Source organism: Jaculus jaculus, chromosome 3, assembly GCF_020740685.1.
Source record: "Jaculus jaculus isolate mJacJac1 chromosome 3, mJacJac1.mat.Y.cur, whole genome shotgun sequence".
NCBI lineage: Eukaryota > Metazoa > Chordata > Mammalia > Rodentia > Dipodidae > Jaculus > Jaculus jaculus.
In genome coordinates, this window is record NC_059104.1 from 63,687,943 (window position 1) to 63,760,031 (window position 72,089).

The 72,089-nt window shown below is 41.1% G+C and overlaps 1 non-coding gene across 1 annotated transcript in view; it reads left to right on the forward strand.

The window, feature by feature from the left end:
• The first annotated feature begins 71,941 nt into the window (after positions 1 to 71,941).
• The window catches only part of LOC123459594, a 213-nt gene continuing 65 nt past the window's right edge, over positions 71,942 to 72,089 (forward strand). Inside the window, exon 1 of the small nucleolar RNA XR_006636357.1 lies at positions 71,942 to 72,089. This exon is cut by the window's right edge and continues 65 nt beyond it. This is a non-coding gene — a small nucleolar RNA (small nucleolar RNA U3).

Consider the following 72,089-nt stretch of genomic DNA (forward strand, 5'->3'; position numbering starts at 1 on the left):
TAAGAGGCATTGACCAGATGCTGGGGAGACACAGAAGTTGTACCTATCAGCTGTAGCCTGCAGCTGGAAGGACTGTAAAGTTGTTGCTGTGGTCAGTTGATTGAAGAGCCTATTTTTTTTTTTAATTTTTTATTTATTTATTTGAGAGCGACAGACACAGAGAGAAAGACAGATAGAGAGAATGGGCACGCCAGGGCTTCCAGCCTCTGCAAACGAACTCCAGACGCGTGTGCCCCCTTGTGCATCTGGCTAACGTGGGACCTGGGGAACCGAGCCTTGAACTGGGGTCCTTAGGCTTCACAGGCAAGCGCTTAACCGCTAAGCCATCTCTCCAGCCCTGAAGAGCCTATTTTTATACCCAAAGTAGCCTCAATTTCCTTTGGAAAGTCTAGATTTATTGATCATATCTTCATGTTTAATCAACTTTTTGTCTTCAAATCTTTCACTAGCCATAGTTCTAGTTACTAGATCCTAACAGAATATATTTATTATTCCTCTCCTTTGTAGAACACCTTCCTGTATTTTTTATTGTAAAATCCTTCAGGATCTAATTTAGCCAGGCTGGCCTTGAATTCTATGCCCCCAGGAGAGGATGATGATGAACTCCCTGTCCTCCATCTTTTGCCTTCCAAATGCTGGGAATGTAGAAATGTGCCACAGCACATTTTTCTTCCTGCATTTTAATAAGATGTTTGTGCTCCCGATCATCTTCACTTCCAGCCTAAGAATCACATCAATAGCTCTTCACCATGTTCTTATTGAGACATGGATTTTGGCACTTTTGGTTTTGTGAAGTAGTATTTGGTATTTGGGAAGCTATCTTATCAATAATGTGCATGTCTTCTGTTTCCTCTTGGATCAGTTATCTCCCTGACTGGCCTTGTCTGTTTTGTCCTTCACTTATGCCCAGCACCAAACTCCATGTCTTAAACAAAGTAAACAGCCCTAAGCCTGTGCTGGTGAGGAGAGCAAGGTCTGGGCCCCAGCTCATCCTCACTCCAATGGTCTCTTGTGAGCGTGTGATGACCGCGCCTGGCATGATGTTCAGCGTCGCACAGACAGTGCAGCCTTCACACAATACACAGTTGTTGACAGTCTTTTCTAGATTTATGTGTTAGTTACTTTTCTTGTTTCTATGACAAAAGACAACAAAAGCAAGTTAAGAAAGGAAAGGTGTATTTTGGCTGATGGTTTGAGGGAACAGTCCATCATGGGGGGAAGGCATGGTGGCAGGAGTGCCAGATGGCCGGTCACCTTACATCTGCGGGCGGGAAGCAGAGAGGAGCGCTGGTATTCAGCCCGCTTTCTCCGTTTTCCTAGGTCTTGACCCTGCCCACGGGATGCTGCGCTCACATGTACAGAGAATCTGCTGAGCTCAATGACACGTTTCTGGAAATACCCTTAGAAATTGTTGGTCTCCTATGTGATTCTAAATACCATCAAATTGATAATCAAGATTAACTATTGTAATTCACACGTCTATAAAATACGCCACAAAACTTTAGGGATTTTTTTTTGTTTCTTTAGCTATATAGCATTATTCCCCTATATTAGCAATTTCAAACCATTCAATGTTTTATATGAAACCGTCGCCAAGCTGTAGTTTCCTTTTTGTAAAAGCGTTTCTGGATATTTTTTAAAATTTTTGTTTATTCATCTATTAGAGACAGAGAGAAGGAGAAAGAGAGAGAAAGTGAGAATGGGTGCACTAGGGCCTCTACCCACTGCAAATGAACTCCCGATGCATGTGCCACCGTGTGCATCTGGTTTATGTGGGACCTGGAGAATTGAACCTGGGTCCTTAGGCTTCACAGGTATGCACCTTAAACACTAAGCCATGTCTCCAGCCTGGATCTTGTAGTTTTTGATTCTGACTTCAGAATATTACATGTATCCCTGGTACATTGAGCCCCACAAATGTCTGCATGGTTGTTGCTTGTGATTATGTTCTCTGATCTCGAGTTCTTCCTATTTTCCATCATCTGGAAGCCTTACACTTGTCTCCCAGAAGTCAGGCTTCCTGCCTTCTTCCTGCTGTGATCCCTAAATACCTGCATGCTTTTACAGTATACTCAGGTGAATGTTGGACACATTTCTAAAACCATGTTTTCTCTATTTTAAGTTATTAATTAAAATGCAAAAAAAGTGACAGAATACTTTAGATTTCCTCTCAGAAGCCCTTCTTTTGGTGACTGTCTCTATGTGCTGATCTAAATAAATAGCAGGCTTCGTTTTCTTCTTCACCTTTCAGATGTGCTGTTATCTAGACCATGGCATTTACTCTTTGTACCAACTTCAGTGAAAGAAATGAGTTTGTAACTGAATGTTCAGAAACACATGATGGCTATAGGTGATCCCCAATGACTCACCCATAGGATAAAAGCATCACAAGGCCCCTGTGAGATAAAGAACTTAGAAGGTGTCAGTTATAAAATCATATTGACTTTTCACATTGCCACAGAAGACACAGATGGGGGAGAGGAGTTGGTGTAGAGAAGCAACTACAAAGAAATGTGTAGAGGGTATAATTTTAAACTCTATTTTTGGATGACAGAAATTCTCATGTTTAGAAAAGTATTACATATCAAGGTAGTCAAAATATACCCATCGATTATTATAATCAGCAATGGTCAAGATGAAGCCCCCACCCCTATTTCAGCCCAAGGGTTATTTCTGGTTTGGCTGAGGGAGAGGGTACTGAGTGGAGGCAGGAAGCAGGCATGGAATTTCAAGGGCTTCGTTGAACTTAAGAGGGAATGATGTTTTTCTTTACTTATGCCCTGGCTAATGACTCGGGAACTCCATGAAGGTCCTTCATTAGATTTCAGTGTCCTTGTAAAACCAAACAGCATGTGGCAGTGGATCAAACCGAGAGCCACTCTCAACATCAGCAACACACACTTTGATCTTGAGTGCTTTTAGCCAAAACCCATCATCAGATAGAGCCACATTTCCACGAAGTGTACAGGATAGTAGTTTCAATGTCCATGTGCACTGCATGACTTACGACTGTGTCTTTTATATAAGTTTTAGAAGAGGAGAGGAATTCAGATTTGGCTATGCATTTGGGCAATTCAACAGGCTTCCTCAAGGTAATTTGAGGAGGCTGTCATTTTACATAAATGTGTGACAGATGAGATGTTTGATATCACATAATAAATTTCATAAAAAATATAGATGCTTGCTGTATGTGGTGGCTCATGCCTTTAATCCCTACACTCAGCAGACAGAGGTAGGAGGATCACTGGGAGTTCAAGGCAAGCCTGGAACTACAAAGTGAGTATTGAAAAAACAAATATAAATGATAGATAGATCAATCAATAGATAGGTAGATAATAGATTGATTGATGTAGAGAGATGATATGGATATACAGACACACAGAGAGAGATGTTCAAAGGGTTGATTTTTTTCCTCATAAAGAGATCTTTTATAGTGGTAGAACACTTGGGCTCAATCCTTAGTGTGTGTGTTTAATGAAAAAAATGTGTCTACACTTCAGTTTTTTTTTTTTTTTTTGTTTGTTTTTAAGGCTCATGTTTCTCTCCTCTTTTTCTTTCTCCCTTGATCCCATTTTCTTTTAAAAGAATTATTTTGAGAGAAAGAATTGCATACCAGGGCTTCCTGCCACTGCACACAAACTTCAGACGCATACACCACTTAGTGTACCTGGCTTTACATGAGTGCTGGGTATTGAGTTCCAGCTGGCAGGCTTTACAAGCCAGTGTCTTTAACCAGGGAACCATCTTTCCAGCCCAACCTGCTTTCTTTATATAATGATTTAGAAAGGCACTTGTGTGCTGGGGTCAGAATGTCATTAGAGACCACACTACCACTACGAAGAACCAAGTGCACCTGACCGCCCAGGGGGTCTAGTCTCCTGTGTGTTGACCTGGTTGCTGGGAAAGAACTGCACTGTTGGAGGCTTTCAATTTTGTAATGTTTCATAGTCTTTCTGGGGACAGAGACTGAGTTTGGATAATCCACAAAGTATGGCATTTAATGGTGTCAAGTGCTTGAAGGAATATTGTTTGGTAAATAATAATGCCCTATAAGCATCCACAGATGTATGCATTTATGGATTCCATGAAGAAACTCTACCAATTCCACTGTTTTCCCATTTCTCCACCAGGTGGCAGAAGGGCCAAGATATGGATTCTGAAGGGTTTTTTTGTTTGTTTGTTTTTTTCTTTTGATTCACAGATATTAATTATGAGATGATTTTAAAAGTAGGAAACAAACCAATATATTTCTTTGACTTAATTTTTATTACACTGCACATATAGAAATATCTTGACATAAATGAAGACTTGTGACAAACATGGCTAGGTTGTAAGTTAAAACTTGAGTCATAGATTACAGACACTGGACATATTAGTGTGCTTTCTGGTGCTCTCGTGAAGCAGGCAGAGGGGATAGGGAAGTACTCAGGGAAGGTTTTTCAGCAATCTTCCCTTTGAACCTGAAAATAGTAAAATTGGGAGGGTAGGAAGTATGTTTTTTTCTGCTCTCTGGTGCTGGGACGGCATTGGAAGAATTACATTCTGTATTCTAATCCAGTGTGACTTTTGAGGACAGGCCTTTAAGGCTCATCTCCCAGGGATAGTTAAGGTAGATGAAGAAGAAATAGGGACATCAGCCAACAAAAGGCAAAGTCTGGATTCTTACAGCTGGTAAATGTTTAACATCTTGCCCTTGTTAAGCATTGTCCAAGTTTATTTAGCAACTTCTTAAACAAGCCAGGGGAAATGGTTTATTATTCTCATATATATGGATTAGAAGTGAAATTTTAAAAGATAGTTTGTTTCATTTAGAGACTGACTTTATTTATATTCTCATCAGCATATTCTTGTTTATATCTAAAACTGCAGCATTTCTCATGGATTTGAAGAGACTATCTTTTAAGATAGATGATCATGAGTAGATTAGTAGATCGTAGAACAAATAAGCATGTTAGAAGAGATTGTTGCATTAGTTAAGCAATAACCTGCATGATAGAAATGTAAAAAAATTATGACTATGGTTTTTATGATTTTAATCCCTATTTTAAGAAGCACACAGTTATGATATTTTAATTGCACAGCCACTGCATTTTCTGAAGCCCTGGCTTCAACGGTTTCTAGTCACCATGGCAACAAGGACACAAATATAAAGTCCATAGCATACACTGGATCTGTGAGGAAGAATTTCCCATTGTGTACATAATACGTATATCCACCCAAGCACCACAGAAAGAATGCATTGTAATGTTAGACACAGTGATGTGTCTGAGTCACAAAGTGGAAACAGTGAACACAGCTAGAGAAATGTAATGATAAACCAAGGGGAAATAGTGTTATATCCCCATTCTCATGAAAACTTCCATTTGCCTTCCCTCATCTCCTTTCTTGAAGTGAAGATCATTATGGAAACCTGGAAGAAATCATTCAAGCCTTTATTTTTCTTCCTTTCAAAGTTCAAGCCTAAAAGAAATGATTCATTTTTAGGCCAATCATAAACCTGTAATCTGAGACACTGATATTATAAAAACACATCAGCACTTCTTATGACTGGCTGCAAACTGCTTTACTAAAATCATCTAAATGTTCCCTCTACATTCTGAAAGAAGAAACTGGACACTGGTCTGCCTTTGCTGTTGGTTCTGATTCCTGGAAAAGGTGTTCCTCATACAGAATCCCCAGAAAGCAGGGATGGGGCCTAAAGTGGAATGAAGGCCCAATCCACTCCCCAGGTTCAGGCCTGGGCACTGAATAACATTTCAAACTCAAAAGAAAGCCTACTCTGGCCAAGATGACGAAGGCCCCATCTTTGAAGATTCCTGTGGGCAGAGGGGCTTCCCAGGCCAGGGGTGGAGCACTACAGAAGAGAAGTTGAGAACTGTGAGTGGTAGATGCAAGGGGGACCCCCTGCAGGGACCTCTCTCACATGCCTCTTCATATGACTGAGCAATCAAAGTGTGGGGTTGACATCAAGTGTGGGGCGACCCAACCTTGAAAAACCAAAAAACAAACAAACAAACAAACAAAACGCTGGGCGTGGTGGCGCTCGCCTTTAATCCCAGCACTCGGGAGGCAGAGGTGGGAGGATTGTGAGCTCGAGGCCACCCTGAGACTCCATAGTGAATTCCAGGTCAGCCTGGGCTAGAGTGAGACCCTACCTTGAAAAACCAAAAACAAACAAACAAACAAACAAGTGTGGGGCGGGTGAGGCAGTCAGAAGGAATACCATGTCCTTGTACTTGATGTGAGTGGTAGCCAAGCCAGCTGAGGGCGGGGACTGAACTGTATCACCCTGTATTGGTGAGTCCCTTTCCTCCAGCGGGTGTCTGTATTGGGCTTGCTCTGGGACAAGCACTGTATTGTAACTGTATCATTGTTAGGCCCTGAGCTTCATGGAACTTAAAATAGGTATGGTGATTTTAAAAAAAAGGGCAGTAATATTTGTTTGTGTGCATAATCTAACCCATAAGACTGTGTGATTCTAAAATAAATTTAAACATTATATGTAAAAAAATACTAGGTCCTTTTCACTAGAATGTTCTGCAAGCATTATTTAAGGAGACAGCATAGCTGAGTGGAAAGAATGTTGGTCTGAAAGACCAGAGAAACAAATTCATGTTCTTGCTGGACACTGGCCAGCTGTGAAACTGTGAACTTCCCAGTTGTTCTGGGGTTCAGTTTTCTCATCTGAAAAATTAAAGTGCTCCCTCAACGACCTTCTGACTAATAATACTTTATTATTCCTGAGAGGATTAAGAGGACCTTGTTTCCCCGAGGTGGTCAGTTTAACTTCTGACTTCTTCAGATGATCCTGTAGATTAGATACCTTGAGAATAGAAGAGACATTTATAACCATATTTTCTAGTTGGATTTGGTAAATTACCAATGCATTTTTGCATGCCCAGAAACATGGATGGAACTTAGCTTGGAAAGGAGAGGAAGGAAATTGCTTTATAACTGAGTCCTTTTTATGTTTATAAGTCTCCCCTCTAGACACACTTTTCTGTCCAGTTGACCCATCAGGTTGGCTAGGAGTCAAATTGCTATGTGCAAAAAGGTATGGGTACTAGAAGGCGCAGTGGAAAGGAAGAAGTGATAAACACTTCTGGGGATCCATAATCAACGTGATTTATTGGGCTGGAGAGGTGGCTTAGTGGTGAGGCACTTGCTGGCAAAGCCAAAGGATCCAGGTTTGCTCCCCCAGTACCCATGTAAAGCCACATGCTCATGGTGGCACATGTATCTAGAGTTTGTTTGTGGTGGCTAGAGGCCCTGATGCACACATTCTTTCTCTTTCTTTCTCTCTTCCTGTCTGCCTCTTTCCCTCTCTTCTCCTCCAAAATAAATCAATAAACAAATAAGCTTTCTTTGTACTAATCTATCTTCTGTTGCTATAATGTCATACTGAGGCCAGATACCTCCTGAAGTGAAGAGGCTTATTTGCGCTTGTGGTTTTGGTGCAGGGAAGTTCAAGAGCATGGTGTCGACATTGGTTTGGCTTCTGATATGGGCTCCATGCTGAATCACAACACAATGGAGAAGCAGAAGGGGAGATGAGTGTGTACAAAGAAGAGGCATATGTGCAAGGAAAAAGCAAGCAGGACCACCTTGCTTTATGAAAACTTCCTTAAGCAGTAACAAATCGAATTCTTGTAGACTTAACTTACTTGTATGAGACCCAACCCAGTCTCTGGAGAAAGACATTTATCCATTTCCAAGTTACCATTTATCTCCCCAACTCAATACTATCATATTCACAAATTTTAACATGAATTTTTTTGGGAACAAACCACATCCAAACCACAGCAATATTGAATGGGGGGCAAGAGGCATTATTTAGATTATTCAAATCTATCTAAAATTTTGTTTTACTAGAAAACTTTTATGTATGTGTATAGAAGTACACACATTTACATATGATTCTTACTCATTTCCCCCCATGAGCTAGTTTCAGCCCCAAAGAAACACACACTGAGGCTTGAAGTATGTACAGCTGCCTTATAGATATTCTTCTTGGCTTAGATATTCCATCCTTGCCACTGCTTTTGTGTCTTCACCTCACAGAACACAGGACTGAACTTGAGAATTCTAACTAGTTTGGGAAACTGTTAATGCCCACATGTTCTACATTTGCTACTGTTTCCATGACAAATTTTTTCCTTCAAAAGAAAAGAACATTTTTAAAAGATCAAAATTAAATCCCTTTGAAGACTCCAAAGAGGATAATGTCTCTGGGAAAGCATTAAAATGAAATAACACAGTATATATCTAAAAATCATTTGTGACATTTATAAAACTTTCCCCAAGCATTTTACAATTGCTACGTTTAAAGTACAGTCTTCAGGTGTATTTCTCTCTTGTTGGCACTGAACAAAATGGGGCAGATATCTTTTGAGCTCTTTGATGATGCAACAAAATCTGGTTTCACTGATGGGATCAATAGAGTGAGGTGTTTTATGCTGCTAAAAATGATTGCATTTTGGCCTACGTCAGAGAAGCTGTATCTTTGTGGATACATATATAGAATCATCCATTTCTGTAAGTGGGTGGATAGATAGATAGACAGGTTGGTTATTCACATTCATACAACTCATTTTTTACTTCCTCATAATTATTCTTCATTCACACAAAGATTTTATAATCATGAAACTATTTGATAGTTCTTTCTATATTTCATGAGTATAGCCTAACAGACAGCATTCCACTCCAGTAAAAGATATAGTTGGTGATACATAGGCAACCACCACAACCCCAACAACAACACATACACTATACACACAAGCACACATTCAAAGAAACAACACTAGGCACGCATGCACATGCACACATACAAACAACACTAGACACAAGGGTGCATCTAAACATAACTAGAAATACTAGACACACGTGTGCATCCACACATACAAAGACACAACACTAGACACACATGCATAGAAATGATGCTAAACACAAGTGCACATCCAAACATGCATAAAAACAATGCTAGACACACATGCATAGAAATAACATTGGACATACATGTGCATGCACACATGCACAGGAACAACACAAGACAGGCAGGCACATGCACATATGCATAGAAACAACAAAATAACTACTGCCAGTACTCACCTTGTATTTTTTCTGATCTTTAAAAAAAATTTTTTTGTTATTTTTATTTATTTGAGAACGACAGACAGAAAGAGGAAGAGGCAGAATAGAGAGAGAGAGAATGGGCGTGCCAGGGCCTGCAGCCACTGCAAACGCATTCTAGACGCGTGCGCCCCCTTGTGCATCTGGCTAACATGGGTCCTGGGGAGTTGAGCCTCGATCCAGGGTCCTTAAGCTTCACAGGCCAGTGCTTAACCACTAAGCCATCTCTCTAGCCCTTTTCTGATCTTCTAACAACAGAAAATACATGCTTTGTCAGCAATAAGATCCATCCTTGTGCTCATACCTTTATACGAGGCAGTCTACAGTCAGTTATCAACATCTGTAAATTCGTTTATCCCAACCCATTAATTCCACAGTAAGATACCCACTGAAGAGAAATTAAACAGTAAAGCTTATAAGCTTATATGAGAATAGTAATAGTAACGTTTTCTTTTGAGGTAGGGTCTCACTCTAGATCAGGCTAACATGAAATTCACTAGGTAGTCTCAGACTGGACTTGAACTCACAGTGATCCTCCTATCTCTGCCTCCCAAGTGCTGAGATTAAAGGAGTGTGGCACCACACCTGGCTCAGAGTAGCATTTTCAGAACATTAAAGTACAATAATCCAAATGCCCATCAAGTGAATGCATAAATAACAGGCACTGAATCCATGTGCTAAAAACAAATATATGAAACATGAATGAGCCTCAAAATGCTAAGTGAAAGAAGCCATATGATGATTATATATTTACATTCAATTTCAAAAACAATAATTACAAAATTGTGCTGCTTACTAGTGCTAGAGATTGGACCAAGGACTGACTACAAAACATTCAAATGGACTTCTTTGATTAAAAAGTGCTAAATCCAAATAGAAAGTAACCAAGATAATCCCCAACAGGTTAATAGTGAAACTGTGATATACCCATACAACAGACCATTATTCAGCTACAGTGGGAAAAGTGTGATTTAGGCACAGAAGACAAGACATGGGTGCGACATAAATGTATACTTCTATATAAAAACCAACACAAGACACTCTGAAAGAGCTATATACTATTTGATTCCAATCACATGATATTTTGGAAAAGAAAAATTATGCTAACTATAAAATGATTAGTGGTTCCTAAGGTTTAGGACTGTGGTGGTGGTGATAGAAGTATTAAATATCTAAACATTTGGATTTTATGGTAGTAACCTAATTATAACACAATTCATGGACACACAGCACGATGTGTCTGATAAAACCCACCAAGCCATTTGACAGCATAAATTTAGTTTATGTATATTTTACAAAAAAGAAAAAAGAAAAGAAAAGAAGAAAAGTTTCTTAGACCATGGGATACAACAGAGGAATGCCAAATGTGACAACCTCACCAAATGATGCAGGAGGGCAGTGCTAATCAAATTAATGCAGGAGATGAGTGGAGTCTATAAGAACAAAGACAAAAGGGTCTATACAAAAGCACTTGGCTAGGCATAGCTTTTCCCCACAAAGTTTATATTCTGAAATCACTATGCATGTATTCTGGACTTGAACCATTAAGTAGATGGCTTTTTATTAAGAGCTAGGTTTCTCACTGTTATACTCATGGCAATCCTCCTACCTCTGCCTCTCGAGTGCTGAGATTAAAGGTGTGCACCACCATGCCTGGCTCATGTTTGCTTTAATATAAATAATATGGTTATATACCCAAGTACTGAGGGATATGTGTACGTTCATCATGTTAGTCTGAATGTAATTTGTTCCCCCTAGCCTCATGTGTTTGTGATTAAGCCTCATACCTGGTCCTCAGCAGTGGAACCTTTGGGAGGTCGAGCCTTGCTGGAGGACATGTCACTAGGCACAGGCCTTGATGTTTAAAACTTAGCCTGCCAGGACTAAATAAATCACTCTTGCTGCTACTACCCAGCTATTGTGACAACATGTAATGCCCAGATTCTGCTCTGTCATGCTTTGTCTGCTATGATGACACTTTCTCTGGAGGCTGTAAGCCCAAATCAACCCTTTCCTTCCATAGGCTTCTTTTGGTAGGGTTCTTTGTCTCAGAGATGAGACAGCCACTGCTGCAATATGTGTTAGCATGCACATGCTTATTTTCTTGCTCTTACAGCTGAGGGGAGTCCAGAAGCACTGACACCCCCGTAGTAACAATCAAACCTGATACCCAGATATTGGTTTCCATTATCATCTATTTCCAATAAAGGGAACGAGAGCTGTAGGTGAAATGACTGGTTCTAGGACTGGCCAGGAGCTATTCAAATGAGCCTTCAGTATGTAGTGCAATAAAGTAAGACAGTGTTCAAACAATTAAAAAAAAGTGAGGTAGTGTGTTACTTTCCTTGTCACTGTGACAGAACACCTGATGTAAGCAACACAAGCAAGAAAAGATTGATTTTGGCTCATGATTCAGGAACTGTCATGGTTCTGTAGGAAAAAACCCCCGCAGGGGGGTCCCCCACGCTCTGCCCAGATAAGGCGACACCCCCAAATCACTCACGAGAAGCGGTCTTGATGCAAACTGCAAGAGGATTTTATTCCAAGCGCGCTGGGGCCCACAGTCACACACCTCACAAGGGTAGAGGACTGCAGAGCCCCGAACGCAGGAACAGGGCAGTTTTTATAGGGTTTCTAACAAAGCCTGTGTATTAGACCAATCATTATTTAATATCAGGAGCCCCTGCAGGGTGTTAGCCAGTCAGTTTGTGCCACCCCACAGTTTCTAAGCCAATTAGTTTACTTTGCTCAAGCCCCTCATGGACCAATCACTCTCTTATGACCTTGGTGGTCAGCGTTTGCGCAGGTCCTTAGGTGGGAGTAGCAGAGTGTGGTACCAGTCTCCTGTGACCTTGGGGGTCAGCACTTGTGCAATTCCTTAGGTGGGGGTAACAGAGTATGGTATCAGCCTCCTATGGCCTTGGTGGTCTGAGGCAGGCTGCTACAGCTTATGGTGCAAGTTACTAAGGCTTACAGTGTGGGCTATTAAGGCTACTAAGGCTTACAGTGTGGGCTATTAAGGCTTATGGTGCAGGCTATTTACAGAAACTAAATAAGTGGTTTACTTTATTACTTATTTCCCATCCTTGAGGGCTATCTCATGCCCTTTTTACCTAGTTTTATATTAGGAGTGGGCTCTGATATAATGAGAAGAGGGATTCTTTACTTGCTTCTAACAGAGAGTAAAGCCTGGAGTTTGAGATATGCAGGGGGCCCGCTTAAGCTCCCTTTGGAGCGTGATAGTATTTCTAAGCTTCTGAGTTCTTGGGCCTTTCATTTCCCACTTCTTCTCTTGTCAATAGTTCTAATCCTAGAACTTGGAAAGACTAGACATAATCTTCCTCTCTGCTCTGAAGGCCCTTATATTGTTGTCTAAGTACCATGATCTGGACCGCACTCACTTGTTCTCTAACAAAAGTAAAAATCTTATTAAGTATGTAAGGCCCAACTGAAAGCATCAGGAGCAAAACCATTAGGGGTCCCATCAGGGTGGAAAGCAGAGTAGTCATCCAGGAGGACTTGTTAAACCATCCTTCAAACCATCCTTGGTCAGTTTCCCTCTCCCTTTGACGCTTTTCTAGTCTTTTTCTGAGCTTGCTCATGGAGTCTCTGATAGCTCCTGAGTGATCTACATAAAAGCAATATTCTTCCTTTAAGGCTGTACATAATCCACCTTCTTTTAGGAATAGTAAGTTTAATCCCCTCCGGTTTTGTAAGACCACTTCAGATAAGGAGGTCAGGGACTCCTCTAGATTACTAACAGATTTCTCCAAAGCTTGGAGATCCTCATTTATGACAGCATGTAGTTCACCAAGCCCTCTTTCTAATTGTTGCGGTCCCGTGACCAGGGCTGTGGTCCCTGTCCCCACACCGGCGGCTATCCCTAAGCCAAGTATGACTGCTAGGGTAAGGGTTACAGGCTCCCTTTTGGATCGGGTGGGATGGTAGTCATATTCGTCGATGACTACTTCCTCAGGATGGTAGTAAACCCGGGGGACAAGCTGGACCATTATACAGAAATTTTTGGATGGGTTAAAAACTGAAGTAGAAACACAGGGAGTCAGCCCAGTATCACATGCCCACCACCTGTTATACCCTGGCACGAGATATTGGTTGTCTGAAGGCTGACTATAGGTCAGAGTAACATTACAAAGATGTTGGTGGGATGGGGGGGCCTTCCCTATACATGCCCCCCTTCCTGAGACCTCGGGGAGAGTCAACTTGTTTTTGGTCCCCCATGAACATCGGCTATTATGTTCTTTAGTTATATTAAACTCTCCCATAGTCGTCATCCCCTCATAGTAGGGTGGTCCTGAGGATAAACAAAGCCAGCAGGCAGAGGTAATGTTGGGGTTGGTGGCATTTATGGCAAGGAAGGCCCCTTGGATTAGGCTAAAGAGCCTCTGTCCTGTCCCGTGTGGGGCTTCCGAGAGTGGGCTAGTCAAAGGGGTTCTAGCAGTTATTATGTGATGGGTCTTAGTTGCCACTGTGGGTGGGAGCTTGGGTAATGTCATTTTAGGGGGTCCCTGTTTTACCAAAACTTTATTAGGTCCTACTGGTCTTGGGGTGGGAGGCTCTATCTTAAGTTGCATAGTAAAGGTTAGGCCCGTATCCCATCCTGTCATATAAAACCTGAGTCCCCAAGTTTTTCCTTTTATCCAATCTCGGGACGCTCGACCTTGGGGGGTGAAAGAGATGTTGAGAGGAACTGCTTGTTTCCCATCTAATCCTTCCTGCACAGTAATCAGGTCCCAGGAGGAAGCTGGGTGCCAGTAGGTATTGCCTGTAGTTTCACAACCCCAGTGTTTACAGTAGAACTCTTTTGTCCCTCCATAACTTCGTTTAGAAGTTCGGGGGCAGACATAAAATGGGGTATGCTGCAACTTACGTTGGGTTGGCCCAGAGCTGCACCCCGGGTTGTCTGCCATATATTGACCTTGGGAGATGACCCCTTGTGTGAGTGCCTGCTTTGCCACATGAGAGTGGACTTCTCTAGAGACCTTCTCTGGGGTGAGCTCTGGGATATCCCAAAATTTTATCCCGGCTACCAGGGCACAGATGTCTGGGGTCAGGACAGGCCATCAAGTCCAGGGGGGCGCTTCCCTAGTTGTAGTCTATATTATATCCCCCATTTGAGAAAGCACTTGTCAAGTCAACTTTTGGGGGGCATGGGGATTGGAGGCATCACCTAGCTGGAGAAGGAGAAGCCACACGGCGAAGCCTGAGTTTAAGGGGATTGTCTGTCCTCTCGGCTTGCCATTCAGGGCCCGGTGGCGGAGCAGGCTTGACGTGAGATGCATGGATCCAGGCGGGTATTCCTTCAACTTTTACGGCCGTTGGAGTAGTCAGTAGGACGAGGTAGGGGCCCTTCCACCGAGTCTCAAGGTTTTCTGCGCGGTGACGTCTGACAAAGACCGAATCTCCCACCTGGAAGCGATGTGGGACCTGTAAGTCTCCTTCTCCTGAGTAAGCCTCCCGGAGTCGCTTCCACGCTCGTTGTCTCACCCACTCGAGCGCCTTGAGCCTAGAGAACAAAGGCTGGGAAAGCGGCACATCAGTACTATGTATAGAGGTTATTTCTACCAGTGGAGGAGGCCCCCCATATAGCAATTCATAGGGGGTCAGTCCAAATTGTCTAGGTGTGTTTCTAACCCTAAAGAGCACAAAGGGTAGGAGAGCTATCCAATCATTAGCGCCAGTCTCTGCGGTCAATTTGGTGAGGGTCTCTTTAATGGTTCTAGTTATCCTTTCTACCTGTCCTGAGCTTTGGGGTCTGTATGCACAATGTAATTTTTAATCAATCCCCAATACTTTGGTCAGTCCCTGACTTACCTGGGCAACAAAGGCTGGACCGTTGTCTGATCCTATTACCTTGGGTATCCCAAATCTTGGGAAAATTTCTTTCAGTATTTTTTTAGCCATCACGGTTGAGGTTTTTTTCTTGGTAGGATAAGCCTCTACCCATCCTGAAAAAGTGTCTACAAAAACTAGTAAATACTTATTACCATATTTAGCCGGTTTTACCTCGGTGAAGTCCATTTCCCAGTGAGCACCTGGGCTGTCTCCCCTTAGCCTCTTCCCAGGAGGCATTCTTGAGGGATTAGCATTGACCATCTGGCAAGGTACACAATGTTTGACTACTAAGCCAGCTATCTCTGGCAACCTCAGAATATGGTAAGGAGACGTCTGCAGCAGTTTTTGTAGATGTTTGGCTCCCAGATGGGTTAGGCAGTGTATTTGTTGAACGTACTTTAGTCCCTTTGCTTGAGGTAGAATCTCTTTTCCCTCTGGGGTAAAACAGGCCCCCTCTGGAGTTTCAGAGAACTGGCCCAACTTTCTGACTTCTTGCCAGTCACTTGGGGTATATCGTTGCTCACTTTTTTGGTTTTTTTGGTTTCTCAATTATGGGCAGAAGGTTGACCCCCTGGGCAGCCTACTTGGCCGCTTGGTCAGCCATCTGGTTTCCTTTTGAGATAAAATCTTTGGCTTTTTGGTGGCCAGGGCAATGCATAATGGCCAGTCTTTTGGGTAGATGTAGGGCTTCTAGCAAACTTAGAATTTTTTCTTTGTTTTTAATTTCTTTCCCTGCTGAGGTAAGTAGCCCTCTCTGTTTGTAGATGGCCCCGTGTATGTGTGCAGTAGCAAAAGCATACCTGCTGTTCGTGTAGATGTTCATAGACTTTCCTTCAGCTAGTCGTAAGGCCTGTGTGAGGGCCATGAGCTCAGCTTTTTGTGCTGAAGTTCCTTCTGGCAGACTGCTGGCCCAGACTGTTTGTGTTCCGTCTATTATCGTCGCCCCAGCCATCCTCTTACCTTCTACAATGTAATTGTTTCCATCTGTGAACCAGGTTAATGTTCCTCTGGTCAGTGGGACATCTGTAAGATTCTTTCGGATCCCAGTTTCCTCAATCAGCAGTTGATGACAGTCATGAGTCACTGTCTCATCAGTTTCTTCAGGCAGAAGGGTAGCGGGGTTGAGGATGGCAGGAGAGGCAAACGTTATCCTGTCGGTGAGGAGCAGGCTCTACCGGGGATGAGTATAATCGATACTCATCATCTAGCTGGAGGGTCAACACGGTGATGGGTCGACCTCCAGCAGACACTTCTGGTTTTTCTGATTTGAAAGAAATTTGAACACCCATCTTGGTTAATAAGTCCCTTCCAAGGAGGGGCGCTGGACATTCAGGAATGACTAAGAATGAGTGGGTTACCCGTCCCACTCCCAGGTCAACGGTTCTTCGGGTAGTCCATGAATATTGCCGTTGTCCAGTAGCACCCAGAACCCAGGATTTTTTTATCTTTTAGCCCTCCCATTGGTTCCAAAAGCACTGAATGTTCAGCGCCAGTGTCCACGAGAAATCTGACTGGCTTCCCCTCCACCTTCAGAGTTACCCTGGGCTCGGGGAGGGGCTCCGAGCCCCGTCCTCCCTAGATTTCATCTTCTCCAAGGGTTAGGACCCTAGGTCTTTTGCTGTTCTTCTTAGGGCAGTCTCTTGCCCAGTGTCCTCTCTCCTTGCAATAGGCACATTGATCTCTATCAAGTTGGGTCCTGTTGCCCAGGTTCCCTATCTGCCTAGGGCCTGTTCTAAACTTGTGAAAATTTCTCTTCCTTTTTCCTTTTTCTCTACCACTGTGGCCAGGATCCTGGTCAGATTTTTCTCTTGTCGTCTATTGCGCCTATCCTTTCTTTTTTCTCTTTCTCATGTCTCTCTTTACGTTCTTCTCTCTCTCTTTCTCTCCTTTGCTCCTTTTTCTCTTCTGTCTCCCTTTTGTAATATACCTTTTCTGCCTCTTTTACTAAATCACATAACTCAACTTCCTGTAATCCCTCCAATCTCTGAAGTTTCCTTCTGATATCAGGAGCTGACTGTCCTATGAAAGCTAATGTTACTGAGCCTTTTTGAATCTCAGAGGTGGGGTCAAAGGGTGTGAACCTCCTAAATGCTTCCATGAGCCTCTCAAGAAACATTGAGGGAGACTCCGTTGGCCCCTGCATCACCTCTCTTACCTTGGCCAAATTGGTGGGCCTTCTGGAGGCACCTCGGAGACCCGCCACCAGAGCCTGGCGATAGATTTTTAAGTTCTCCCTACCTTCAGCCGTATTGTGGTCCCAAACAGGGTGAGTCAGAGGGAACCCCATGTCTATCTCATGTTGCAGCTGTGTGGGTCGCCCATCGGCCCCAGGGACATTTTTTTTTCTGGCCTCTATTAAAATTCTCTCTCGTTCCTCGGTTGTGAAGAGAGTCTGCAACAGCTGTTGGCAATCATCCCAGGTGGGCTGATGAGAAAACATAAGAGATTCCATCAGCCTCGTGAGGCGTTGGGGTTCCTCTGAAAAAAGGGGGATGGTTAGCTTTCCAGTTATAAAGATCTGCAGAGGAAAAAGGCCAATATTGGAGGGGTTGTAGTTGGCCCCCCAGCATGGGAGGATCTGCCTCGTGTAGCGGCAGTGTTACAATTCCATTTGCTCCCTCTGGGGTAGCATCTCTCCGGCTCTGCGTCCTTGCAGTTGGCCCTCCCATTTCTAGGAGCTCGGGAGGGGCAGGCTGAGTCTCCGGCTAAGCCCGGACAAGCTTGGGGGCGGAGGCTCTGGGAGGAAGGGGGGCGGAGGCTTGGGAAGGGTGGAGGGCGGAGTTTCAGGAGGGGCAAGGGGCGGAGCAGTCACACCGGAGCGTGGAGCTTCGGGAGGGGCGAGAGGCGGAGGCATGGGAGGGGCAAGAGGCGGAGGTGTGGGAAGGGTGGGGGGCGGAACTTCGGGAGGGGCGAGAGGCGGAGCAGTCACGCCAGAGCATGGAGCTTCGGGAGGGGCGAGAGGCGGAGCAGTCACGCCAGAGCGTGGAGCTTCGGGAGGGGCGAAGGGCGGAGCAGTCACGCCAGAGCGTGGAGCTTCGGGAGGGGCGAGAGGCCCTCTCTCAGCTCCCGGGACTAGATAAGGGGGGGGGAGGGGCAGGCCAGAGGAGGTTCCTCGATCTCAGGGTAGATGCGAGGGGGAGGAGAGGGTTTTTTTTTTTTTTTTTTTTTTTCATTTTTAAGAGTCAGGACTCTGGAGCTTGAGTTCCTGGGTTTATTCAGCCACGGCCTGACCCACGGCGGGGGGTTGTCCATCAAATCCTTCCAGGTGAGGATATAAGCCTCTTGGTTGGGACAGGAGCCTGGTCCATTCTGAAAAATAATATCTTTAACGGCCAGAATAGTCTCAGAATTAAAGGTTTCTTCTGGTGGCCATCCGACCTCATAAGTTGGCCACTCAGAGGCACAAAACGTTTGCCAGGGTCTCCTTCTAACCTCAACTGACAAATTATGGGCCCTAGTTTTAACTTCAGTCCAGTGGTCAAGAGTCAAGCTAAGGGGCGTCGTCACCGTCTGTCCCATCTTAGAACTATAGACAAAGACACAAAGAACAACAACATACACAACTGAGACCAACAAATCCAGATACCAGCGACCGGTCCGCGTCTTCCACAAGCAGGCAAAAGAATCGGACGGCCACGGAGGAGGAAGCCTCCGCTCTAATAACAGCACCCAGTCTTCTGACTGGGTATAAGAGACTGCCAGGCGTCCCTGGGTCTCCTCACCTCCCAGGGCGTCCCCCAGGGTGGCAGCCTGTGATCCTCCTAGCACGTCTGCTGATCACGGTCCTCTGGTCCTTTACGGCCCTAGAGGACGGCTGCAAATCAGACTGAGCCAAAAGCGCGCATCCCAGAAACCAGAGGCTCAGAACACAAACACCGGCCGGCAGAAAGCGCACGTCCCAGAAACCAGATACTCAGAACACAAACACCGGCCAGCACACACTCACTCCAGAAGGGGCCCCCTTACCTCCAAGTCGGTTCTCGGGTGTGTGGGGGGGCCTTCACATCCCGGACGAGCCCCCAATGTAGGAAAAAACCCCCGCAGGGGGGTCCCCCACGCTCTGCCCAGATAAGGCGACACCCCCAAATCACTCACGAGAAGCGGTCTTGATGCAAACTGCAAGAGGATTTTATTCCAAGCGCGCTGGGGCCCACAGTCACACACCTCACAAGGGTAGAGGACTGCAGAGCCCCGAACGCAGGAACAGGGCAGTTTTTATAGGGTTTCTAACAAAGCCTGTGTATTAGACCAATCATTATTTAATATCAGGAGCCCCTGCAGGGTGTTAGCCAGTCAGTTTGTGCCACCCCACAGTTTCTAAGCCAATTAGTTTACTTTGCTCAAGCCCCTCATGGACCAATCACTCTCTTATGACCTTGGTGGTCAGCGTTTGCGCAGGTCCTTAGGTGGGAGTAGCAGAGTGTGGTACCAGTCTCCTGTGACCTTGGGGGTCAGCACTTGTGCAATTCCTTAGGTGGGGGTAACAGAGTATGGTATCAGCCTCCTATGGCCTTGGTGGTCTGAGGCAGGCTGCTACAGCTTATGGTGCAAGTTACTAAGGCTTACAGTGTGGGCTATTAAGGCTACTAAGGCTTACAGTGTGGGCTATTAAGGCTTATGGTGCAGGCTATTTACAGAAACTAAATAAGTGGTTTACTTTATTACTTATTTCCCATCCTTGAGGGCTATCTCATGCCCTTTTTACCTAGTTTTATATTAGGAGTGGGCTCTGATATAATGAGAAGAGGGATTCTTTACTTGCTTCTAACAGAGAGTAAAGCCTGGAGTTTGAGATATGCAGGGGGCCCGCTTAAGCTCCCTTTGGAGCGTGATAGTATTTCTAAGCTTCTGAGTTCTTGGGCCTTTCAGTTCGAAGGCAGAGGTGGGGCATCTCCTGTCTGCGGCAGCAGGAGGCAGTTTCCTCACCTCCCAGCAGATCGAGGTCAGAGAACAGGGAATGCCCATGCTTAGGGGGATTGCTCCTTTCTCCCTTCTTCACTATGAGAGAGAGCCAGCCCATGGGAAGTGCTGCCCACATTCAGTGCCTGTCTTCCCCTTGAGTTAATCCTACAAACTCTGACACATCCAGTGGTAGCCCTCACTAAATGCATTCTCTCCTAGGCATTTCTCAATCAACGTGATCAACAAAATTAAGTATCACAGGGAGGCATTACAAAGGGACCCAGGAGCCAACTGAAAGATCATCCTGTGCCCAGAGCTGGAACAAGTTGTACGAAACATTGAAAAAGCATTACATTACAACCCAAAGTATGTAAGAAATGTGCATGGGCTCTTAATGAGATAAAGGACTAAATCACTTATACAGAAGTATTCAAAATAATTTGCAAGTGCCTATCTTCTAGAAGGTTGAGCATAACCTTTACATATGTCAGTGCAGCCCAAACACAAATGCTTTCCTTCAGAAGAGCACAGTATGGAAAAGCAGAACACCTTTACCATGGAGAAACCTGCTGGGGACTACATCAGACAGGTGGTCATGGTCAACAACAATGACAGGTCATGTTGACATTACAGACTCTTGATAAGGTGTGATGAGAGTGGCACTTTACCTCTGTGTTCTTCTCTGAAACCCATACCTCCCAGTAATCATGAGAAAATCATCTGACATATTCTCCTTAAGGAGCCTCTGTGAAATTCTCCAAATTGTTCAAGGTCATCCAAAACAAAGAAATTGAGGTTATTAGTGACAAAATACCCAAATCAAAACTTCAGCAGGGAGAAGTTTATGTTGACTCACAATTTTAGAGGGTATAGTCCGTTGAAGTGGGGAAGGCATGGTGGGTCAGTCCATGCAAGTAGGAGCCCACAGCTGTTGACAGCTTCCAGGTAGCAAATAGGAAACAGAAGTTGATCGAGTCAGAGCCCTCAAGGCCACCTCTAGTGACCTATCTCTGTCCGCCAGCTAAGGGCTACATCCCAAAGAGTCTACAACTTCTCAAAACAGTGCTACTAGGTAGGGACTATAAGTTCAGATGTGAGCCTATAGAGGACATGTCACATTTAAACTTTAACAGTGAGAAACTGCCCTAGCCAAAAGGAGCCTGCTATAGTTACCTTCTCATTGCTAGCACAAGACCCAACCCCAGTCAAAAGCAGATGCTGGGAGTAAGGTCTTTTGTTTTAATTTTTATTTTTTAATTTTAATTTAATTTTTTTATTTTTATTTTATTTTTTTTTTTGGTTTTTCAAGGTAGGGTCTCACTCTGGCTCAGGCTAACCTGGAATTCACTATGTAGTCTCAGGGTGGCCTCGAACTCACAGAGATCCTCCTACCTCTGCCTCCCGAGCGCTGGGATTAAAGGCGTGCACCAACACACCCGGCTTGTTTTTATTTTTATTTTGGTCTACGGTCTTAAGGATAAGCTCCATGATTGCAGGGGAAGCATGTCACGAGCAGAGGCTGGGCATTGCCTCTGCCACAGCAGGTAGAAATCAGCAGCAGAAGAGTGAGTCAAGTTCTGGTAACAGGGAGCTTGCTATAACACCTCTAAGCTCACACCCAACAACACACCTCTTCCATCAAGACTCCCCCTCCCAAATTTCCACCAGCACTTGGAACACACAAATTTATAAGGGACATCTGATACAAACCACCACAGAGTCTAAGAAGACATACCCATAGAATATAATATGGGTTACTAAGATGTGATCTTCGGACAAGAAAAGGGCATAAGATGAAAATTAAAGGACAGTAAATAAAGTAGGACCTCTAGTTAATAATGGGGTATCACTCCTTGAAGCAAATATGCCATACTAACAGAAAGATGTAAATTACAGAAGAAGTGGGATCCAGGGTTTATGCTAACTCATTCAACTATCTTTCATAAGTTTTCTGTAAATCTGAACTGTTATAAGAATAAAGTTCATTTTTTACAAAGAAAATATCTTTTCTGTAACTATGTAAGACAGATCAGAGAAATGCTCTGTAACTGAGTACAGCGTGGATTGAACTGGCATCATTAAAGGTAAGTTTCAGACAAACATACCGTTGGGCTCTGTGGCTTAGGGATATTGGAGCATCCAGGAAAAATTTAGAATTAGAATTATTATTAATACACATTTGGCAGGAACTTCCATTCCTAGCAGCTGACAAAACATGGCACAGAAGCCTTGAACAGAACTGGACAGGAAAACATGAGCTCCCCCAGCTTTGCTTTCTTTACGCAGCTGACATCTCCCAAGGAGCTATTTGCTGAGCTTGTCTCTTGGAGCCTCTAAGAGACCTATTTCAGGAAGATTGAGAGTTAATTACTATAGCACGGTCTCCAATGCTCAAAAGCACCTAAGTTCATTGTGTGCCTTTATGAATTGTGCTTTGTTTAGACAGAGAAATGGGTTTCAAAAGGGTTAACTGATTTGTTCCAAATGCATATGCAATATTAGTAGAACTGGACTTTGATCCTAGGTCTTTAAAACAAATGCTAGTGCCTTTCCTACACTGACACATGACTTGAGTGTGCTTTTGTCCTGTTGTTTGGCCCATGTTAGCACACATTGGACATCTAGGTCAAAATGATACCTTCTCAAGTGAGTCTTCCCAACAGACATCACTGTTCTAGGTGCACCAGGAACATCATCCAGAGCAACACTGCCTTCTTTGTAGATATTTAGCTCCTTGTCTAACTTGACCTCCAAATTCTTTCACTGGCTCTTATCCTAACACAGATGTGATCAGATGTTCCATGACCTCCTCAGCTGGTGAACAGGCCCCTGACTCATTCCATTCCACTTCGACACTGTGACTAAGCTCTAACGTCCCTGCTTACCTCTCAACACCAAGAACCTGGACCCTCGCCTGTTTCTGCCTGGATCCTAACCATACACAGAAGAGTCTTAGACTGCCCAAGATGCAGAACATCTTCACTGTTTCTAAATAGGTTCAATGGGAAAATGGAATACTTGAGAATTCAGCTATTATGAATTCAGAGAATTTGGTTATTTTTATCTACTTCATCTCTCTTCTGAGAGAGATCTGTCTTAAAATGTCTCACTTCTACTGAGTTAAGGAATTGGGTCATGATTTCCAATTTCACAGTAATATTTCATTGACCTCTAAAAGTATCTATTCTTAAAATGATATAGAAATAAATTCCTGATAGGAGCTTAAACTTGAATGGAAGCATAGAATAACTCTGTATATCAGAACAGCTATTTCTTCAGAATAGGACCTTAGGCTTTAACAGTCTAACCAGCTTAAGATTACTGAGACCTTGAGATACAATGAGTTCTTCGTAAGTCCAAAGAATAGGCAAGGTGGTCAGACTATCCTTGTTGAGGATATGGTCAAAAAGAGTCATATTCATACAGCAATTAGAAGACTCAGGAAGATTGGCTTTGATAAGTTGACATCAGCCATATAAACTTCATCCCAATTAGTATTGCTTAGAAAGCATTTATTTTCCTCATGCTTTGTTAATTCTCATTGCCTTCTGCTAAAAATTCTGATTGTTTTTTACATCCTTTGAGATGGATTGAGATATTTAAACTTCTAAAGGTTTCACAGTCACATGATCGTGCAGCGGCTGCCTGAAGGGGCAGATGGAGTGTGGAAGGAGCAATGGCAGGGAGCCTTCTGGGAGGGATAAGAACAAGAGCGAGGGAACAGGTCAAGGGGAGTACTACTTAGCAGACAGAATGCTGACACTTCTGACATGGAAATAAGCCATATAGAGAGGTACTAACTTCAAATTATTATTTTACTTGGCATAAGTACAATGATCCTTTGATTCTTGAAGATATTTTTCACAAACTTATATTTAGAATTTAAATTAATGTGAAAGCACAATTCACCTACTTTTTTATGACTTGGAAAGAAGCTTTTATTAAATTGATCTACCTCTGATAATGTGTGAAATCTGGACAAATATTAAAGTAATACAATTTGAAGGCATAAAAGAATCAAAGGCAAGAAGAGTTAGGGGTAAATATCCTGACAAGAGAAAAAAAGGCAGTAAGGCAAGGTGGCATTCTCTGTGATTCTCCTCTAGACACAGGATGCTATTGGCTAACTGCAGGGTAAGGGCATAGGAAGATACAAAGAGGGACACACAGGAGGCTGGCAAACTTTTGTTGGTATCATGATGCTAGGGATAGAAATGAGTGTTCATTATCTATCCAGGTAAGAGGCAGAGGTAAACATTCTACACATTATGTTGATAACCTTTGTTATGCATGTTTAGGGCAGTGGTAACTGGAGATATGCGTCCTCCACACTTGCCTTCTTCCAGTCCCCCATGAAGTGAGTTACTGGCTGGGCAATTCCAATTGCCAATACAAACAAAAATGAATCTTCTATGAAAGAAGGTGTATCACTAGGGTCACTATAAATTTTTATAGATAATACTCATTACTCACTTGAAAATTATTGAGCATGCCTGAGGGCAGACGAACTCATTTAAAATAGAGAATAAAACAAATAATAGAATGGGTGTAAAGGTGTGATCAACATTTTATTTTGGAACAATTTTTGACAGTGTCATACATGCATGCAATGTTTTGTGATCATATTAAACCCTCTTTTACTCTTGTATTTCCACCCTTCCTCTGGCTCTTACACATTGTGGTGGTTTGATTCAGGTGTCCCCCACAAACTTAGGTGCTTTGAATGCTACATTCCCAGCTGGTGGAGATTTGGGAATTAATGCCTCCTGGAGAAAATGTTTTGTTGAAGGTGGGATTATGGGTGTTATAGCCAATTTCCCCATGCCAATGTTTGGCACACTCTCCTGTTGCTATGGTCCACCTGGTGTTTGTCAGGGGATGATGTCCATGCTCTATTCATGCCATTATTTTCCCTGCCATCATGGAGCTTCCCCTTGAACCTGTAAGCCAAAAGAAACCTCTTTTTTTTTCCACAAGCTGCTTCTTGTTGGGTGATTTCTGCCAGCAATGTGAACTTGACTGCAACAGTAAAGTGGTACCAAGGAGTGGGATAGCTGCTAGACACCTGACTGTGTGGATTTGGCCTTTTGGAGCTGATTTTCAAATGGAATGTGGAGGGGTTTGAAACCTTAGCCTAAGAGGTGCCTTGCAGTGCTATAAATACAGCTTGATAGAATATTCTGGTCAGAGTTGAAATACCTGAATGCAGTAAGAACTATGAACTGTGAGGTTTGGCTTATGAAGGTGAGAAAGAGCTTTGCTTGTACTGGGATAGAGGCAGTTTGTGGGAAAAGCTTGCTTTTATGCCCATGTCTTGAAAAGTTGTGTAGGGTTGGTTTGTACAGAAATGAACTGGTGTGAGCAGAAGGATATGGCACAGAAAGAAAATCTTTGAGTGAACTGCTTCCTATTCAGCCACAATTGAGAGATTTCAACCTTTCAGATTGGGCCAGCTTACCTGCACTGGGGCAACAGGAAGAAGGTACACCCTACCTGGTAATATGGAGTATAAGAAATGCAAGAAAGAGAGGGTCACTGAGTTTGCAACATGGTCTTGTGTTTTCAAAATGGCCATGGGTGATGTGAAGCAGGTTTCCTGGATGTCTTCATGGAGACCCCATGGGGCCATAAGGATTAACCATGGGTTGCAGTAGAGACCCAGTGGAGATGCTGGGACCATGGGACAGCTGCTAAGGAAACATGCCAACCCCGGATGAAGTTTTCCAGGATTGTGAGTAGTGTAGCTGGAGGGGTGAAATCGGAATACCAGACTTGTTGCTGGTTAAAATTATTGGACTTGGAGATTTGTCATTGACTAGCATTGTTGGATTTGAAGCTACAGAGTTTGAATGTTTTCCCTGGTTGTTTTAAATCTTATATTGAACATTTCTTTGTTATCCCAATGCCATCTTTTACAGTGTGAATGTTTATTCTGTACAATTATGGATTTGGGGGAGATATTTTGGTATAATGGCTCAGTTAAAAAGTCTTGGACTATAAGGATGTTGGAACTTCATTGGGATTGATAAAAACAATGGGCACTTTTAAAGTTGGACTGAATGCATTATATTTTACATCATGTATGGATATCAGTTTATGGGGGCCAGGGGTGGTTTGATTCAGGTATTGCCCATAAACTTGAGTGTTCTGAATGTTAGGTTCCCAGTTGATGGAGATTTGAGAATTAACACCTCCTGGAGGGAGTGTATTGTTGAGGCCGGGCTTATAGGTATTATAGCCAGTTTCCTCTTGACAGTGTTTGGCACATTATCCTTTTGCTATTGTCTACCTGATGTTGCCTAGGGGGTAATGTCCATGCTCTGCTTATGCCATCATTTTCCCTGCCATCATGGAGCTTCCCCCGTTAGCCTGTAAGCCAAAATAAACCTCGTTTTCCCACTAGCTGCTCTTAGTCAAATGAGTTCTGCTAGCAATGTGAACCTGACTGCAACACTCGCTTTTTGTCCCTGCTTCCTCAGCATTCCTGGACCTTGAAAAGGAGTGAGCGATACAGATGCCCTGTTTAGGACTGATCACTCAATAGTGTGATGAATAGTTTTTCACACAAGTACTAACACTAGAGAATTTCATCAGGAAACTGGAATCTTTGAAAAAATGTAATAGAACTTTTGGAATTGAATAATGTAATGTTTTATGGGATAACTAATTCAACAGATTAATTTAAGAGAAGATCAGACAAAGCCAAAGATAGGATAAGTGAAATAGAATATAAACAGAGTGAAAGAAAATTCAGATTTAAGCACACAAAAAAGGCACAGAAAGTGTCAGAGTATATAACATGCAACTAAAATAGAGCTAATGGTCATGGTTGGGTGTACAGAATAAGGGAAGTGAGAAAACAGAATAGCAATAATGTTTGAAGGGATAATAACTAAGAATTTTCAAAAAGAAAACATGTGACTCAGTTATTATGGAAACTCTAAGCTGGGTGTGGTGGTGCACACCTTTAATCCCAACACTCAGGAGGCAGAGGTGGGTGGGTTGTCTAAGTTCAAGGCCACCTTAAGGGTACATAGTGAATTCTGGGTAAGTCTGAACACCCACCCCCCAAAAACAGAAGTTCCAAGAACTCAACAAATATTCACTACAAATAAAACAACCATAAGTATTGTGGTGATTTGAAATTTTGAATGTAGTTGCCCCATAGGCTCATGTGTTTGAACACTTGCTCCCCAGCAAAGTGTCAGTATTGGGAAAGATGGTGGATGTGGAGGCTTGCTGAAGAAAGTGTGTCACTGGGGCTGGCCCTTAGGTATTGCAGGCAGGCCTCATTTGATATTCTGGCTCTCAATACTTCCTTCCTGCTGAAGTAATGTTGTGACATTAACTTTCTGCTCCACACATTCCCCATCCCCTCTGGAATTACAATAAAAAATAAACCCTTTCCTTCTATGACCGGTTTCTGGTTGGGTATTTTGTCCTAGCAATGACAAAGGTACTGATACAAATATCTATGAAATATTTTTCAGTCATAGTAGAAAAAAGTCATCATTTGTAGGAAAATGGATACAACTGGAGATAATAAAATTAAATGAATAAAGTCAGTATCAGCAAGACATTGTATGTTTTTCTCTCATTTGTGGTTCCTATGTTTTATGTAGATAAGTAAAAGTATGTCTGTGTATATGACATGAAAGTACAAGTAAAACTGTCTGGGAAAGAGTAGAGTAACACGGAGGAATATGTTCAATATGCAGTCTATTCTTCTATGAAAAATGTCCCTATATGACACAGTACCATGCACAATGAATATGCACAGTGAAAATGTTTAAAAGTTACAGGCACAGTGTGGCTATACTGCTGAAAGATAAAAACATAACTGAAGAACAGATGTCAGAAAAATACCCATTTCCTTCAAAGTAACAATTATAAATTGATCACTGTTCAACATAAATAATGGCAGTCTAAGATAACAGGGCAGCACCTGAAACAAAATAATAAAATAGAATGTGATAAAGATATAAATATACAAATATATAAATATATAATATAACATATAATAAAATAAGTGCCAGCCTATAATTCTATAATGGTTCAAAATTTTCTATGGAAAATCAAGGAGGAATAACTATGTTGTCATAAAGACAACAAAATAAACTACAAAACTGCAAACTATAAATATTTAAAATAATTCTTCAGGAACAATGGCAGGGAGCCTTCTGGGAGGGATAAGAACAAGAGTGAGCAAACAGGTTAAGGGCTGGCTCCAGCTGCTGAGTAGCATTACTTAGCAGACAGAATGCTAGCGCTTCTGAGGTGGAAATAGGCCATAGATGGGGGAAGAGGGAGGAAGCAGTGAAAATGGTTGGGATCCAGAGCTCAGAGCTACATAGCATGGAGATTACGAGACAGACAGAAAAAGTCAATGAAGACTGAGGACACTGATGTGGGCAGGAAACACAAGGATTTTGAAAGCAAGTAAGTACCAGGGCTTTATCTCTTACATTGAGGCTCAAAAATGAAGTTCGAAGCCAGGTGTGGTAGTGCACACCTTTCATCCCAGCACTCGGGAGGCAGAAGTAGGAGGATTGCTCTGAGTTTAAGGCCACCCCTGAGACTATATAGTGAATTCCAGGTCAGCCTGGACCAGAGTGAGACCCTACCTTGAAAAATCAAAAAGAAAGAAAGAAAGAAGTTCTAGTTAGTTTATAACTAGCCACACAGCAAAAATGTAGACAAGCAGTAATAGGGTAAGACAAAGATAATGACCATGGCCTGAAAGAGGAGCCAGGGCTGCTAGGGACTGAGGGCCCCTGTTTTACCAGTACAGAATTCTGGCATGGGATAAAAATGAACATGTTCCAAGATGGATTGAAGTCATGACCATATGCCAATGTAAATGTACTCACTGCCACACTTAAAAATGGTCAACCTGATCAAGTTTATGCCATTTACATTTTATTGTACAAAAAACCATTTAAAAAGAAAATACTGTGTTATTTAAGAAAAACAATGGTAGCAGCATGGGTGCCAATGTAGACAAGACAAAAGAGAGGTGTGGCTTGGAGTAGCACATGCAGTAGACTAGCTCTCAGATATATGTCAGGATCCCCGTCAGCACTAAAGAAACCAGCTCCCACAGAAAGAAATAGTTTTTTTACATAAATACCTGAAGGATTTATGCAGCAGCTGGAATGGGCCACAACTTGTTTTGCATGTGCTTTTTAATGCACTTCTAAGTGACTTCATAAAATGGCAACCAGTACCACCAGTAGGGTTGGGGTTTGTTGAACTCCTGGTGTCGTCCTCTACCACTATTGATATAAGTGATGACCATTTCTACTCTAAATGTTTTGAGCTAAAAGTCAACTCCAAGTAAACTATCAGGAGAGAGAGAGAGAGAGAGAGAGAGAGAGAGGGAGGGAGGGAGGGAGGGAGGGAGGGAGGGAGGGAGGGAGGGAGGGAGGGAGGGAGAGAGGAAGCAAGCAAACCTAAAATACTTAGACAATTAAAGCCCACACAACCCTGGCCACAACTCTCAAAAATGACATTTCGTTTTTCTGGCTCCATCTTCATTCACTCTGTAGAATCTGCAAATTCTACTAATATGGATCTGAACAAGATCTAAATCATACTCACATACAAAGTTTCAAACATTTTCCTTCTTTTTTTTATTTATTTTTTTATTAACATTTTCCATAATTATAAAACATATCCCATGGTAATTCCCTCCCTCCCCACCCCCACACTTTCCCATTTGAAATTCCATTCTCCATCATATTACCTCCCCATTACAATCATTGTAATTACATATATACAATATCAACCTATTAAGTATCCTCCCCCCTTCCTTTCTCTACCGTTTATGTCTCCTTTTTAACTTACTGGCCTCTGCTACTAAGTATTTTCATTCTCACGCAGAAGCCCAATCATCTGTAGCTAGGATCCACATATGAGAGAGAACATGTGGCGCTTGGCTTTCTGGGTCTGGGTTACCTCACTTAGTATAATACTTTCCAGGTCCATACCTTTTTCTGCAAATTTCATAACTTCATTTTTCTTTACCGCTGAGTAGAACTCCATTGTATAAATGTGCCACATCTTCATTATCCACTCATCTGTTGAGGGACATCTAGGCTGGTTCCATTTCCCAGCTATTATAAATTGAGCAGCAATAAACATGGTTGAGCACGTACTTCTAAGGAAATGAGACGAGTCCTTTGGATATATGCCTAGGAGTGCTATAGCTGGGTCATATGGTAGATCAATCTCTAGCTGTTTTAGGAACCTCCACACGGTTTTCCGCAATGGCTGGACCAGATTGCATTCCCACCAGCAGTGAAGAAGGGTTCCTTTTTTTCCACATCCCCGCCAACATTTATGATCATTTGTTTTCATGATGGTGGCCAATCTGACAGGAGTGAGATGGAATCTCAATGTAGTTTTAATCTGCATTTCCCTGATGACTAGTGACGTAGAACATTTTTTTAGATGCTTATATGCCATTCATATTTCTTCCTTTGAGAACTCTCTATTTAGCTCCATAGCCCATTTTTTGATTGGCTTGTTTGATTCCTTATTGGTTAACTTTTTGAGTTCTTTGTATATCCTAGATATTAATCCTTTATCAGATATATAGCTGGCGAAGATTTTTTCCCATTCTGTAGGTTGCCTCTTTGCTTTTTTCACTGTGTCCTTTGCAGTGCAAAATCTTTGTAATTTCATTAGGTCCCAGTGGTTAATCTGTGGTTTTATTGCCTGAGCAATTGGGGTTGTATTCAGAAAGTCTTTGCCAAGACCAATATGTTGAAGGGTTTCCCCTACTTTTTCCTCTAGCAGTTTCAAAGTTTCCGGTCTGATGTTAAGGTCTTTAATCCATTTGGACTTAATTCTTGTGCATGGCGAGAGAGAAGAATGTATTTTCATCCTTCTGCAGATATATATCCAGTTTTCAAAACACCATTTGCTGAAGAGGCTGTCTCTTCTCCAATGAGTATTTTTGGCATTTTTATCGAATATCAGGTGGCTATAGCTACTTGGGCTTACATCTGGATCCTCTATTCTGTTCCACTGATCTACATGTCTGTTTTTGTGCCAGTACCATGCTGTTTTTGTTACTATGGCTCTGTAGTATAGGTTAAAATCAGGTATGGTGATACCACCAGCCTCTTTTTTGTTGCTCAGTATTATTTTAGATATTCGAGGTTTTTTGTGATTCCAAATGAATTTTTGGATTGTTTTTTCTATTTCCATGAAGAAAGCCTTTGGAATTTTGACAGGGATTGCATTAAATGTGTAGATTGCTTTAGGTAAGATTGCCATTTTCACAATATTGATTCTTCCAATCCAGGAACAAGGGATGTTTCTCCACTTTCTAGTGTCTTCTGCAATTTCTCGCTTGAGTGTTTTAAAGTTCTCATTGTAGAGATTCTTTACTTCCTTGGTTAGGTTTATTCCAAGGTACTTTATTTTTTTTGATACAATTGTGAATGGGAGTGATTTTCTGATTTCATCCTCTGTGTGTTTGTTGTTAGCATATATGAAGGCTACTGATTTCTGTGTATTTATTTTGTATCCTGCTACATTGCTGTAGGTTTTGATCAGCTCTAACAGCTTGCTAGTAGAGTCTTTAGGGTCCTTTATGTACAGAATCATGTCATCTGCAAATAATGATAACTTGATTTCTTCCTTTCCAATTTGTATCCCTTTTATGTGTGTCTCTTGCATTATTGCTATGGCTAAGACTTCCAAAACTATATTAAATAAAAGTGGGGACAGTGGACACCCTTGTCTTGTTCCTGATTTTAGTGGAAAAGCTTCCAGTTTTTTCCCCATTTAGTAATATGTTGGCTGTAGGCTTATCATAAATAGCCTTTATTATATTGAGATATGTTCCTTCTATTCCCAGTCTCTGTAGGACTTTTATCATGAAGGGATGTTGGATTTTGTCAAATGCTTTCTCTGTGTCTAATGAGATGATCATGTGATTTTTGTCCTTCAACCCGTTTATGTAATGTATTACATTTATAGATTTGCGTATGTTGAACCATCCCTGCATCTCTGGGAAAAAGCCTACTTGGTCAGGGTGAATGATCTTTTTGATATATTCTTGTATTCTGTTTGCCAATATTTTGTTGAGAATTTTTGCATCTATGTTCATGAGGGAGATTGGTCTGTAATTTTCTTTTTTTGTTCTATCTTTGCCTGGTTTTGGTATCAGGGTGATGCTGGCCTCATAGAAGGAGTTTGGTAGAATTCCTTCTTTTTCTATTTCCTGGAAAAGCTTAAGAAGCAATGGTGTTAGCTCTTCCTTAAAAGTCTGGTAAAATTCAGCAGTGAATCCGTCTGGGCCTGGGCATTTTTTAGTTGGGAGATTATTGATAACTGTTCGGATCTCCATGTTTGTTATCAGTCTATTTAAGTGATTAATCTCATTTTGATTTAATTTAGGTAGGTCATATAGATCAAGGAAATCATCCATTTCTTTCAGATTTTCATACTTTGTGGAGTATGTGCTTTTATAGTATGTCCCTATGATTTTTTGAATTTCTCTGGAATCTGTTGTGATGTTACCTTGTTCATCTCTGATTTTATTAATTTGTGTCTCTTCTCTCTTTCTTTTGGTCAGATTTGCTAAGGGTTTATCAATCTTGTTTATCCTTTCAAAGAACCAACTCTTTGTTTCATTAATTCTTTGGATTGTTCTTTTTGTTTCTATTTCATTAATTTCTGCCCTAATCTTTATTATTTCTTCCCGTCTACTGATTTTTGGTTTGCCTTGTTCTTCTTTTTCCAAGGCTTTAAGGTGAAGCATTAGGTCGTTTACTTGCGACCTTTCTAATTTCTTAATATAGGCACTCAAGGCTATAAATTTACCTCTTAGAACTGCCTTCATTGTGTCCCAGAGATTTTGGTATGTTGTGTTCTCATTATCATTTGACTCTATAAATTTTTTGATTTCCTTTTTGATTTCTTCATTGACCCATTCATCATTTGGTAGTGTATTGTTTATTTTCCATGATTTTATGTATGCTCTATAGCCTTTCTTGTTACTGATTTGTAGTTTAATACCATTGTGGTCAGATAGAATGCAAGGAATTATTTCAATTTTCCTGAATTTGTTAAGATTTGCTTTGTGTCCTAATATATGGTCTCTTTTAGAGAATGTTCCATGTGCTGCTGAAAAGAATGTATATTCTGCAGCCTTTGGATGAAGTGTCCTGTATATATCTGTTAAGTCCATTCCTTCTATGACCTCATTTAGTCCAGATGCCTCTCTGTTTATTTTTTCCCCGGATGACCTATCAATTGATGAGAGTGGGGTGTTAAAGTCACCCACCACCACTGTGTTTGGTGTTATCTGTGACCTTAGTTCTAATAGCGTTTGTTTGACAAATTTGGGAGCCCCCATGTTAGGTGCATATATGTTTAGGATTGTAATGTCCTCCTGTTGGAGTGTGCCCTTAATCAATATAAAGTGACCTTCCTTATCTTTCTTGACTAACGTCAGACTAAAGTCTACTCTGTCTGATATTAGGATAGCAACCCCTGCTTGTTTTCTAGGCCCATTTGCTTGAAACACCATCTTCCAACCTTTCACCCTAAGATAATGTCTATCCTTTGTAGAAAGGTGAGTTTCTTGGAGACAACAAATTGTAGGATCCTGCTTTTTAACCCAGTCTGCAAATCTATGTCTTTTCGTTGGGACATTGAGGCCGTTGATATTAAGAGATATTATTGAAAGTTGTGTGTTTTTGTTTGCCATTTGTGTGTGTGTGTGTGTGTGTGTGTGTGTGTGTGTGTGTGTGTGTTTCTGGTTCTACCTGTGCTCTCTTCTGTTAACTAGTATTTGAGTATTGCTTGTTTTTTCTAGGTTCCTTATATGTGTGCTTTTCCTTTTCTTCAGCATGGAGGATTCTATCAAATATTTTCTGTAGAGCTGGTTTTGTCTTCAAATACTCCTTTAACCTGCTTTTGTCATGGAATGTCTTTATTTCTCCATCTATTTGAATGGATAACTTTGCAGGATAAAGTAACCTTGGTTGACAGTTGTTATCTTTCAGAACTTGGAATATATCACTCCAAGCCCTTCTGGCTTTAAAAGTTTGTGTTGAATAATCTGCTGTAATCCTGATGGGCTTGCTTTTGTAGGTAACTTGATTTTTCTCTCTAACTGCTTTCAATATTTTTTCTTTGGTGTGTGTGTTTGGAAGTTTGATTATAATATGGCGAGGAGAGGTTCTTTCTGGGTTTTGTCTGGCTGGGGTTCTAAAGGCTTCCTGTATCTGCATTGGCACCTCTTTCCCAATTTGGGAGAAATTTTCTTCTATGATTTTGTTGAAGACGCCTACTATGCCTCTGGAGTGGAGTTCTTCTCCTTCTACTATGCCCTGAATTCTTATATTGGATCTTTTCATAGTGTCCCGAATATCTTGAAATTCCCACTCATACTTTTCTATAAGTTTGTCTTTCTCTTTGTTGGACTGCATTAGGTCTGCCACCTGGTCTTCTAGCTTAGATATTCTGTCCTCTCCCTCATCCATCCTACTGGTGAGATTTTCTACAGAGTTTTTTATTTCATTAACTGTGTTCTTCATTGCTACTAATTCTGACTGGTTTTTCTTTATTATTTCTATTTCCTTATTTATGTCTTGTATTGCCTTCTTTATTTCATGAAATTGGTGTCCTGCATCTTCTTTGATTCCTTTGATTTCCTCTTTAAGTTCCTCTTTGACTCCTTTGATTTGTTCTCTGACTTCTTTGAACATATTTACAATCATTCTTTTGAACTCTTTCTCAGGCATTTCCTCTAACTCTTTCTCACTGGAGGACATTTCTGATGCATTAATACTTTTAGGTGGGTTTATATCATCTTGCTTTTTAGTGTTTCTTGTGTTATAATGTATATATTTTTGCATCTTGGCTTAAGTTAATGCTTGGATTTTCTAGCTAGCTGTGTATTCTTAGCTGTATCAATTGATTTGATGTAATATATTTTCAGGGTAGGAGCTTAAGGTGTTAGGTGTGGCTCTTAAGACTCTCAGAGTATCTACAAAGATGTTCTTAGGGGTTGAGTTTCCCTGCTATAGGAGTATTCAAGCAGGCTGAGTGGAATAAAATACAGGTAGATTCTAAAATTTAACTAAACACTGTACACATTCAATCAAAAACAGCCCCGAGTATGTATGCAAGAGTAGTTATTATAACGACCAGATCCTCTATCAACAAAGAGGTTAAGATTTCTGGTCTGTTGAGGGATCCAAGTCAGCTTGTGACCAAGTGAGTCCCGAGTCTGGCGGCTTTCTGGTGCGCCGCGGCCGCGGCAGTTGGCCGAGCTGCTGGAGCTGTTTTTCCCGCCTGTGCAGGCTCTGGATGCTCTGGAACTCTTCTACTTCTCTGCTGCCGCTTCAATTTCCTACATACCTCACTTTTTAGTAAAAGTGTGTATTTTGCTGGGTTTTTTTTGGTCCTTTTTCCCCCCTAGGCTGCTTTGGCGTGGTACCTACGCCGCCATCTTAACCGGAAGTCCTCACACATTTTCCTTCTTGATCATGATGGGACCTCATACTTTCTAGATCACCAGGCTTTTTCTGCCTCTCCTGACCCTGAGGTGAATGCTTGGCCTCCAGCAGTGTCCACACCAAATCTGTGCTGATCAAGGTGGGGGAACCGATGCCTGGGTGACTGCCAGCCAGTTATGATAGGGTCTGTCCTACCCCTAGAGCCACATGCCAACATCATCTTAACCTCAGTGTTCTTGAGCTCTGTTCAATCATTTATACTTTTTTGTCAACCAGTGTTTAGTAAACATCTATTGTACATTGAGTACTAAATAGGCTCATCCTGCACAGTTATATGTAAAAAAGAAGCATCATGGAGCTTACATTACAGTGCGTAGACTGACAGTAACAACAAATTCAATTTCTAAGAAGGAAATAGTCAAGGTGTTATAATTGGCAGGAAGAGCTGATGGAAAAGAGACAACAAATGCTAGTGAGGATGGGGGAAAAGAGAAACCCTCACCCACTGTTGGTAGGAATCCCAACTAGTACAGCCATCATGGAAACCAGTATGGAGGTAACTTATGAAATAGATTTCTCATATGACTTAACTACACTATACTACTCACATCCATGTTTATTGTGGCTCTGTTTTAAAGCTAAGAGTTAGAATCAGCCAAGATGCCCATCAACAGATGAATGGAGAATGAAAGTAATTATGAATTTTTCAGGAAGATGGATAGAATTGGAAAGAATCATACGAAGTATAGTGACTCAAACCCAGAAAGACCAGAACTGCAGGTTCTCTCTGCTATGCAGGTCTTAGCATGTAACATAATATGTAGAGGGAGTAATGTGGATTAAAACTGAAAGAGAGAACCATAACCCAAAGTGAATATTTAAAAAAAAATGAGCTAGAAGTGGGAGGAAAGGGCAAAAGAATACATGTGACAGGAGAGCGGGAAGTTAGAGAGAAGAGGTAGAAGAAGGATGGGAGGAAAAGGAATAAAAACAAATAGTACTTGAAAATACCAGAATGAATGATACTTGAATCTCTGTATACCAGTTAAAAATAAATTAGGTATTTTTAAAAAATGAGTTGATGGATTAGTTAGAAGGTAGCCTCTTTCAAGAAATGTCTACAAATTAGACTGAGAGATGGTGTTGTGGTGCCCCCGACCTGCGGGGCCAATGTTACATGGGGTGGTCGAGAAGGGCTGCAACCTGAAAGAACGGGCGGGAAAGAAGGAGACCAAGTGGAGGTTTTGTCAAGGTCTCGTTTAATGTTGGATTTTTTAGCTCTTTTAGAATCAACCAGCAGGTAGGGCAATAAGGAGGGAAAAAAAGGGGGAGGGGGTACAAGGAAGGAGGAAGTAGGGCCACCTGGCCGTAATCTTCTGGAGCATCTTCTCGGAATCTCTCTTGTGACGTCTCCCAGAGCAGCTGTTTGTTCTCGGGGGAGGGGCTGCATGAGAGCTGCTAGTTCTCTTTTGTCCTCAGGGCAGTGAGGGGCCATATGAAGGCTGTTAGTTCTTCTTTTATCCTAGGGCGGTCAGGTCATGGTCTCTGACATTGCGGCTCCATGGAAGAGCAGTGCCTTGCAAGTATGAAGTCCTGGATTGAATCCTCAGTGCTAGTCAATGAATGAATGAATGAAAAGAGCAAGAAGGAAACACTCCTGTAAGGAGAAAAGTGGAGAGTTTTGCAGACAGAAAAAATAGCAAAGAATAAAAAAAGTGATATGTCCAGTGACCAAAAACAATGTTGGAATGAGCAGGAACAAGTGAAAAGGCAGAATGGTAGGAGGCAGTGTCACAGCAGTGAGGAGGGCACCAGGCACTGGCTGAGATTTGTGTGTTGTGCCTGAGAAGACATTAAAGTGAAGAGGAATCTCATTGTTTTCCTCTAGTTTTTGCCAAGGCTATCTTTCTGCCTGTGGTAAACAGACTAGAGAGAACCAAGAGTGGAAACAAATCATGCAGAAAGCTAGCCTTCTGGGTAAGAAAGAAAAGGTGGTTTAATAGTAGAACAGCGACAACAGGTGTGGATATAAGTAAACAAAAGATATATTGGGGAATAGGTATAATTTGCTGATTGATTCAATATGGATATGTGGGTGGGGAGAAGAATCAGGATCAGCCACCAAGATTCTAGTTAGAGCAATTAAAATGATGACAAAGTATGCCTCAGATCAGCAGAAGGGACCCCAAGCTCAGAGGAATCACACATTTAAAACATATTAAGGTAGATGTGCCCATGAGGCATTGTTGTGGATGATTGAGTAGGTATTTGAATGCACTCATTTGTTCATTTAAATATTTTTGAATTGCTATGATGTGTAGGAACTAAGGCTAATTGTGGGGCAAACAACAAAGATGGTCTTTAACCTCCTGAAGTTTACAGCCATGCAGATAGGAAAACACTGGACTAATAACTAAGCATGCTGTGGGTATTGGCAGCAATTATGGATTTAGAGAAGAAAAAGACCAGGAGGACTGACAGTCCGAGAGGCTACTGGAGGCTTCCAAAGGAAGTAAAATTTAAATTCAAATGCAATTAGTTTAGTAAAAAGGCAGAGGCGGAGTTTTAGGCAGAACATGTGCAGAGCATGTGTAGACCCCAGAGGCAGAAGGAGTTAGCTCTTTCCAGGAATGAGTTCTGCAGAACTAATTATTTCCCAGGGGAGTCTCTGTTCTGATGAAATTGCCCTGTTTGCGTGCCGGATCCAATAGTTACCCAGACGTGCTGCTGTAGCCAGAAGACCGACCAAGCCTGCACTCCTGCCAGAACTTACACTACCAAGCCTACGAGCACCAAGTTCATACTTGCAATCCACAATTCCTAATCTGCCTAATTATGGTGTATGGAGCTCCAGACAAACTTCTTGCCTTTACAAAAAAAAACTTGTCACTCATGAAACAATGGAGAATATTATATGAAAACTGTGTATTAAGAAAGATGGGGAAATTGAACACGGGACCACAGAAGAGACATCATAGAGGAAGAGGAGGGAGAAAGAAATAGCAACACATGGGACTATGTACATGATGTTTATGTATGTGATGTATATGTATATATTTGGGGGGAAATTTGGGAAACAAACTATTTATGAACTCAGTTTATCCAATGAACATTTCCTCTCTTGAAGACATGATCTTTTTTAGCACTGAAAGATGTTTCTGCATTTGACAGTGGAGGTGATTTTGTGACCAAGTTTCTTCAAGAAGATACCCCAATATTGAAGGCTAATGAAAATGATCCAATGTTTAGTGATCATATCAGTAATAGAGAAAAGTACCCTTAGTAGCCAAACTTAAGATCTTCATTCCCACACAGGATGTTTCCATCACCTTCCTAGGTGGTGCAGAGGCAAGACATCCACTTAGTGGTCACCCTGCCCTCTTTCTGTGGAAAGATACTTTGTCTTTCAGCAGCTCTCCTGATCATCTAGCTCCACCTCAATGCCAATATCAGAGCATCTGCTATTTGGACACTCTTAAACACAGTCCTCCTCCAGAATATATCAGGATAATTAATTTGTTTGGCAATTTCTTAATTAATATGCTATTGCATTAAAACAAACGTTAATATGTCTCAATTAACAAATCTGTTAGAAAATGAAGACAAAAAGAAAGAGAAGAGTGGGGATGAGGAGAATCATTGAAAGAGGAAATGAATCTATTGAGAAACCATTTCCCAGTTAGCCCCTGTATTGATCATAGCTCTCCTACGTCAGCACCAGAGACCACAGCTGGGTGATAATTAGGCATCAAGCAATCTTTCTGAAAGCAGTACAAGATGGAATGTTATTAGGTGAAGTGGTTTTCTCTCTTCTTTCTACTTGAGAAGTATGCTGCTGTTCTTTAATATCTTTGAAGTGCAGGAACATTAAACACAAAGGCAGTGTGTTGGGGCAGCAGAAAAGTAGAACGTGGGCTTTGTCTTGTCTGCCCTGGGGAGAATTCAGCCATCTGGTCACATAAAATTAAAACACTCCAGCATAGAGAGAATGTGAAGAGGAGCAAACAGGGGAGCACAGAGAATATAGAGTGACAATGCCATTTTGGGGGACACTGAGATGGTGGGCACATATCGTGTGTTTGTAGATCACAAAGAATGAATCCTGATATAAACTGTGGACTCTAATAAACATTGGTTTATCAATGGCAACAAACATACTCCACTAATATAAAATGTTAATAATGGAGCAAACTAGGAGAGAGAAGAGCAAGTACATGGGAACTCTGTACTTTCTATTCATGTTTTTTCAAAACCTAAAATTAATAAAAGATGAATTATTAATTAAGAGAAAATACAAAGTCTCCAGAGTTAATCACTACACCTCATCTCATCCTTCATTCAGTATTTTAGGACACTGATTGAATTTTTATTATGGGCTATTCCCTTTTTGGAGCATTTAGAATTCAATAATGAATAAGATAAAATTATGCCTTTCTAGTGTTTGTTTCTGGCTGGGAAATTGGTGATAAATGTATGTCAAAAGAGGGAAATAGTGTTGGGCAGCAAGTGCTGTGGCTGAAAATGAGTCATGATAATGAAGTGACCAAGGAAGCAGAGCACTGCTTTTCTGGGCAAGGTGGTTAGGGCAGACTGTGGCTAGAAGGGGGCATTTGAGGTGAGCTCTTAGGGAATTGAGGGAGGAATCTCATGAACCAACTAGAAAGGCATCTTGAAGTCCTGGGAAGGGAGGACTCAACACAGGCCTGACAGTGTGCCTGGGGCCTGAAAGGCTGGAAGAACGAAGTGGTGGTCATGGCACAGATCACTGAGGGCTTTAACTATAGATCTCATCTCAACATGAGGTAAGCCAGGGAGAAGTATGCAGAATGAATAAACCAAACACATAGACTATCACTTAGTCTAAAAAGGAAGGCAGTCCTGGAGTGAACCTGACTGTGAGGACGTGATGCTAATTGGAATAAGCCAGAAAACCAATGCTTCATGACCCCACTGCTAAGAGTAGTCAGAAGCAGAAGTGTGATTACCACAGGATGCGAGGGAAGGAGAAGTTGGGGGTTATTTCAATGAATGTGAAGTTCCACTTTTATAAGATGAAGAGTTCTGGAAATTGGTTATGTGTCAGTGTGAATATATTTAACAGTTCTGAACTGTATATTCAAACATGGTTTAACTGCTAAACATTCTATATCTTTCACCATAACTGAATAACCAAGACATGGAGAAGATTTAAACAGGAAATTACATAGTCTTGTTCACACTGACTGGTAAAGAACGAGCGAAGGACAGGGTGACTTCCTAACACCAGAGGTGTTGGGGTCTGGTTTGGGAAAATGTTTTGGGGAGATGCAATATAATTTGTTTATGGAATTAACGCACAAGAAAGAAAGGAATGAAGGTTAATTTGCTCATTTGGTTCTAGATAAGTGGGTGACTGCAGCTGTCATTTTCTGAGATGGCAAAACAAGAAGAATAACAAAAAGCAGGTGAGCCAGGCTTGGTGGGATACTCTAATCCCAGCACATGGGAGACAGAGGTAGGAGGATTGCTGTGAGTTTGAGGCCAGCCTGAGACTACATTGTGAATTCCAGGCCATCCTGGGCTAGAGCAAGTCACTATTTCGCAAAAACAACAACAACAACAAAAAGCAGGTGATAGGTAAAGAGGCATTAAATCTGAGGTGCTCGGTGGGCATCCCAGCTGTAGATGCTGTGTAGGCTCTTGCATATACAGTCTGAGAATTCAGTGGAATTTAGGACCTCATAGATCAAATTTCAGAAACATGAGTACAAATTTATCATTTTTTTTATAAATTATTAGGAATTGAAAAATGTCTAGGAATTTAAGAATATCTAGCTAAACTGTGATGGTATGCTTTCTTTTTTTAATTTTTGTAGTCAGTGAATACAGTCAAGCTGGTACCATTGTTAGCCTTCTCCTTGTGCTCCTTGTTGTGGTATATGGGTCGTGCATTGTGGGGTTGGCCTGTAGTTTTGGGTAGAAGGAAATGTCCCTGTGTATCATGACCCAATGTCTGGCTCTGACATTCTTTCTGGCCCCTCTTCTGCAAATTTCCCTGAACCATTTTGGGTTCATATTAGGTCTGCTTCCGTGTTGAGATCTTGGGCATCTCTGTGTATCTGCATATCTGGTTTGGTAGGGGTTGATTGTTCTCTGTACAATGTATTCTCATTGTCATTCATTTCTAGAAACTTCTCAATTTCATTTTTTATTTTGTCCAATAACCATTTATTGTTTAAAATTATGCTGTTCAGTTTCCAGGAGCCAATGAAATTTTTGGTGAATATTTTGTTGTTAATTTCTAGCAATATAGCATTGTGATCTGATATCATACAGGGAATTATGTCAATCATCCTAAATATGTGGAGGCAGGCTTTGTGACCCATTATGCTCTATTTTAGAAAGATTCCATGGGCTGCTGAGAAGAATGTGTAGTCTGTGAATTTGGGAATGTTCTGTCGATGTCTGATAGGTCTAAATGTTCTATAGTTTTGTTGAGCTCTTACTTCCCTGTTGAGTTTCTGTTTGGATGATCTATCTATTGCTGGTAATTATGTATTGAAGTTACCAACTATGATGGTGTTGGTGGCTATTTCTGTTTTATTGTTGAGTTGGTTTTGTTTTATGAATTGTGGTGCACCTATGTTTGGTCCATAAAGATTGATGATTGTAATATACCCTTGTTGGACTGTTCCCTTGATCAGTAGGAAGTGGCCTTTTTTGTCTTTTTTGATTATTTTTGGTTTGAAGTCTATTTTATCTGATATTAGTATGGCTACACCTGCTTGTTTCTTAATCCCGTTTGCTTGGAATATCATTTTCCACCCTTTCACTCTGAGGAGGTGTCTGTCTTTAGTTGTGAGGTGGGTTTCCTGAAGAAAACAGATTGAGGGGTCTAATTTTCTCATCTACCCTGTTAGCTTGTGTCTCTGGATGGGTGAATTAAGGCCATTGATATTTAGGGTAATGACTATAAGGTTTGATTTTATCCCTGCCATATTATGTTGGTTTATGTGTTTTGGTGTTTTCATGGACTTTGAAGTTTTTTTGTGCCTTCTCTGAGTCTGGTTATTGTGATCTGCTTCTTGTAGGTACTTGAAGTTGATTGTTTGATTCTTTTGTGTAGAGAATTTTCTGAAATACTCTCTGTAGGTTTGGTTTTGTGTTCATATAGTTGTAAAGCTGAGTTTTGTCATGGAAGGTTTTTCTTTCACCATCTGTTATGAGGGATACTTTTGCTGGGTAGAGTAGTCTGGGGTGGGAGCCATAGGTTCTTAGACTTTGCAGTGTTCCATTCCAGGCTGTTCTGGCTTTCAGGGTTTCCACTGAGAAGTCTGAAGTGATTCTGATGGGGTTACCTTTAAATGTGATGCATTGTTTTACGCTAGCTGCTATTAGGACATTTTTTAATGTCAATGTTTAGAGTCTTAATGGCAATATGTCTTGGAGAGTTTCTCCTCTGGTCTAGTCTGTTTGGAGTTTTGTTAGCTTGTTTTATCTTGATGGGCCTTTCTTTTGAGAGAGTGGGAAAGTTTTTGTTGATTATTTTGTTGAATAAATTTTCCATGCCTTTGGTCTGAATTTCTTCCCCTTGTGGTATTCCCATGATCCAAATGTTGGGACATTTGAGGATATCCCACATTTCCCTCATGTTCTGTTCACAAAAATTTTTGAACTTACTGAAACTTTTGTACTCTCAAAGTATTTCTTCTGTTTGTCTTCCAGATCTGAGTTTCTGTCCTCCACATGGCTAACTCTATTCTTGAGAGCCTCTAAGGAGTTTCGGGCTTGTTCAATTAGGCTTGCATTTTATACTACTTTTCTATGTATGGTTTCTATCCCTCTGTCAAGTTCCCTTTTTACATCATTCTCTGATTTTCTGGATGCTTCTTGAAATTCCTCCTTGCATTTCTTTATGTCTTCATTTAGCATAGCCAGCTGGTTTTTAAGGTCCTTTTTTTTCTCCGCTTTCCTTTATATCCTTTGTGTTTGGAGCCCTTCTATTTTCTTATCTATTAGGTCTAGTGTAGTGATGGCAGTGTCCACACCATTATCAGTCCTTTGCTGCTTTTGTGCTTGTTCTACCAATACCTTTGTCAGGGTTGCATTGTTCGTAACTTCATTTTGGGTTTCTGATCTTATTGTCTCATCTATGTTTTGATTAAAGAGATCCAGTGTAGGACTGGGAGATCTTACTGGATTTACTTGCATTTGATTTTTCATGTTATTGCTTTTGTGTTGCAATCTGCCCATCACAGTGTGGGAACAGAGAGAATGGGACTGTGGTCACAATGGGCAGGGGAGATGAGTGTGGGGGTGGGGTGAAGCATATCTGAAGTCACATCACGTGGGGATGGGCCATGCGGGGGCAGGTCACACAGGGTGGGGCAGAGTGGTGAGGGTCAAGAGTGGGGGGGTGGAGCATGGTGCAGCAGAGCAGGTCTGAAGTCTTGGGGTGGAAGCGGAGCAGACTGCAGCAAGTGGGAAGTCGCAGGGGGTCAGGCAGGGGCAGAGGAGAGTGAAACAGGTGGACAGTTACCTGGGGACAGAACAGGGCTGAGTGAGGTGGATCCGAGGTCATGGGGGTGGAGGCTGGACCTGCATGGGGTGGGTCAAATTTGTGGGGGTGCACGACAGAGTGGAGCTGTTCATACATTGCTGTGGGCACGGGAGGTGCAGGGGCAGATGCAAAGGGACCGAAGTGGGAGGGGTTGAGGGGGGCCTGAAGACATGCGGGGGGAGGGGTATCTGTGAACACACAGAGGGGAGGTGTGGAACTCGGCAATCACCTGGGCCTGGCTGTGCAGGTGGAGCTACTGGCCTGTATTCCTAGCATGAGTTACTGCGAGAGTGGCCTGAGGCTGGGACTCTAGTTAGGTCTGCCGCTTTGGGTGATTGGCGGACTGGTGGGTTACCCAAGAGCGTGGGAATCTATCACTTCCCTCTGTTTCCCCTCCACACCCTCCCACTGGTGATCTATTAGAGATTGCTGTCCCCTAAAAGTCCCAGTGACCCCTTAATTCCTTGCCTCTCCTTCCTTGGAGTTGCAGCACGGTTAGGCAGACACCATCTTCTGTTAGGCTTTCTTATTAGGATTATTTTAGGTGTTCTAAAGGCTTCTTTAGATTAATTTACACAGATCTTCATTATATAACTCATGCAAACCTAAGGAGGGAAAAATCTGTGTACAGAAAAGAAATTAGCAAAGGTAGTTTAACATTCTAAATCTTGACTCTGATGACTTACTTTATTAAAAGCAATGCTGACTTTTAAAATGTATAACTGAGTATTGTTAAGTATATTCACAGTGATATACAACTAATCTTCCGAACTCTTTCACTTTGGAAATCTTTATGCCCATTAACAATTCTTTGTTCTCCTCTCCTTCCATGCATTAATAACTACCCTTCTTCCCCCCCCCCACCCCTGGTAGGGTCTCACTCTAGCCCAGGCTGACCTGAAATTCACTATGCGGTGGCCTCGAACTCATGATGATCCTCCTATCTCTGCCTCCTGAGTGCTGGGATTAAAGGTGTGTGCCACCACACCTGGCTGTAACTACCCTTCTTTCTGTCTCTATGAATCTGAGTATTCTAGGTAGGTACCTTAAGTCACTGGGGTTGTGCAGTGTGTGACAGGATTTTCTTCCTTTGGGAGTTTGAGTAATACTCCATTTGTGCATTACCATATGTTCTTTATCTATCCATCCACATATCCTTGAACATTTAGATGGATTTGTCTTTTCTGGTAAGAATCATTGAAATAAGTAATTTCTTCAAGAGTATGTTTTTAGTCAATCCCTTTGGTTATATAAAATAAGTTGGATTGCTAGAACATATATTATTATTTTTTAAAATATTTTTTGTTCATTTTTTATTTATTTATTTGAGAGTCACAGACACAGAGAGAAAGACAGATAGAGGGAGAGGAGAGAGAATGGGCGCGCTAGGGCTTCCAGCCACTGCAAATGAACTCCAGACGCGTGCACCCCCTTGTGCATCTGGCTAACGTGGGGCCTTGGGAACTAAGCCTCGAACTGGGGTCCTTAGGCTTCACAGGCAAGCTCTTAGCTGCTAAGCCATCTCTCCAGCCCAAGACTCTACATATTCTATTTCATAGCACCCATGTCATCTAACATTCCAAACAACTACACACTAGGATCTGATCTCTCCATGTGTTATCCAATACCCATTCCTTTTTTTTGAGTGCAGTCATCTTAATCATGTGAGGTAATATGTCATTGTACTTTTGATTTGATTTCTCTGCTGGCCAGTGGTGATGAGAATGTTTTAATAGGTTTGCTAATGACCTTACTTTTATAATCACTATTTCAATGCTTTTGCAGTTTGCAGTTAGCAGTTATCAAAAACATCAGTGATATACACCGTTTTCTTCTTTAATACTTATCTATTTTCTCCAGGAATTTTTCCAAGCTGCTGACCCTTATTCCTGCAATATCACAGGTTATGATCTTATGAGAAAACGTCAATGCCAGGATTTCAGGAAATGACTACAGCTCATACACTTTCCTGTAGCAGTCTTTAAATGTCTTGTTTACTGAAATGTCAAGAGCTGCCTTGTGCAATTACTCCACAAGGAATAATCTCCAAGTTCAAGCAGGCACAGGCAGAAACAACTAGGCTACAACTTCTACCTGGCTGACAGATTCTAATGTATTGTGAATATTATATGCAGGCTAACCTCCAATCTTAAAGTGGGAAGAAAACACACATCTGTATACTCCTATGCTGTTGCACCAAATTCCCAAAAACTTGGTAGCTTAAGCAATATGATTTCTCTATTCTGGTTATGGAAGTCAGATGTCCAGATAGTCCTAGGAATTGAAAACATACTCTCCTCAGAGATTCTGGGAGAGAATATATTTCCTTGCCTTTCTCAGCTCTTAATACTTTAAGTCTTGAATTCTTGTCTTAGGGATCCTTCCTTCACCATCAAAGCCAGCAGCATCACACTTCAGTCTGTCATTCTATCCTTGAAGCCATTTCACCCCAGGGCTTCCTCTTATATGCACTCTTGATTGCACTCACTTGGGTGTTCCAGACAGTCTTTACATTTCAAGTTCTAAACTTAATCATGTTCGCAAAAGTATTTCTTCTCATATATAGTAACATTTACAAATGCCAAGAATTTGGACCAGGATATATTTGGAGCTCACTATTCAACCCATCAAAGCATCTTCGACATGATAAAATAGGTAAATGTCAGATAAAGCCATTTTCTGGATAAGATTATTGAGGGAATGACTTTGGATATGAGGAGTCTGAGGACATGATTCACAGCCTCATTCAAAAGTGAATTATAGGTGAGGGCCCATGGAGAGACAGCGCAGAGTAATGCTCTGTGAAATATCAGGCAGGATACACAAGAGTATCTGCAGTCAATTAGAGGTCTTCCAATGAGTAGTGATTTTCACCTGCATCAGGTACTGTTCACTAAGATAAGGATGTAAAGTCCAGACCTGTATTTAATGCCTTTGATAGGAACAATTTAAAAGGAGGCACAGTGTTTATAGAACGCCAACTGGGAGTAATCTTAAGGGAGAATGAGGACACAGTCATAGAGAGATGGAATGGTAGTGAGAAAGCTTTCCAAACGTCACGACAGAAAGGAAGACACAAGAGGGATAAAATTACTATAAATAGGAGCGCTGTGTTCTAAACCTGTTGAGAACATGGAGCAGTAGTGGATGAACACCTTTTGGTGGCAGTAGATTTATAAAGAGAAATGTTTATTTCTGAATAATCATTAAATGAATTGTACAACATAATGATCAGAGTGAAAGTCATTGTGCCACAAATGCATTTTTATGCTTCTAATCACTGATGATAAGAAACTAAGGCAACATTGAAGGTTCATGTTTGAATGGTAGATGAAACACAGATCATAATTACAAAGGCCGCCCTCAGTTTGATTTGCTTCATTCTCAGATTTACCATTACTGTTTCATTTACCCATGAGAGATCACTAATAGTTCTTGGTATGATTATTATTAATTCCTTAAAAGCAATTATCACACTTTGGTGGTTTCACATGATTCTAATATAGAAATTAAAGTCCATTCAAAAAGAATGATCCCTTTCCACATGGATTGTTCTATAACAATAAGTAACTAACCATACATTATTATTCTGGAAGTTTTGAGAAAGAAATGACAAAATAACAGTTATCTATTGATAAAATATTTACGTCTGTCATTTCCGTAGGAAGTTTCTAATCTATGCAACAGCTTACAAGACAGGTTTTATTGTTCTTATCTTATACATACAGAAGTGGGATTCTACCACATGACTAAGCACACATAGCTAATGAGTGACAGAACCTCCAAGTCACACCTCTAGACACTGTCTCCTTTCAGGTATCTTCCCTCTGGTTCCACCTGCTTTGTTAATAATAACATTGCCGGACAATGGTTCCGCAATTTGTTGTGGAAAGATTTTAGTGGATTGATTTAAATTGGTGCCCCAATTAAGACCCTAAAGGTAGTGTATCTGCTACTTTTTCATTGCTGATGCTAAATACTGGACCAGAAGCAAAAGGAAGGAAATGGCTTAACGGTTTTAAATTTTGAGGAGAAGTTTCTTTATGGTGGGGAAGCCATGGCAGGCTGGAGTAGGAAGCCAGCATTGTATTACATGACAGGAAGCAGAGAGAGAACAAGTGGGGCTAAGTTATAACACTTTAAGGTCCTTGAGTGACCCACGTTCTCCAACAAGGATCACACTAAATGTTCCTCAACCTTCCCAAACAGGGCCACTTCACCTGGGACCACATATTCAAATACGCAAGCCTGTTGAGGGCACAGCTTTTTACTTTTTACCACCATGGGTAGGGGTTGTTAAATTTTCCCTCATTCATTCATTTCCCACAGCTGCCTTCATGGCACAGAACGTCACCCTCCATAAGTACTCATGTGGTTTGGATGCAAAGCACCCTTGCCAGCCCAAGTGTTTGAAACTTTGGTTCTCTGTTGGTACTACTGCTTTTGGAGGCTTTGGAACCCCTACAAGGTCTGGCCTAACTAGAGGAAGTTCATCAATTGAGGGCAGGCTTTGAGGGTTAAGGCTCCACTCCACTTCTGACTCAAGTCTCTGTTTACTGATCCATCCACATGTAAAACAAACAACTTCCCACGTCTGCCTCCAGGTATAATGTGCTACCACTGTCATGTCATCTTTGCCAGGACAGAATGAAAATACCTGTGCCCATGAGCCAAAATTCACCCTTCCCCCCTTGTGTGGCCCCCTGCGGGTGATTTATCACAGCAGTGAGAAAAGTCACCACCACAGGTCCTGCGCTGCTCACCTGAACTGTGCTACCTGATTCGGCTCCTCAGCGCTCCCGCTTTACTCTCAAAACTTTAGCACGTGTCAAGTGATAGAGATGGCTGATTCTCATTAGCATCTCATTTGAGTGACACTGGAAGATCATAGTGGCGCCAAAAATTGGTCTCTATTTTTAGAATGACAATGTCTAAAACCAAATTCTCTCTCGATGCTTCTTTCTCAGACACACACTTATACTGACATTGCAATGCTTCCTTGTCAGTACTGTTGCCTTTGGTCTCAACAACAGTTTCCTGGTAGTGTGATCTCTTTGTTTGTTTCAGTCCTCCTGTCACTTGGATAGTAAGACGACTATATTTGTTGTCATCTATTAAAAATGTGGCTGCCAAGTGATGGGGTACTAATTTTAAATTATTATTTTACTTGGCATAAGTACAATGATCCTTTGATTCTTGAAGACATTTTCCATGAAACTTGTATTTAGAATTTAAATTAATGTGAAAGCCACAATTCACCCACTTTTTTATGAATAGGAGAGTAGATTTATTAAATCAATCTACCTCTGATAATGTGTGAAATCTGGACAAATATTAAAGTAATACAATTTGAAGGCATAAAAGAACCAAAGGCAAGAAGAGTTAGGGGTAAATATCCTGACAAGAGAAAAAAAAGGCAGTAAGGCAAGGTGGTATTCTCTGTGCTTCTCCCCTAGACACAGGATGCTATTGGATAACTGCACAGGGACACACAGGAGGCTGGCAAACCTTTGTTGATACCATGATGCTAGGGATAGAAATGAGTGTTCAGTGTCTATCCAGGTAAGAGAGGCAGAGGTAAACTTTCTGCCCACTATGTTGATACCCACAAAGCATTGCATGCTTAGGGCAGTGGTAACCAGAGATTCGCATATCCTCCACACTTGCCTTCTTTTGGTTCCCCATGGAGTGACTTACTTGCTGGGCAATTCCAACTACCTCCAAAGAAGGTTTATCACTAGGATCACTATAAATTTTATAGATAATAATCATTACTCACTTGAAAATTATTGGGCATGCATGAGGGCAGACCAAATCGTTTGAACTACAGAATAAAATAAAATAATAGAAATGGGTGTAGAGGTGTGATCAACATTTTATTTTGGAACAATTTTTGACAGTGTCATACATGCATGCAATGTTTTGTGATCATACTCAACCCTCTTTTACTCTTGCATTTTCCTCCCCCTCCTCTGGCTCTTACACCCTTTCTGTCCCCACTCCCTTGGCATTCCTGGACCTTGAAAGGGAGTGAGTGATACAAATGTCTGGTTTAGGGCACATCACTCAGTAGCATGATGAATAGTTTTTGACGCAAGTAATAACGCTAGAGAATTTCATCAGGAAACTGGAATCTTTGAAAAAATGTAATGGAATTTTTTGAATTGAATAATACAATATTTAAGGGTTAAATAACTCAACAGATTAAGAGAAGATCAGACAAAGCCAGAGATAGGATAACTGAAATAGAATATAAGCAGAGTGAAAGGAAATTCAGATTGAAACACACACACACACACACACACACACACACACACACACACAAAAGGCACAGAAAGTCCAAGTGTAAGAGTACATAACATGCAACTAAAATGGACCTAATGGTCATGGTTGGGTGTACAGAATAAGGGAAGTGAGAAAATAGAATAGGAATAATGTTTGAAGGAATAATAACTAAGAATTCTCAAAAATAAAACATGCAATTTATATATTCAAGAAGTCTAAGCTGAGCACACTCAGGAGGCAAAAGTAGGTGGGTTGTCAGGGAGTTCAGGGCCACCTTAAGGGTACATAGTGGATTCCAGGTAAGTCTGTACACTCAATTCCCACCAAAAAAAAGAAGCTCTAAAAACTCAACAAATATTCACTACAAATAAAACCACCATAAATATTGTGGTGATTTGAAATTTGAATGTAGTTGCCCCATAGACTCATGTGTTTGAACACTTGGTCCCCGGCAAAGTGTCAGTATTGGGAAAGATGGTGGATGTGGAGGCTTGCTGAAGAAAGTGTCACTGGGGCTGAGCCCTTAGGTATTGCAGGCAGGCCTCATTTGATATTCTGGCTCTCAATACTTCCTTCCTGCTGAAGTGATGTTGTGACATTGACTTTCTGCTCCACACATTCCCCATCCCCTCTGGAATTATAATAAAAATAAAACCCTTCCTTCTATAACCCGCTTCTGGTTGGGTATTTTGTTCTAGCAACAACAAAGGTACTGATACAAATACCTATGAAATATTTTTCAGTCATAAAGTAGAACAAAGTTATCATTTGTAGGAAAATGGATACAACTGGAGATAATAATATTAAGTGAATAAAGTCAGTCTCAGTAAGACATTGTATGTCTTTCTCTTTTTTGTGGTTCCTATGTCTTATGTAGTTAAGTAAAATTACATCTGTATATATGACATGAAAGTAGAAACTGGGAAAAAGGGAAGACTAAGAGGAGACAAAGGGTAGAGTAATATGGAAGAATATGTTCAATATACAGTCTATTCTTACATGAAAAATGCCCCCAGGCTGAAGAGATTGCTTAGTGGTTAAGGCGTTTGCCTGCAAAGCCAAAGGATCCCAGTTTAATTCTCCAGGACCCATATAAGCCAGATGCACAAGGGGGCGCATGTATCTAGAGTTCGTTTGCAGTGGCTGGAGGCCCTGGCATGCCCATTCTCTCCCCACCCCCACCTCTTTCTCTCTCTCAAATAAATAAATAATAAAATATTTAGAAAATGTCCCTACATGACATAGTACCATGCACAATGAATATGCACAGTGAAAATGTTTAACAGTTACAGGCACAGTGTGGTTATACAGCTGAAAGAAAAAAAAAATATATTAATTGAAGAGAAACTGACAGAAATATACCCCTTTTCTTCAATTATAAATTGATTACTGTTCAACATTAATAATGGCAGTCAAAGATAACAAGGCAGAACTTTGAATAAAATACAATGTGGGCTTCTAGTCAGGATGGTGCCCACCTATACATGCTTCACCTCTCAGGGAAAAAAAGGCAAGGGTGGTAGGGCCTTTAGGGATTGCAGCTCCTAGAAGACCTCCAGTGGAAGGGCACGGAGGAGCAAAATAGGGAATCCACTGAGTCACACACTCTTGGGTAGCCCACCAGTCCCTCAAGCCCCTCAAACAGCCGCACTAGCCGCTGTGCCAGCCACCAAGATGTGGACCAAGGTCGATCCTGTACTACTTGCAGGCTAAGCGGACCCAGGCCAGCAGGCATGCATTTCCCCCACCCTAGCTTCCTCGGCTCTCCTCCTTCTTCCCCCCACCGGGACCTCCATCCCAGCCACCGTCCTGCAGCACCAGGGACCAAGGTCCTCCTTCACTACCTGAAGGCTAAGCGGACCCAGGGCAGCTGACTGCATTCCTCCCTCCCTATTCCTGCCACCAGAACCATCATGCCAGCTGGGATCACCACACTAGCTGCTACCTGGCATCACCAGGGACCAAGTTTCACTCCTGCACTACCTATAGGCTACTTGGACGCAGGCCAGCAGGCTGCATTTTTCCCACCTTCCCCTGGCTTTCCTCCCTCTTCTGGCCACCAGGACCGCCCTCTCAGCTGCCACCCCATAGCACCTTGCCATCCAACACCCCTCACTGCTATGTCACCAGACCCTGCAGCAATTCCCATGCCACACCTGCTTCATTGCAGCAGATACGGCAGTCCCATCCTCTCATCCTGCCTCATCACAGGATAGTGTAGTCCCATCCTCTTCCCTCTCCTAGCCCAATGAAGCACCAGTCTGCATTGCCCCATTTCCCCCTCGCCCCTCCTCACTGGGCCACCTGACTACACAGTCCCATACCCTGACCAACTAGCCCCTCCACCAGGTCTTCAGGTCCCCACCAGAGCCTAGAGGATTCTTCCCACCTGAGAAAACAGGTCCCTTTGCCACCAGAAGCTTAATCTATTCAAATATAAAAGGGAATAATCACTGAAGACAATTCAAGGGTAAACTACAGCTTCCTCCTGAATTAAATAAGATTCCCCACACTGTGATGGGCAGACCACAGCACAAAATTAATAACATGAAAAATCAAATGGAAGTAAATGCAACAACATTGCCCAGTCCCACAATAGAAGTCTCTAATAAAAACAAAGAAGAGACAACAGGATTAGAACCCCAAAATGAAGACATAAGCTATAACACCCTGGCCAAGCAATTAGCAGAGCTTTCAGAAAATCAACAAAGGTCCAACAATTGTATGAATGCTATCCTCACTAGATTAGACCTAATAGGAAAAAAAAAAACCAGGAAGTCTTCCAAAGACAGTTAAGTGATCCAAAGGAGAGTTAAAAAAAAAAAAAAAAAAAAAGAGGACCTCGATAATCAGCTGGCTAAGCTCAATGAAGACATAAATAAATGCAAAGATGAATTCCAAGAAGCATTAAGAAAATCAGAACAATGCTGTGCAAAGGGAACTTGAGAGAGGGGTGGATACTATACATAAAAAGGCAATAGAAAATACAAACCAGGGCTGGGGAGATGGGGAGATGGTTTAGCAGTTAAGCCCCTGCCTGTGAAGCCTAAGGACCTGGGTTCAAGACTTGATTACCCAGGACCCATGTAAGCCAGATGCACAAGGTGGCACATGCATTTGGTGTTTGTTTGCAGTGGTTAAAGGTCCTGGTGTGCCAGTTCTCTCCCTCTCTCTCCCTCCCTCTCTTTCTCTCTCTCTCTCTCTCTCCCTCTTTGTCTTTCTGTCTGTCTGTTGCTCTCAAATAAATAAATAAAAATTAAAAATAAAAGAAAATACAAACCAAATTGAACAAGCCCAAACCTCTATACAAGCTCTTAAGAACAGAGTCAGTCATGTGGAGGTCAGAACCTCAGAAATGGAAGACAAGACAGAAGGAACAGCTCATGAGTAAAAACACTTGAGTAAGTTCTAACATGAGGGAACTGTGAGATGCCCTGAATTGTCCCAACATTCATATCATGGGTATACCAGAAGGGGAAAAATTTAAGACCAAAAGCACAGAGAACTTGTTCAACAAAATTATTTAACAAAACTTTTCCATCCTCTCAAAAGAGAGTCCCATCAAGATACAAGAAGCTAACAGAACTCCAAAGAGACTGGACAAAAAGAAAAATTCACGAAAACATATTATCATTAAGACTCTAAACATCAATAACAAAGAGAAACTCTTAAAGGCAGCTAGAGAGAAGCAACACATTACATACAAAGGTAAGCCCATGAGAATTACTTTAGGCCTTTCAATGGAAATCCTGAAAGCCAGGTGGGCCTGGCATGGAGCACTGCAAGGTCTATGAACCTATGCCTTCCAACCTAAACTACTTTACCCAGCAAAAATATCCCTCGTAATAGATGGTGAAAGATAAACTTTCCACAATGAAAGTCAGCTCTACAACTATATGAACACAAAGCCAAACCTACAGAGAATAATTCAGGGAATCCTCCACACATAAAAGTCAACTCACCAACTTTAAGTGTCTACAAGAAGCAGATCATACTAACCAAATTCAGAGAAGGTGCAAAAAAAACCCTACAAAGTCCAAGAAAGCAGCAAACCACATAAACCACCAAATATGACAGGGATTAAATCAAACTTCACAGTTATTACCCTAAACATTAATGGCCTTAAGTCACCCATCAAGAGACATAAGTTAACAGACTGATCAGAAAAATGGACCCCATAATCTGCTGTCTTCGAGATGCCCACCTTACCACTAAAGACAGATACCTCCTCAGGGTGAAAGGGTGGAAAATGATATTCTAAGTGAATGAAAATAAGAAACAAACAGGCGTTGCCATAGTAATATTATGTTGATTTTCCTAAATATATGGAAGCAGGCGATATGGCCAAGTATATGATCTATTTTAGAGAAGTTCCCATGGGCTGCTGAGAAGAATGTAGATTTTGTAGATTTTGGTAGAATGTTCTGTAGATGCCCATTAGGTCTAGTTGATCTATGGTAATGTTGAGCTCTCTTACTTCCCTGTTGATATTCTGTTTAGATGAACTATCTATTGCTGATAGTGGAGTATTAAAGTCCCAGAGGATGTTTTAGAGAATCTGGTTGTCATAATATCGCCTCTTGCATAAATACTCTGTGCTGCTTTTCATTGAATGTGTACATTGTTTATTTAAAGTTTAGAATCTGCCTGCAGTTTGTTCCACTCAGCCTACTTGAATACTCTTATAGCAGGCAAACCCAATACCTAGGGTCACTTTTGTAGATACTCTGAGAATCTTAAGAGCCACACCTAACACCTTAAGCTCCTAACCTGAAGATATATAACATCATATTGATTGACATATCTAATAATACTGCAGCTAATTAGAAAATAAAAGCATTAAATTAATCCAAGATGCAAAAATATATACATTATAACACAGTCAACACCAAAAATCAAAACAATATAAATCCACCAAAAAAGTATTAATGCATCAGAAATGATCTCCAGTGATAATGATATAGAGAAATATTTCAAAAGAATGATAATAAATATGGTCAAAGAAGCCAAAGAGGAAGTCAAAGGAACGAAAGAAGAAATCAAAGGAATCAAAGAAGACACAAGAAACAATTTAATGAAGGTGGAAAGAATGTCAGAGCCACATGTTGGGTCATGATATGCAGAGACCTTTGTCTTACCCATAACTGTGGGCTAACTCCACAATGCATGACCCATATCCCTCAACAAGGAGGGGCCAATGGGGAGAGGGTAGGTCATGGATGAGCCTAGTAATGGTACCAAACTGACTGTATTTGCTGAATACAAAACTAATTAATAAAAAACAATAAAAATTAAATTAAATTTGAAAAGAAACCAATTTAATGAAATAAAGAGGTCAATACAAGACATAAATAAGGAAATAGAAATAATAAAGAAAAACCAGTCAGAATTACTATTAATGAAAAACACAGTCAATGAAATGAAAAAACTCTGTAGAAAATCTCACCAGTAGAATGGATGGAAAGGACAGAATATCTAAACTAGACCAAGTGGCAGACCTAATACCGTCCAACAAAGAGAAAGACAAGCTAATAGGAAAGCATGAATGGGAATTTCAAGGTATTTGGGACACTATGAAAAGATCAAATATAAGAATTCAGGGTATAGTAGAAGGAGAAGAATTTCACTCCAAAGGCATAGTAGGTGTTTTCAACAAAATCATAGAAGAAAACTTCCCCCAAATTGGGAAAGAGATGTCAATGCAGATTCAGGAATCCTTTAGAACACCAAACAGACAAAACCTGGAAAGAACCTCTTCTTACCATATTATAATTAATTAAACTAACAAACATACAAACCAAAGAAAATATATTGAAAGCAGTTAGAGAGAAAAAATCAAGTTATATACCATGGCAAGGCCATCAGAATCACAGCAGATTACTCAACACAAACTTTAAAAGTCAGAAGGAGTTGAAGTGATATATTCCAAGTTCTGAAATATAACAAATGTCAACCAAGGTTACTTTATCCAGGAAAGTTATCCATTCAAATAGAAGGAGAAATAAGGACAATCTACAACAAAAGCAGGCTAAAGGAATATTTGAAGACAAAACCAGCTCTACAAAGTAGGGCAGAGAACAGAACAGGGAGTTCTCAGAGGAAGAAATACAAATGGCAAACACACACTTACAACATCCCTAACCATCACAGAAATGCAAATTAAAACAACTATGAGATTCTACCTTACCCCAGTAAGGATATCAAACATTAAAAAATCAAAGGAAAACAAGTGTTGGTGAGGATGTGGAGAACTAGGGACCCCCATTCACTGTTGGGAATGTAAGATGGTGCAACATAGGTTGACGATAGAGTTACCAACAGACCTAGTTATTCTCTTACTGGGCATTTACCTTAAAAGCTCCAAGCCTCAGTTCAGAGATATTTGCTCAACCATGTTTATAGCTGTTCAGTTCATAATAGCTAATAACTGGAATCAACCCAGATGTCCATTGTTGGATGAATGGATTATCAAGATGTGGTGTGTCTCCACATTGAAATTCTACTCAGCATTTAGAAAAAATATGACATAATAAAATTTGTAGAAAAATGGTCAAACATGGAACAAATCATTCTCAGTAAAATCACCCAATCACAGAAAGAATGTCCCATGGTCTCATTCATTTGTGACTCCTAACCTGGATCAGCCTGAGATGCTGACATACCTAATAGGCATCCTGAGGACTGGACAGTAGGGAGGGTGGGGCTGGAGGGGAGGGTAAGGGTGGGGCGAGAAACAAAACTGGACCCAAATGGAAATGGTACCATAAAGTCATATAGACTGGAAGACAGACTAAAAGGTTGAACCCTTGTCAGGACTTTAGAGGGAACACCTGAATCAAAGGGCCCTGGAGAGGGTAAGATAAAGCCTAAGCTTAATTTTCTCCTGTTTATCTCTCTTTCTCTTTCTCTTTTATATTATCTTTCTTTCTTTTCTTTTTTTTTTTTTTCCCCTTGGTATGGCCTATAACTCCCAATAGAAGGATGTGGTTAATATACACAATGGGTTCAACAGATCAGAGAGACCGACAAGGTTTCCCAAAAGAAGACAGACTTCTGTCAGAGCACTTGATTACCCAACAAAGGTTAATGGTAAGACCCTACTGCCGAAGACACCATTTGCTGTCTCTATGGAATATGGAGAGACCTGGCTGGAATCTGGAAGAGAGCCAGTCCCCAGACAGTTAGATCATCTAGTGCCATAAGGTGCTACATGAGCTACTGGGGTACAATGGCCAACATCTGTCCAAGTAACTTGAGTGTGGGTCCCTGGATCCTTGAGACCTCAGTTCTCCAAAGTTGTCCAGACAACCGTGGAGAACAGAGTCTTGAGAGACAAGCTGTGAGTGTGACAAAAGAACCACTTTTGGGAGGCAGTCTCTGTGAACAGCTCAGTTTAATCAATAGGGAAATATTGAGAGAGAGAGAGAGAAATGTGTTTATAAGCAGTTGAGAGCAGGAAGAGGTTCAGAGTTTGCTAGCTGATGTCTAGGGATGTTCATTCCAGCACATAGGGAGAGTCAGGTGATCAACATAGTGGTAGAGAGAGAGTTGTGGGAATGGGCTGTGTAAAGGCTGCTGGCTGATAAGGAGTTTCCTAGGCAACTGGCCAAAGGTCACAGGGCTATGGGCAAAGCCTAATTTCAGGTGTTCTGGGCTTGGACAGGGAGTGGCCTCCTGTAGCCTGGGGATACTTAGCCGTGCCTGACAGCTCAGGCCTATCTCCTGAAGGCTCCAACCTGTGCCTGGCAGTGCCCAACACTCGAGGTTTAAGCTACTCAGCAGCAAACAACCTGACATGATGCTCACCCAAGTGTAATCATGACACAAAGCCATGGTGGGTTACCAATTGCTCTTGGATTGGCTTAACAGATCCACTCCGTGGAAAGGAACCCATATCTGGCACTGGGAAACAAGTCAGAATCATATCCAAATAACGAGTTCATGCTCCAATATCAAGCTCCCACCAATATTGGGCTATAATAGGGCCTACACCTGTTAAATTCTCCCTAAACCAACATTGGTTATCCCACTTAACTGGGGCTGACTTCACTCTCCACTGAAGAATCTATTTTTCTTTTTCAGATGGACACAGAACATGGAGGGAGAATCAGCCTGTAGCACGTGTCACCTGGTCCCCAGATAAAACCATAGAGCAATTGGGGAAATGAGAAAGAATGGTGCTTTCTTGGTAAACCTGGTATGAGCACAAGGGTAAAGGAGATAGACACAGAGGACACTTGAGTCCTACAAAATCAGAGATCCAGAGACACCGAGGCTCCCAAAAGCCCAACACTGAAGTATACCTAAATTGAACCCAACATGGCTCAGGGAAATTCATGGAAGAGGGGTCGGAAAGGTTAGAGCCAAAAGTTGGGATATTATACACAGAGATATTGTCTCATCCTCATAACTCATGGCTATCCCCACAATGCATGATATACAATCCCCATGGGGGTAACTGGCATCTCCAACAAGGGGGGTGCCTTCAAACAAGGGGACAGGAATGAGGGTAAGGATGATACCAACATGTGCTGTTTTCACACTGAGTATGTCCATAACTAATAAAATATATATAGTAAGAAAAAAAATGTGATAAATATAATACGATATATACATGTATATATATATATACAAACATATTTATATATATATATAATGTAAATATAATAAAACATATAATAAAATAAGTGCCAGCCTATCATCCTATGATGGTTCCAAATATTCTTATGAAGATCCAGAAGAAATTACTATATTGTCATAAAGCCAACAAAATAAACTACAAACTATAAATATTTAAAACAATTCATTAGGAAGGGAATATTAGTGTAACTGAAATCACAAAAATGCACAAAGGTAGAAAGACTTCTAGAAGGGATAAGCAAGTTAGTAAACACTGTGTAAAGTCATAATATAAATGTTCTTAGAGGGTATAAAATATATGTAGAATTTAGATACATTGCTGTGACAAAACTACAAAAGAATATAGTTAACAAATGGATCTGTTAAAATGCTAGCATATTAAAATTGTAATAAATTTGGTATTTATTATAATATGTAAATTAATTGCTAAAATGATGACTGGTGTAGTAACAGAAGAAATAAAATGGTAACAAGTGTCTGATAATGTGATGGCTCATGCCTATAATCCTACTGCTGGGGAGGGAAGGCTGAGTTAAGATCACAGTGAGTCCAAAGCCAGCTTGAACTATATAATGAGTTTCAGGCCAGGCTTAGCTAGAATAAGATCCTGGCTCAAAGAAAAAAAAAAAAAAAAACAGAAATAAATACTAATTATTCCAAAAAGCATAGGAAATGAAAAATAAAAGAATGATGAATCAATAAAAACAAGTAATGGATAGTGGGGGGGGGACACCCACAAACATACATTTTAATCTGTCTTTTTAGTTTTATTCTGACTACACTTTCTATATAATATACAGCCTCCCTCACATAGTGACTGTGGTGGTTTGATTCAGGTGGTCCACATAAACTTGGGTCTTCTGAATGCTAGGTTCCCAGATGATTGAGATTTATGAATTCATTCCTCCTGGAGGAAGTGTATTGTTGGGGGTAGGCTTATGGGTATTATAGCCAATTTCCCCATGCCAGTGTTTGACACACTCTCCTGTTGCTATTGTCCACCTTATGTTGGCCAGGGGCTCATGTCCACCCTCTGCTCATGCCATCGTTTTCCCCTGCCATCATGGAGCTTCTCCTTGAGCCTATAAGCCAATAAAAACCTCTTTTCCCACAAGCTTCTCTTGGTAGAGTGATTTCTACCAGCAATTAAAACCTGAGTGCAACAGTAAGGTGGTACCAGGAGGGGAGTTGCTGCTACATACCTGTGTGGATTTGGCCTTTTGGAGCTGATTTTCAAGAGCAATGTGGAGGGATTTGAAACCTTGGCCTAAGAGATGCCTTGCAGTGCTGTAAATACAACTTGATAGACTATTCTGCTCAGAGTTGAAAGATCTAAATGCAGTAAGACTGTGAGGCTTGGCTTATGAGGGTGAGAAAGAGGCTTGTTGTTATGCCTAAGTCCTGAGAAGTTGTGCAGGGTTACTTTGTATAGAAATGAACTGGTGTGAGCACAGGGATATGGCACAGAAAAACAATTTTTTTGGTTGAATTGCTGCCTGTTCAGCTGCAATTGAGAGATTATAAACTTTGAGATTAGGCCAGCTGACCTGCAATGGGGCAATAGGAAGAATGTAAACTCTTTTGAAGGGGCTGAGTGCTCAAAGAGTGCCCTGTTCTTCAAAGTCTGCTTTATCCTCCCCCCAGATTAAGAAAATGGCACCCTACCTGGTATTGTGGAGTATAAGAAATTCAGGAAAGAGCAATGGAGGGATTGCTTAGTGGTTAAGGCATTTGCCTGCAAAATCAAAGGATCCAGGTTCAATTCCCCAGATCCTACTTTAGCCAGATGCACAAGGGGACACATGCATCTGGAGTTCATCCACAGTGGCTGGAGGCCCTGGCATCCCCATTCTCATTCTCTTTCTCTCTCTCTCTCCCTCTTTCTGTGTCAAATAAATAAATAAATAAAATATTTTTAAGAAGAAATGCAGGAAAGAGAGGGTCATTGATTTTGCAATGCAGTCTTGTTTTTGGAAATGGCCATGGGCAATGTGAAGCAGGTTTGCTGGATGCCTGCATGGAGACCCCCATGGGGCCATAAGGATGAACCAGAGGTTGCAGTGGAGACTCAGTGGAGAGGCCAGGACCACGAGATAGCTGCTAAGAAAGTTGCCGGCCCTGATGAAGTTTTCCAGGACTGTGCATAGCCTAGCCAGAGGGATGAAACTGGAATAACAGAGACTTATTGCTGGTTAGGATTATCAGACTTGGAGATTTGTAACTGACTAGAGTTGTTGGACTTAAAACTACAGAGTTTGATGTTTTCCCTGATTGTTTTAAATCTTGTATTGGCTGTATATTTCTTTTCTATGCCCAATGCTATCTTTTGCAGTGTGAATGTTTATTCTGTTTCATTATGTGTTTTTTTTTCTGGGGGATTTCTTGGTATAATAGTTCAGTTAAAAGATCTTGGATTATCGGGATGTTTGAACATCATTAGGATTGATGAAAACTACGGGGACTTTTAAAGATAGATTGAATATATTGTATTTTACATCATGTATTGATATTAGCTTATGGGGGCCAGAGGCAGAATGTGGTGGTTTGCTTCAGTTGACCCCCATAAACAGGTGTTCTGAATGCTAGGTTCCCAGCTTTTTTTGGGAATGAACACCTCCTGTAGGGAGTGTATTGTTGGTGACAGGATTATAGGTGCTATAGCCAATCTCCCCATTCCAGTGTTTGACACACTCTCCTGTTGCTATTGTACACCTTATGTTGACCAGGGGCTGATGTCCACTCTCTGCTCATGCCATCATTTCCCCCTGCCATCATGGAGCTTCCCTTGAGCCTGTAAGGCAAAATAAACCTATTTTTCCCACAGGCTGCTCTTGGTTGGGTGATTTCTACCAGCAATGTAAACCTGACTGCAACAGTGACTTTCCTGTCTTGTAAAACTCTCCAGTGCTCATATAAACAACAATGATAACAAAATCCTGAGGCATCTACCCCACTCCCATGAAGCTAATGAAGGTCATTCCCCCAGTTCAATTTCTTGCTTCATCCATTGCCATCTTCTTCTTACCTTGGTTGGCTGAATTTACTGAGCTGCAAAAAGTAAAATCCTTTAATCTTCCATTTTGGGGCCTATATTTGAAAAAGATTAAAGAGTCAAACAAAATTAGTTTCCAAACCTTCAATTTTCCAAGCCCACAGGCATTCTCTCACTCAGAAATGAAGATGGCTTTGAGCTCTCTGTTACTTCTGAGAAACATTTCCCACGCTGTCACTGTTGATTGCTATATTCCTTTTTTTTTTTAACCAAAAAAAAACAGGATAAAAGTGGAAAAATAAAAAGCCAAGATAAGACATCTTTTGCTCACCCACTGAACAGTTTTGTTAACTGGTCCTCCACTTTCCTGGAGGGACGCTGCCAAGAAGCTCCGTTTAGCTGACAACAGCCATTTCTCATTAAACCCCCAATTTAAACAAGACTTAGTGGAAAATTGCAAAACAGGAAGCTTTAAAATTACATCAAAACACTGTTATTGGACATGGGGGTAAAAGACTCTAGGATGCAGGCTTTTGGGATGAAACCTAGAATCCATAGGAGGGACTGTGGGCTTTGTGTACATGGTCGCGGGAGGAACTGGCTTCTGTTCACTGAGTCACATAGATCCTGGAGACGTGTGTGCCAACTGCCAGTAACACAAGTTATTTCCAGAAGTGTATGTGCTGACTGATGGCAGGATAGCTACATGTTGTGATTTATCAGCAGAGACCATTCTATGTTATGTTCATTGTCACAGGTAAATTAGCAGTGACCTCTTTCTCTCTCAAAAGTGTCCTTGTTTTGATAATGAATTTTACGGGCATGTTAACTAAAGACCAGCATGCTGGATTAAAAATCCACCCTCTGTGGGGATTTCACACTGTTTGAATGGCAAAAATGCCTATTGCCAGTGTTCATTCACGTGCAGTGAAGCTGATAGACTGACTGACCTGGCTAGAATCTTGGGCAAAGCACCTTAGATATTTGGAAGCCACACTGCTGAGCTCTGCTGTTGCAAAGAATAAAGGCAATCAGTCACTAAACGAATTTACAAGTTGCCCAATCAACCAAGACAAATGAACTCAGCCTTACTTGGTCCTTTCCCCCTCTTCGACCTCCCCGACACTGTGGGCTTGGTGCTTCTGCTAGGCTTGCCAACTACTGAGCACTTCAAACGTGGCTAGGCTGAACTGAGAAATGCTCTAAGTAGATTTTGAAGATAATACAAAAAGAGTAAACTATCTCTAGCTGGGCATGGTGGCGTATGCCTTTAATCCCAGCACTGGGGAGGCAGAGGTAGGAGGATCACTCTGAGTTTGAGGCCATCCTGAGACTACATAGTGAATTCCAGGTCAGCCCCAGCTAGAGTGAGACCCTACCTTAAAAAAGCAAAAGGCACTGCTGCAGAAATGGCTTAGTGATTTAAGCGCTTGCCTGTGTAGCCTAAGGATTCTGGTTCAAGGCTCTATTCCCCAGGACCCACATTAGCCAGATGCACAAGGGGGCACATGCATCTGGAATTCGTTTGCAGTGGCTGGAAGCCCTGCCACTCCAATTCTCTCCCTCTCTCCCTCTCTCTCTCTCTCTCTCTCTCTCTCTCTCTCTCTCTCTCTCTCTCTGCCTCTTTCTCTCTCTGCCTGTTGCTCTCAAATAAATAAATAAAACTAAACAAAAAAAGAAGGAAACTATCTCATTAATAAATGAAATACAGCAGAAGTCTTTCGATTAAAGCAAACTACTCCTATATAACAGGTAAAGAAAGAACTGCTTTCTATTAACTCATTTTGTCAATCATTCACTCATATTCCCTTGCCTTGGTGCATGTTGCTAGCAGAATTTTTAGGTAACTATTTTCAAAGACTGATCTCTTTTATTTATTTATTTTAATTTATTTATTTTATGAGAGACAGAAAGACGGAGACTGAGAGAAAGGGAGAGAATGAGTGCACCAGGGCCTGTAGCTACTGCAAACAAACTCCAGACTCATGTGCCATCTTGTGTGCACATCTGGCTTTATGTAGGTACTGGAAAATTGAACCTGGGTCCTTAGGCTTTGCAGGCAAGTGCCTTAACAACTGAGCCATCTATTCAGTCCTCAGGTGACTTGTTTTATTTGCATCTATTTTTATTTGGGTAGAATGTAAAATATATACAAGAACTAGTAGTAAAAGTATGTTGCAATAATTAATTACACTATGAGTGTGAACCATAACTCAGGGATTTATGTGGTCTTTAGTGAATTGAAGAACATTTTTCAGGAAGATGATGAATTTCAGAAGAAATTAAAAAATACCTTTAAGTGTGTACTTAATAAATAAAGATGTATATTGTAAATCAGATCAAACAGGCTGTAACAGATTATTATGAAACAATTTAAATATTTGGGATTTTTATTGTCATTGTTATTGGAAGTCAAGTTATTAAGAAGGGTCCAGTTTGTTTTCAGAAATTACTCAGATTAATATTTAGGTAGTGAAAAGTCCATGTAACAGTGAACATGAGAGACTGATTAAGGGGTCTTGCCATGGCCCAGAAAAGAAATGATAGTAGTTTATAAAGAATTTAGAAGAAAAGAACAGCGAAAGAAAATGATAATTGTAGTACCAACATACAAACATAGATAAGATTAAGTTATGTTTCTTTTCTTTATTAATTAGTTTTGTGCTTAGCGAATACAGTCAATTTGGTACCATTGTTAGGCTTATCCATGTCCTACCTCTGCCCACTGGCCCCTCCTTGTTGAGGTATATGGGTCGTGCATTCTGGAGTTAGCCCGCAGTTATGGGTAGGATAAATACCTCTGCCTATCATGACCCCACATGTGGCTCTGACATTCTTTCTGACCCCTCTTTCTCAATATTTCCCTGAGCCATGTTGGTTTCATTTTTGGTCTGCTTCAGTGATGAGTTGTTAGGGGCCTCTGGGTCTCTGGATATCTGATTTGGTAGGAGTTGATTTTTCTCTGTGTTGATCTCCTTCACCTTTGTGCTGGTACCTGGTTCACCAAGAAAACAGTACCCTTGCTTGTTTCACCAATTTTTCTTAGTTTCAGCCAGGGCTCTTTTGAGGTGGCTCTCTCCTTAAGATCTACATCTATCTGAAAAAGAGAAGCAGATTCTCCAATGGAGAGTAAGTTAGTACAAGGCAAGTGAGATAACCCTTACTTTTTTATAGAGAATTTAATAAGTGTAGGCCCTCTTGTAGCCCACAATTGGTGGTAGCTTGATAATGGAGAGTGGGCTTATGTTTGGATATGGTTCTGACTTGTTTCCCAGCTCCAGCTATGGGTACTGTACCACTGAGGGGATCAGTTAGCCAAATAAAAAGTAGTTGGTTCCCCACCATGGCTGTGCGCCCCTATTGCACTTGTGTTGGCATCACGACAGGTTATTTGCTGCTAAGTAGGTTAAACCATGAGTTGCTTGGACAGATATTGGTCATTTTCCCCCAGTTGCCCATGTAGCACCTTCTGGCACTAGATGTGCTGACTGTCTGGGGACTGACTCTCTTCCAGCTTCCAGCCATGCCATTCCATTTTATGTGTCAACTGCATAAGGTGTCTTCAGCAGTAGGGTCTTGCCACTAACCTTTGGTGGGTCATCAAGTACTCTGACAGAAATCTGTCTTTCTTTTAGGAAACCTTGTAGGTCTCTCTGATCAAAAGCTCATTGTGGATGATAGCCACATGCTGGTACTGGGAGTTACAGGTCAGTGCCCACCAAGAAAAGGAAGAAAAATATAACTAATCTAAAAGAGAGAGAAGAGAGAGAGAGAGAGAGAGAGAGAGAGAGAGAGAGAGAGAGAGAGAGAAAACCATACCTTCTGCCTTTCCATATGAAATTTGAGGTCATTTTTTCTATCTTTGTGAAGAACATTGTTGGGATTTTACTTGGAATTGCATTATATCTGTATATTGCCTTTGGTAGGATTGCCATCTTCACAATGTTAATTCTGCCTATCCAGGAGCATGGAAGGTCTTTCCATTTTCTCAAGTCCTCCTCAATTACTTTTTTGAGTGCTTTTATGTTTTTGTTGATAGATCTTTCACTTCCTTGGTTAACGTTATTCCAAGGTATTTTTTTGGTTGTTGTTACTATTGAAAATGGGACCATGTCCCTTATTTCTTTCTCTGTATATTTGTCGTTTGCATATAGAAAGGCTACTGATTTTTGTGCATTGATTTTGTATCCTGCTACTTTACTATAGGAGGTAATCACCTTCAGGAGTTTTGGAATGGAGTCTCTCAGGTCTCTTACATATACAATCATGTCATCAGCAAATAGGGCTAACTTAACTTCTTCCTTTCCAAATTGTATCCCATTCATTTCTTTCTCCTATCTTATTGCTTGAGCTAGGACTTCCAGTACTATATTGAAAGGCAGAGGTGAGAGTGGACAACCCTGTCTTGTTCCTGATCTCAATGGGAATTCCTCCAGTCTCTCTCCATTAAGTATTATTTGAGCCTTAGGAACTTTGTATATTGCCTTTATTACATTAAGATATGAAACAATCATGCCAATTCTCACTAATGTTTTGATTATGAAGTGATGTTGTATCTTGTTAAAGGCCTTTTCTGCATCTATCAAAACGATCATGTGGTTTTTGTGTTTAATCTTGTGTATATGATGTATTACATTGACAGATTTCTGTATGTTGAACCACCCCTGTGTTCCTGGGATGAACCCAACTTGATCAAGGTGGATAATGCTTTTGATGTGTTGTTGACTTCGGTTTGCGAGGACTTTTTTCAGGATCTTTGCACCTAAGTTCATCAGAAAAATAGGCCGGTAGTTTTCTTCTCTTGTGGCATCTCTGCCTGGTTTTGGAATTGGGGCGATACTAACTTCATAAAAGGAGTTGGGTAGCTTTCCCTGGTCTCCAATTGTGTGGCACAGTTTGAGGAAGGTTGGTTTGAGTTCTTCCATGAAGGTTTGATAGAATTCAGCTAAGAAGCCCGCTGGTCCTGGACTCTTGTTTTGGGGGAGGTTTTTTTATTACTTTTTCTTATTTTTTTAAATTTTTATTTATTTATTTGAGAGTGACAGACACAGAGAGAAAGACAGATAGAGGGAGAGAGAGAGAATGGGCGTGCCAGGGCTTCCAGCCTCTGCAAACGAACTCCAGACGCCTGCGCCCCCTTGTGCATCTGGCTAACGTGGGACCTGGGGAACTGAGCCTCAAACTGGGGTCCTTAGGTTTCACAGGCAAGCGCTTAACCACTAAGCCATCTCTCCAGCCCTTTTATTACTTTTTCAATCTCAGTGAGTGTGATAGGTTTGTTTAGGAGATTAACCTGCTCTGAGTTTAGCTTTGATAGATAGTATGCATCCAGAAATTTATCCATCTCCTCCACATTATCCAGTTATGTGGAGTAGAGGTTTTTGAAGTAAGTCCTGATGATTCTCCCAATTTCACTTATGTCTGTTGTGATCTCTCCTTTTTCACCTCAAATTTTATTAATTTGAAGCATCTCTTTTTTTTTTTTTTTTTTTTTGCTTGATCAAATTGGCCAGGGGTTTGTCAATCTTGTTTATTTTTTCAAAGAAACAGCTCTTTGTTTTGTCAATGGTCTTAATTGTTTTCTTTGTTTCCAATTCATTAATTTCTGCTCTGATTTTAATTATTTCTTTCTTTCTGGAGCTTTTTGGAGCTTTTTGGGTTGGATTTTTCTTGCTTTTCTAGTACCTTTAAGTGGATGGTTAGGTTATTGGTTTGGGTTCTCTCTGTCTTTGTTGTGAAGGCATTGAGTGCTATGAATTTTCCCCTGAGGACCGCCTTCGTTGCATCCCATAAGTTTTGGTACAATGTGTTCTCATCATCATTCATTTCTAAAACCTTTGCAATTTCATTTTTTATTTCATCCACTATCCATTTATTGTTTAAAAGTGTGCTGTTCAGTTTCCAGGTGCCGTTGGGATTCTTGGTGGATCTTTTGTTAATAATTTCTAGCAATATAACATTGTGATCTGATATCATGCAGAGAATTATGTCAAACTTCCAAATATGTGGAGGCAGGTTTTGTGACCCAGTATATGACCTATTTTAGAGAATGTCCTTGGGCTGTTGAGAAGAATGTGTAGTCTGTGGTTTGGGGATGGAAAGTTCTATAGATGTCCATTAGGTCTTAGTGATCTATGGTTTTGTTGAGCTCTCTTACTTCCCTGTTAAATTTCTGTTTGGATGATCTGTCTATTACTGATAATGGTGTATTGAAGTCCCCAACTATGATGGTGTTGGTGGTTATTTCTGTTTTATTGTCAAGTAGGTTTTGTTTATGAACTGTGGTGCTCCTGTGTTTGGTGCATACAGATTTATCATTGTAATATCCTCTTGATGGATCATTCCCTTGGTAAGTAGGAAGTGCCCTTCTTTGTCTTTTTTGAAGATTTTTGCTTTGAAGTCTATTTTATCTGATATTAATATAGCTACACCTGCTTGTTTCTTATTCCTCTTTGCTTGGAATATTGTTTTCCACCCTTTCACCCTGAGGAGGTGTCTGTCTTTAGTGGTGAGGTGAGTTTCTTGAAGACAACAGATTTATGGGTTTAATTTTCTCATCCATCCTGTTAGCTTGTGTCTCTAGATGGGTGAATAAGGCCATTAATATTTAGGGTAATGACTGTGAGATTTGATTTGATCCCTGCCATATTGTGATGGTATATGTGGTTTGGTGTTTTCATGGACTTTGAAGTTTTTTGTGCCTTCTCTGAGTCTGGTTATTGTGTTCTGCTTCTTGTAGGCATTTGAGATTGATTATTTGGTTCTTCTGTGTGGAGAATATTCTGAAATACTCTCTGTAGGTTTGGTTTTGTGTTCATACAATTGTAAAGTTGAATTTTGTCATGGAAAGTTTTTCTTTCACCATCTATTATGAGGGATACTTTTGCTGGGTAGAGTAGTTTGAGTTGGAAGCCATAGGTTCTTAGACTTTGCAGTGTTTCATTCCAGGCCCTTCTTGCTTTCAGGGTTTCCATTGAGAAGTCTGGAGTAATTCTGATGGGGTTACCTTTCAAAGTGGTATGCTGTTTTTCCCTAGGTGCTTTTAATATTTTCTCTTTGGTGTCAGTGTTTAGAGTCTTAATAACAATATGTCTTGGAGAGTTTCTCCTTTGTTCCAACCTATTTGGAGTTCTATTAGCTTCTTATATATTGATGGGCCTTTATTTTGTGAGAGTGGGGAAGTTTTCTTTGATTATTTTGTTAAATAAGTTCTCCATGCCTTTGGTCTGAATTTTTTCTCCTTCTGGTATTCTAATGATCCTGATATTAGGATTTTTAAGGGTATCCCACAATTCCCTCATGTTCTGTTCACAGAAACTTTTGAACTTACTGCAACTTTTGAACTCTAGAACTGTTTCTTCCATCTTGTCTTCTAGATCAGAGTTTCTATCCTCCAGTCTATTCTTGAGAGCTTCTAGAGAGTTTTGGACTTGTTCAAGTAGGTTTACATTTTCTACTACTTTTCTATGTATAGTTTCCATCCCTCTGTCAAGCTCTCTTTTCACATCATTTTCTGATTTTCTTGATGCTTCTTAGATTTCATCCTTGCATTTCTTTATGTCTTCATTTAGCATCACCAGCTGATTTTTGAGGTCCTCTTTTTTTTCAGTCTCATTCAGATCTCTTAACTGTCTTTGAATTCCTTCCATTTTCTTATCTGTTAGGTCTAGTCTAGTGATGGCAGCAGCCATATGATTGTAAGTCCTTTGTTGCTTTTCTTCAAGTTCTACCAGTAGCTTGGTCAGGGTTGCATTGCTCATAGCTTCATTTTGGTGTTCTGATCTTAATGACTCTTCTATGTTTTGATTAGAGATGTTCATTGTAGGACTGGGTGATCTAACTGGATTTTCTTGCATTTGATTTTTTATGTTATTTCTTTTGTGCTGTGGTCTGCCCATCACAGTGTATGGGCACATAGGTGGGTGGATCAGCCTGGGTTCAAGCACAGTGGTATTCTGAAGCAGCCTGAGGCAGTTGCCAAACAGTCTGGGCTTTGGCTGTCACTTGTCAAAGCTGCCTGATCTCTTGCCTGGCAGGGGCTCCAAAGTTGCCTGTGGTTGCCCTAGGAAGGACACTGAGGCACCAAGCACTGAAGCAGCCCAAACTCCAGTATGGTGGAACACTGGGACCTGGAAGCAGTCTGAGCTCACCCGCAACAGGACAATGGCAGTCAGCCAGCATGGCACACAGGGAGGGGCTGGCACCTGAGCTGGCACAAGTGACAGACAGAGACAGCCTGAACTTGGAGTGGGCATGGGCTCACATGTGAATGCATGGCAGCTGGACCAGTAAGTGAGTAAATGGGCCAAGCATGCTAAGCTTGCACAAGCAGGGATTGGCTCAGCAGCAAGCATTTGGTGGGCAAATTGATCAAAGGAGCCTGAGCTCCAATGGGCCAGTGGGTGTAGCCTGGCCAAGGTTACTTATGGGCAAGGGTAGCAGGGTGATCACCCCTGTGCAGTGAGGCAAGTGGAACTATGTTGGCCTGGGACCCTTTTCCTGCAGTAAGTGTGGGAGTTTCCTGAAGCTGGGACTGTGGGTATGGTGGCTGCTTGGGGGGGAGGGGTGGGCTACTCACACATGAGGGAATCAGTGGTTCCTTGCTTTTTTTCCTCTGTACCCTCCCACTGGCAATCTGTTGGAGATTTCTCTCCCCTAAAAGACCCAGTGAGCCCTTAATATCTTTCCTTTCTTTCCCGGAGATGTGCAGCTCACTTAGGTGGTGCCATCTTGGCCAGAAGTCTCAAGTTATGTTTCTTTCCAATAAGTTTTGTACATATGTATTTTGACCTAGTTGTGCTTATACTATATATTTAACCTAAAATAGTACTTATAAATCAAATATTATTAGATATTTAATATACAAATAGCTTTATAGGACTGGAAAGATGGTTTAGTGATTAAATCACTTGATCACGAAGCCAAAGGACTCAGGTTCAATTCCCCAGGACCCATGTAAGCCAAACATACAAGGTGATGCATGCATCTAGAGTTTGTTGGCAGCCACTGAAGGCCCTGGCAAGTCATTTCTCTCTTTCTCAATCTGTCTCTTTTACCCTTTCTCTCTGTCTCTTTCACTCTTTCTCTTTCTAATAAATGAAAAAAATGTTTTAAATTTTTTGAAAGCTTTATAAGTATGGTCTTAATGATCTGATTAATGCTTTACCAATAGCTGCCATTGACTTCATAACTTCCTTATACTGTTGGTCATTTTAGGTTGGATAAAACTTTTTTTTTTTTGCATTTTAAGTTACATGAAACTTTTATTGCTACGTTTTCAGAGTTCAATGACTGAAGTGCAATTGCTAGGTTATAGATCATGAACATTTTACATCTTTAAGTGTGTTGCCAAATAGCTTCAAGTTTAATGGATAGTTTTAAAAATCAGCATTTTTATTATGTTTTTATTAGTGTAATAATAAAAGTAGGGTAGATAACTATTTTCAAGCAAAATACTCTTTCAGAACTTTCTTGTTAGCTGTGACATGTAGTATATGAATAATTTTAATCATTAAACTAATATGTTTTAAACACCCATTTTGTACCAGGAACTTTAGTTCTAAGAGTATGAAGAGCAAAAAGTTAACTCCTTGCCCAGAACTAGAGATTTAAGTCAATAAGCCCAAAGGAGTAGAACCTTCTTTTCACAAATATTTTTAAATATTTTATATTTTTTAGTTAAAAAAATTTTTTATTTATTAGAGACAGATGGAGGGAGGAGAGAGAGAGAGAATGAGAAAGAATGGGCACACCAGGGCCTCTAGCCACTGCAAATAAACCCTAGGCACATGTACTACCTTGTGCATCTGACTTACACAGGACCTGGAAAATTGAACCTGAGTCCTTAGACTTTACAGGCAAGTGCCTTCACCACTAAGCCATCTATTCAGCCATCCACAATATTTTGAATAGTTATTTGAATTACTAATTACATTTAAAATCTGAAAATTATTTCTACATAAGTAATAATTAGGTAGATATGCCTAAATTTGTACTTTAGGTTGGTGTTAGTGAAATAATGTCAATACAAGTCACAGCTTTAACGTCAAAGGAATAAGACAGTTTATTCTTGATCTGGATCAGGAACACAAAATCAGGTTGTCCAAAAAGACATGTTCTAAGACTATACTTTCAGGGATCATTTCTATAGTTCCTTACCATAGATGTTTCTCTGACTGTGTAGAGTACTGGAAACCATGAGAAGGAAGTACAGTGTTCTCTTCTGAGGGTGAAGCTGTACTGGGTTTTGTTTTGTGCAACTGCCCAT